This window comes from Alosa pseudoharengus, unplaced genomic scaffold, assembly GCF_046254945.1.
Source record: "Alosa pseudoharengus isolate Yale_2024_CS ecotype anadromous, Long Island Sound unplaced genomic scaffold, YU_APseudo_1.1 YU_APseudo_1.1_scf_11, whole genome shotgun sequence".
Classification (NCBI taxonomy): domain Eukaryota; kingdom Metazoa; phylum Chordata; class Actinopteri; order Clupeiformes; family Clupeidae; genus Alosa; species Alosa pseudoharengus.
The window spans coordinates 16,286,100-16,347,954 of record NW_027468576.1 but is presented as its reverse complement, the minus strand read 5'-3'; the positions used below and the strand labels follow the sequence as shown (position 1 = coordinate 16,347,954).

General features: G+C 41.3%; 4 protein-coding genes and 1 long non-coding RNA gene across 6 annotated transcripts; 2 read left to right on the top strand and 3 right to left on the bottom strand.

The window, feature by feature from the left end:
• Nucleotides 1-1,280: 1,280 nt before the first annotated feature.
• LOC143116812 (uncharacterized) lies at nt 1,281-24,653 on the bottom strand. The gene is made up of 3 exons (XR_012985927.1): nt 24,419-24,653; nt 3,119-3,196; nt 1,281-2,962 (listed from the first exon to the last, which is right to left on the bottom strand). It is a non-coding gene; the product is annotated as an uncharacterized LOC143116812 (long non-coding RNA).
• Nucleotides 24,654-24,861: 208 nt separating this feature from the next.
• LOC143116811 (E3 ubiquitin-protein ligase TRIM47-like) lies at nt 24,862-30,772 on the top strand. 2 transcript variants are annotated; one of them, XM_076278131.1, is made up of 6 exons: nt 24,862-25,629; nt 25,874-25,960; nt 26,642-26,875; nt 27,204-27,357; nt 29,495-29,542; nt 29,902-30,772. In XM_076278131.1, exons 1-6 carry the CDS (start codon nt 25,021-25,023, stop codon nt 30,444-30,446), a joined length of 1,677 nt encoding a protein of 558 aa, XP_076134246.1. In that variant the 5' UTR covers nt 24,862-25,020; the 3' UTR covers nt 30,447-30,772. The 2 variants fall into 2 exon arrangements, with proteins under 2 accessions (XP_076134246.1, XP_076134247.1); XM_076278132.1 differs by lacking the exons at nt 27,204-27,357; nt 29,902-30,772 and having other exon boundaries at nt 29,495-29,889.
• A 1,285-nt stretch (nt 30,773-32,057) lies between these two features.
• On the bottom strand, nt 32,058-36,945 carry LOC143116810 (transmembrane protein 205). Its single transcript, XM_076278130.1, has 4 exons — nt 36,837-36,945; nt 35,758-35,969; nt 35,494-35,657; nt 32,058-34,651 (listed from the first exon to the last, which is right to left on the bottom strand). The coding sequence occupies exons 2-4, from the start codon at nt 35,855-35,857 to the stop codon at nt 34,349-34,351; spliced, it is 567 nt and encodes a 188-aa protein (XP_076134245.1). The 5' UTR covers nt 35,858-35,969; nt 36,837-36,945; the 3' UTR covers nt 32,058-34,348.
• A 385-nt stretch (nt 36,946-37,330) lies between these two features.
• LOC143117511 (ciliary microtubule-associated protein 2-like) lies at nt 37,331-41,519 on the top strand. Its single transcript, XM_076279257.1, has 7 exons — nt 37,331-37,380; nt 37,569-37,656; nt 37,885-38,055; nt 39,116-39,235; nt 39,957-40,100; nt 40,491-40,664; nt 41,292-41,519. Exons 1-7 carry the CDS (start codon nt 37,331-37,333, stop codon nt 41,517-41,519), a joined length of 975 nt encoding a protein of 324 aa, XP_076135372.1.
• Nucleotides 41,520-42,666: 1,147 nt separating this feature from the next.
• dhcr24 (24-dehydrocholesterol reductase) lies at nt 42,667-53,542 on the bottom strand. Its single transcript, XM_076278129.1, has 9 exons — nt 53,050-53,542; nt 50,538-50,693; nt 50,169-50,274; nt 49,028-49,146; nt 47,086-47,349; nt 46,799-46,942; nt 45,532-45,729; nt 44,599-44,777; nt 42,667-44,267 (listed from the first exon to the last, which is right to left on the bottom strand). The coding sequence occupies exons 1-9, from the start codon at nt 53,278-53,280 to the stop codon at nt 44,114-44,116; spliced, it is 1,551 nt and encodes a 516-aa protein (XP_076134244.1). The 5' UTR covers nt 53,281-53,542; the 3' UTR covers nt 42,667-44,113.
• Between the last annotated feature and the right edge of the window lie 8,313 nt (nt 53,543-61,855).

Sequence of the window (61,855 nt, the reverse complement as noted above, 5' to 3'; positions counted from 1 at the left end):
GTTGAGGATGTGTGATTATCTAACCTAACAGACTGAGGTCTGTTGGTTAGGAAGTCCAGAATCCAGTTACAACGAGAGGTATTGATGCCCAGTTCACTGAGTTTAGTGACCAGTTTGGAGGGGATGATGGTGTTGAATGCTGAACTAAAGTCAATGAACAGCATTCTCACATAGGTGTTGCTATTATCAAGGTGGGACAGGGCAGAGTGAAGTGCCGTAGAGATGGCATCCTCTGTGCTCCTGTTCTGACGGTAGGTGAATGGAATGCAAATTAGAAGGGGTCCAGTGAGGGTGGTAAGCAGGTCTTGAGGTGGGCCAGGACCAGCCTCTCAAAGCACTTCATGATGATGAGGGTGAGTGCAACTGGACGGAAGTCATTAAGGCTTTTGCAGTGGAGTGTTTTGACCCCGGCACGATGGGGGTGGACGCGGGGACAGCTGCCTGGGTTAGTGACAGATTAAATATTTCAGTCCAAACCTCAGTCAGCTGCTCTGCAGAGGCCCTGAGTACGCGTCCGGGGATACCATCAGGACCCGCAGCATGCATTAGTCCTGCTCAGTGCCGCACACACACTGGTGGTGAAGAGTGTGAGGGGCTGGTGATCTGCAGAGACCACAGCCTTGATGGCCAACTCCTTATTGTCCCTATCAAAGTGGCCATAGAAGTGGTTCAGCTCATCAGGCAGGGAGGTGTTGGTGACGGGGGGCGTGGAGTTAGTAGTTTTGTAATCTGTGATGGCCTGGATGCCTTGCCACATGCGTCGGGGGCCCATTGCCACATGCGTTTTGATGCCCCTTTTCAGATTAGCCCTGGATGAGCTATAGACTTGAGCATCACCAGATCTGAATGCGATGTCTCGTGCCTTCAGCAGGAGTCTGACCTCACTGTTCATCCATGGCGTAGTTGTTGAGATGGGAGATGTTGATAGTCTTTCTAACCATCTGCGCCAACTGTGACTCCTGCCCTTCCATTGGCACTGTCCTACTACCTTCATGCAAAAGAGAAAGTCCCTCCATTTCCTGTTTAAGGTCCATTTTTACAGCTGCCCCCCTGATGTTTTAATGTTATTCCCAGTTCAGTACTCCCCTAAGTACTAATCTCATTTCTTATTTACTACCGGTATATCTTTTGTAGGGTGTGAAACAATGCAGATATTGACTATTCTTCACACTTTGTACTGTGCACTTTGCATCTGAAATAAAAAAAAATGTTTCACAAAGTATTTGATCTGTTTATTTTTTTAAATTCACATTTTTTTATTGAAAGTATAAAAGGCCACATGGTAAAAACGAATTTACAACAGGGGATCGATAAAGGATGGAGTGATCAGGATGTGTGGACCAGATCCATGGTCCCTAGTGGCTTCTAAATAATTGTGCTGAATGTGCGTAAATATAGAGATTTTTACATATTGTAATTATTTTAATTTAGATCCAAATTAATTCCTGTTGTGTATCACATGGATATATCAATATTTTAAATATATATTATTTTATAAGTATCTTCAGATATAAAAAAGCTCACATTTATCAACTTTAAATGACTCAGAAAACAGCAGCACACTAAACAGACACTTGAGTACTCACAAACAGGCTAGCCTCTTCCACTTACAGTAAAGTAGGGTTCCTATGGTCATAGTCAGTCTGGGAACCCCTGCCCTTCCATGTGCTAACAGCAGCAAGATAAAACCACCCATAAGGTATAGAACAGAGCAGCTATCAATGACAACAATTAGACATAGATAAGTCAGATGTATGCAGGGTTTCCGGTCTAAATGAAATGTAAAATTTCATGACATTCTCTGACAAAGAAAAAACTGAATTTCCATGACTCATAATGAATGTTACAATATACTGATCAAAGATTTCATAGCAGCAGTGTACTAGCCTTCAAGTATCTTTGATTTTTTTTTAGAGCGGAAGAGGAATGAATGGACATTGAATAAACAAAGCTGGGCTAACCACTCAACCACTCAAACAAGCAGTAAAGCTAATTACCAGATATACACCAATTCTGCATGGATATATTTGTATTACAGTGTTTCCCATACATTGACTTATTTGTGGCGGCTCACCACAATATCAACATTGACCACCACACAATGATTTTCCAGGTTGTACTAAATTGTGCTTAAATCTGTTTTTAAACTGCTACAACAAAACAACCATGACTTTGCCCCAAACATAATACAATCCATGTCTGGAATAGACTTCCATGATATTCCAGAAATTCCATGACCCATGGGAACCGTGTATGGGAAGGTTACAAAAAGGTTTACAGAGAAAGCAGCAAGAGTAGCCAAACTAAGGCAGCTTAAATAAGGCACCCTGAATGATCCCCACCAATGTAACAGCTAGTGATGATCAGCTGAGCAGTCAGCCAAGTTACTGGCAGAAGCTGGGCATGACTTTGGCCTGCCTGATCTAATGCTGTGCTCAGCTTGGTGGCGTCCTAGCCTGACAGTCTTGGTTCTTCAGTCCATGGCAGTGTTCCTGGGTGAACTAGAGATGATGGATCCTGTGTCCAGTAAGGCTTGGCAGGGAATGCCCTTTAGCAACGCAGTTGGAATAAAGGTTCACAGGCTCAGCTGAGCCGCACAGTTCATAGGGCTCATTCCCAGCACCGCTACTGGAAAATATCGTCATAGTGGCTCTCATACAGCCAGTAATGTGATACAGTTTCCACTTAATTTGACACATGGAAATGAGTGGGATCTCAGTTATAAAGATGGGAGAAGGCACTTCCAGTTGTAGTCACTCTGAAGTGTTCTACTGAGCTTTCATGATAACGCTCAGTCTCTTCAACAGAGAGATGAAATGTTCTCAATGGAAATGAGTGGGAACTGGAAAGTTATCTGGCTGCAAGAAGGCACTTGTAGTTGTAGCTTCTGCATCCACGAAGGGCCGTACTGAGCTTCCATGAAATAGGTCAGTCTCTTCAACAGAGAGTGCCAATGTCTCATCTGTGGTAAAAATGAAAAATCTGTTAACAATATAGTTAAAATGTGATACAGGTGAACAATACAAGAAAGTATAAATTAAAAATTAACTTTGTTAAGTTAACATACTGGAAACACTAAATCACAATAGTGTCTTGCTTGAGTCACAAACTATTTTACCTGCATCATGATGAGGGACCCCACTGATGCACCGTCTCAGGGTGGTCCAGAATGCCCAGAAAATTGTGGCTATCCTCGCTGCAAAGTAGAAATATTTGTTAGCAACTTCTTTAAAACCCTCTTATAAAGGTTTGAGTTTCGCATCAACCATCTTATGACTTATAAATGTATGCCTACCACACAAGAATGATATAGATATCAAATTTATCAAAATGTTTAAAAAAGATACATTTGTGCCACTGGCAGGAATTGGTAGCCTAATTCTTTAAAGGATCAGCCAATAACATGTTAACAGTGTTATTTCGCATTTAAGGGAATGCAGGCTAATGTCTAATAGCACAAAAGTTATAAATATATAATATTTTCAAAACAGGCTTTTTTTCAGTGCACCAGGGCAAGTTCATGGATTTAGCCCGAGGTAGAAACTCGGGGTTAAGGGCCTCACTCAAGGGCAGGAATCTGGAGAACCAAACCACTTCACCACCACCTCCTCACCCTCAAACTAGTTGGCACCACCAATTTACATTATAAGGTACCCTCCAAATCCCTGGATCCCAAAATCCCATGCACGTTTGAAAGTAATGTTGGTAATAACATTGAAGAATACATACTTTTTTTTATTGATATTGCAGTGACGATGACACTTTGAAAGTGTATTGAACATGTTAATCTTTTTTTTAAATGCATAGGCCTGTTCATACATGGAAACATGAAGGCCTAGGATGAAATGCAACACAACTGTTTCCATCAAATTGAATGCTTTATAGGCCTATGCGAATATACAGTTTTTCCACCGCTTTCAAACGAATCGAATTTGTATGCACATTAGATTGTATGCGCATTTCAAGTGTTTCTAGTGATTTCTTATTTTTCGAATTAAAACGCTGAATGGAAACCGAGCTCAAGTTGCAAAATGTCTTTACCGATATAGACACTTCGCGATGCCATTTCAAAGTAGGCCTAGCAACAATAGTTTAAACAACAACGTGGCTTCCTGTAACTATCAATGGAAAAAACATAGAAACTGCTAATCATAATCTTTAAATTGTTATTAATTAAGATGGCTATATGCAACACAATTTATTTATATTCCCTTTGCATATGTTTGGGTGGACTTCAAACGTTTTTGAATTTGAGCTAGTTCTGTCACTATTCTGTGTCCTTTACATTTATTTAATAGGTATTAGTGATACCTCGAAATTAGGCTGTTATCTGTGAGGCAATTTATTGTAGCCTGCTAACCCACATGCACAAAACATAATTTCTGAAATGATTTCTTGATTTATAACATGAGATATGTCTCCATGTAGGGTAGTGTCAAATAGTGAAGTGATAGCAGGTAGATCATGTAGGCCTACATGTCACATGAGCCACACATAGGCACTGCTTCTTCTGTCCCTCCCAAACTGCATTAAAATGGTGTGTTTAGCAATCAGAATCTCACATTTTTTTCGGGGGAGAAACTCCCGGACACCAATATAGTCCGCACCCCTCTCAGAAAATACTTACAACGTCCCTGTAGGGAGTTATTTATAATTTGGCCAGATTGTTTCATTTTCCTATCCCACAACCCCCACACTTTTTAGAAGCTTGATACGCCTCTGCCTATGGCTACACGAAATTGAATATTGGTTGAATCTGGTTGGAACACCGATCAACTAACTAATGTAGCTTATAGGTTCTATGGTCAGAAACAAGGAGACTATGATCATTCATTAAATCGCTGAGGGTGTCTAAGCGTTCAGGCATGCAGCAGATAAACAAAACTAGCCCACATTTACACCAAACATGATAGTTAAAATTATAAGGGCAAAAAATGGCATCATTAAACTTGGAGACTAAAATTCGCATGATTTCAAAAGCAAAATTCGAATGACTACAACGAATGTCATTAATTAGCCTACACATAGGCTACCCCAGCCGGCACACGACCGACCTTCAACGTTGAAATATAGGTGAAATAACGTCAGTTGTGGCGTCAATGTTGAAACAATGTTGAAACAATGTTTAATGCTAAATGGTTGTAAAAGGATATGTAGACAAACATTGAAACAACGTTCAATGTTAAATGGTTGTAAAAAGGTCAAGAAAATCAATGTTGAATTATAGGTGAAATAATGTCAGTTGTTTTGTCAATGTTGAAACACTGTTTTAATGTAAAATGTTGACAAATGGTCGTAAAATACGAAATCAACGAAATCAGCATGGATGTTAAACCAAATTGATTTGATATCAAGAAAAGGCGTCAATTTGATATGAAATATATGTCACACCATGAACAATCATGTTAATAATCATAATAGTAGGCTAGTAATAATAGCCCACTAGACTAGGCTAATGTTTCATTTTTTTGACACTTCTAATCAGTTTGGTAGCCATTTCAATGTAACAGTCTGAAATGCAACGATTTTAACTGATGCTTATCGCCTCTTGATAAGCGCATGTGCACACACCCAGCAACCCCCATCCCCCACCCCTGACCGCTGACTGACTTTTTTGAACTTCAGCCCACCAGTGACTTTAACAGTCACTGTTCTGTCATGCATCTGACTGCATGTGTAAGCTGTAGAAACTCTGCCGTTATCATAAGGTAAGAATTACAGTACTTTTGTATGCCAATTGAAAACGGGAATTTATTCGAAATATATTGTTTTCATAATGGAATGTTAACCAAAGCTGTTAGTCATGTTAGAATTAGCTAGCAATTAGCTAGCGAGCTAACTTTCCCAGCTACTAACTAACTTCATTGTTGTGTGGAATAGTAGGAATAGTCAGGAATGTTAGTTTATATCATATATCATATCTATCTGTCTGTGATGTCGCTATGAATGTAGAGTTTTAGTTTGAATGAAATATCAGGCTACATTTAAAGTGGCTGTTACCATGCAGGCTAACGTTACAGACACATATGAAGGTTGTTAACGTTAAGTAGCAGTAATAACGGTTACCTTGCGAACTTCCATGGGACATAGGTAGGTAACATTATTTTTACATTATTATACATACATAATATACATGTAGTGTTGCTATAACGTGTTAACTGGAAAGATGACCTGTCAAACAAATGAATAAAGTCATATATGTTATATCTATACCCACTGACTTAAGGAACTGCAGTTTAGTAACGTTATAGCCATGTTCATTAACAGACCTGTCATATATTGGATGTGAATGGGGGCAAGTATGATGAGTGGGTATGCCAACAAGTAAAGGGATCTTTAGTTTGTGAAGGGTAGTTTTAGGCTACATGTTTTTCATTTCTTAGCCCTTATTTGGCCCTTGTTTGATGTACCTGACTTGCACTGAGGCATGTGTTTATTTAGGATGCATGTGAGTGAAGTAGTGCTTCAGTGATGGTCTTTTCATGTTCTGTGTGTTTTGGAATTTATTCATCTTAGTCTCCATGTGTTCCCTCTGTTTGCAGTCGGTGTGTTGTGAAGACTGCTGCCCTGAGAACGCTGAGTGCATTCTGGAATATTCCAAATGTGTGCCACTTCCATACTGAAGAAGTTCCAAGCCCGCAAGAGAGTTCACTCACCAGGTAGACACACACACAAACACACACACACACACACGTAGAATCGCATATAGCATTATAATGTGTAAGCATGTATTTGTGTCTGTAACTGTGTTTAGTTTATCCCCTCTTTTCATGTGTCTGTTTGTTGTTATGACTGTGTAGTGGGCTCCATCAATTATCCAGGGCAATGTCAGTCCGTCTGGATTGCACTACCTGCTACTTGATGATGTCTGATAGCCATGGCTGCTGCCTTCAACGTGGTGTAAGTGTTTGTGTTTTGAATGTATTTTTTTTGTTCCATGGTGAGGGCTATGGGTTATGTTATTATGCATGCTCTAATTTGCTTGACATATGTGCTATGTACTTAAAATAGTCTTGAATTTTGCAATTTAGCCACTTTACCATTGTCTTGGTGGTAATGTTAGTAGTGTGAATATCTGCCAAACTGATCATAATCATTATTTCTGCAATTGTACTGCAATTCAATTTATTGTACAGGATGCATCGTTTTGTTTAATCTTATCTTTTACTCATCTTTTACTGGTAGAGCCCTCACAAGTAAACTGATATCAAGACTTAACATAGATGGTGATGGTGGCAAGGGTGCCTTCAGAAGGTAATTATCATTTTTGTTTGTACACCTGATTGACTTACCTTATTTTTTTGATGCTATGATTTTGACCTTTATCAACAATAACAAAATGTATGGCAATTGCTGTTTTATTTTTTTAGGTGCTATCCAGCAGTCCCAGCCTGGAGCCAGAAGCTGCTATTGCAAGTCAGATGGGGGAGGAAAGGTGGTGTAAGCAAGAAGGCAAGAGCTGCTGCAGGCAATGTTGCAATTAGGTATGATATCACACAGACATACTGCTGCTTAGACGTGTTGGGTCACTTTAAAGCCCGTGTTGCAGGTTAACCACCACTGTTGATTAATGGGTACATAAAGCGCTCAATATATGTATATCATTTTTAAAAATGTCTCCAAATGGTGTTAAATGCCAGTTTTTGTTGTTTTTAGCATTAGCGGGTTTTTTTTAAGCAATTCGGTGATGACGTCACGTTGGGGGCTACATGATCTGCGCTTCAGTCATTTCAATGCATTCCAATGGACATCGCGGTTACACTTTCAACATGAAGTTTGTATATTTACACTTCGAATTTCATCACAGCATTTATATCACAGCTACCCTATGATCTACCAATGGTAATAACGTTGCCTGATATCAATTTAGAGCTGCTGTAACTAGGGAAGCGAGTGCATTTTGGCCGCTGGTCGAGCTCACCCCGCGACCAGCAGATGACATGATCTATCTAGCTATCTATTTACCTGTCTATATATCTATCTAGGCTATCTATATCTATTTATCTATAATCTGCGCTATCTACTGCTGAACACTCCCTTACTCGTCTCTCTTTTCTCCTCTCTCGTTACTTTCAAGGGTCTCAAGGTGGGCTTTGGTCTGTAGCCTCCCTAAGGTGACGTAATGCAATGCTTTGGGGGGGGGGGGAAGGAGAATCACTTAGTATAGTTACGAAGAGCAGAGAATCACTTAAAATAGTACCTGCTTTTTCGTATTATATTCCGTTTTGTGATGCCCAACAACATCAAATACAATGGATAACAGTTTAAATGTTTATTACCAACAAGCAAAATGTGCCCAAAATGAACCTTGCAACACGGCCTTTAAAAAAGGTCCTCTTTATCAAAAGAAATGCACCGGACATTTCTAAGTGTACCCCAAACTTTATAATGGTGGTGTATCTGCTTTACTTCTCACTATTGCACCTGACTTCGAGGCTGCTAGTGTAGGTTTGCTTTTATTTGTCACACAAGCTTGCATTACAGGTGCTAGTAGTAGTTTGCAGGTGCTCCAAGAGATGTTGGGTTCTGTTGATGTTCAAACAAAACCGAGAGCTAGCTCGCCCCTCCCTCCCCTGGCTGGAACAGTTTGTTATGTTTCATGGTCCAGACTAGACCAGGCCGTTTTTGGAGCCTGGGCTGTCAACAGAGACCACGTTTTTTTTACATGGTATTCAGGGGACAGGCAAGTAGCGGATGATGAGGTGATGTTGGCTGTATGTGACAAAAAATGTTTTAGTTTAGAAACCGCATAACATTAGCTAGCTATGAACTTGCTAATTAGGGCGCCGCCAGAGCCCTTATTAGACATTCTCTGGCGCCGCTTACTTCACACAGTGTGACTGATGGACGTTATTTGGAAGTTCAGTGATCGGAATATCCCTGATTCAAATCCCAGAGAATGTCCACAGGCTTTTTCACTAGTTTTTGACAATAATGGTTTGTTGTTTCCTCTTTAGATGCTGTCTTCAGCGAACCACCATGACCCGAATAATGGACACCATGGGAAGATATTTGAAGTATGCACCGGAGAGGGTGGGTGGTGGTGGCCGTCGGAAGACACTCCCTGCTGTTGCTGAATGATGCCATCGGTATACATATTGGATAGATCATTTATGTTGTAAAACATAAAACAAAATAAAATAATGTAAAAAAATATATAAGTTGACTGGTTCTTGATAAAGGTGTTTATCATTTTTGTGTGTGATAGGCCTACTGCAAGTTGCATAGGCTAATAAAGGTAAAATGTTGAAGCAATGTTGCAATATCAACGTTTATTCAACGGTAATTTGTAGTTGAGGCTTTAACCAATGGATTTTACTGTGTTTCAATGTTGCAATATATCATATTCAACAGTGATTCACTGTTGAGGCTTTCAACATGTGTTCAACTATGTTGAAACGGCAGATGTTGAAACAATGTTGCGATATCAACGTTGATTCGATTTGCAAATCCAACTCATAATTCAACGTTGATTCACCCTTGGTATATAACATTTGTTCAACGTTGAATCAATGTTGAAATGCCAGCAGGGACATTTTGGGCTTTCCTTAGGCTATGTTATATCAAATTAGAAAAAACTGTAGACGGCATGGCGACTTGTGAGAAATACATTTCAAAAAGAAACTATTTGGCTATTTGCTCATTAGACATATTGGGAGCCTATTAGCCTATTAAGATGTCATATGGCTGTTACATAATTTTATTTATTTTGCTGACGCTTTTATCCAAAGCAACTCACCATCATCGTTCATTAACCTTGAAACAGTTGGCACCATTTACATTACATCCCTGGTTTGCGCATCAGACAACTGAAAATGTTGTTAATCTGAAATCTGTGAATAATTTCGAAAGTGTCATTTATCAATGCTTATTAATTTAGGGGTATGTCAAGCATTATTAAGACAAAAACTACAAGATCAAGAACACACACAAGAACAAACAGAAAATCAGAGTAGGAAAGCCTGGGCGCGAACAGACAGGGGGTCGTTTCTAGAAAGCATCGTTTGCTAACTTGCGTCGCAACCTTGGTAGTACGCTCCATCGTTCTTGGATTTGGGGTTTCTAGAAAAGGTAGTTCGAACTCTCAATCGAAAAAAAAGGACGCAAAGTTTGGTCGTTTGAACTACTGCCCCTAGGCAGTCGCACTTGTGTCGTTCCTTGGTAGTTCCTGTTGGTGTCCGGAGCGCCTAATCAAAAATCACAACCGCCTAACCAAAATTTGCGAAGTGGATGTTTATCTCGTGACTCAATGATTGATCTATCCTGTAGCTTAATTTTGATTAAGACACTGACTCCCCTACTTGGCTCATTCTTGCTATTTATGTTAATTCAAGTATTGCCTTGCTTTTAGTATTATAATCTTCACAGTCCCTTACATCAGCAGTGATAAATAGTGTAGTGGCTAAAGCAGATGGCTTATTATCCCAACGTTGTAGGTTCGATTTTCTTATGATGTGAGATTGTCCTCTTGCTTCTCGCTGCCTGCAGGTGAACTAGTGTGACATTCAATTGTTTTTGACTGATGTATTGTAGGCCTACCTATGGTCTCTCGATGTAGAGTAACTATATACATAAATATGTATGGTCAAAACCTATTGTTGTGTCTCGTAGGCCTACTCTTAGTCAGAGATGAAAAGAAGACATAGGACGCGAACTCCGGCCGAGCGCTCAGTGCACTGACGCGCTGCCGTTAAGCCACGAGACAGTTGATATGCTATGGGATACCCAGACATTTGTCCAGGCTATATATTTTTTCCAACATAGATATTTAACACAAATAATGACTCATATTGGTCTGCTTAAATTAACTGTTTTATATGCTTGCAATAGGTTTAGGTTTTGGCTGATGGCAATGCCAATGCCAGCATTAATCACTCGGTTTAGATTAGAAAAGTGTCAACATAGGCCGTGACAGAACATTTCTAGGGGGTGGGGTATTATACGTTGCCACTGTTTCCACCAATGATATGTATCGCTGCATCCTCAACAACGTTGTTGGAACTACGGTGTTCGAACGTCGAAGGTAGTGAATTGCGACACAGGTACGATGCTTTCTGGAAACAGGTGTAACAGTGTCGTTGTTTGGTCGCAAGTTGCGTCGTACCATGGTGGTTGAGCAACGTCGTTGCCAGAGCCGGACAGTAACGGAGTACATTTACTTGAGTACAGTACTTGAGTACAATTTTGAGGCATCTGTACTTTACTCGAGTATCATTTTTGGGGAGTACTCATGACTTTACTCAAGTACATTTGAGAGGCAAATATTGTACTCTTTACTCCACTACATTTCTATCCATAACCGTGAGTAGCCTACCTGTTGCTACTTCTAAAAAAAAAGGAAAAAAGAAAAATCTCGGAAACCCTCAATTTGTTGTTTCCCTCTCAAACGTGATTGGATTGTGCAGACGCCACTGATTGGGAACGCCTATCAGCAATTACCTTCAGCTTTCCACCAAAGTCAACTCCATGGTCAGATTTAGATAAGAGACGAAACCATGGACGAAACAATGGATGAAGACGCAGCAGGTCCATCCCGGGAATGTGCCAACCTGTGGCCCCACCTCGCCAGACTATTTCAATTTTCTGAACAAGTTAATGATAGTTTTCGCTTCAAGTGTTTCAATTACAAAATAGTATTTTGTATTTGAAATACATATTTTAAATACATGTATTAGAAATACTGCCCATCCCTGGCAACATGGTAAAAAGATGAAAATGACTTGATTTTACTTCCAATTCATTTTACATTCTCCAAGGTATTAACATTAACATTTTTCATAACTCCATGTAGGACGTTTCTGTACATAAATGTAAGCACTGTGGCAGTATTAATGCAATATTTAGAAAATGTAGGCTACTCTTGTACTCTTGATACTCAAGTACTTTTAAAAACAAGTACTTCAGTACTTTTACTTAAGTAGACATCTGACTGTTGTACTTTTACTTGTACTTGAGTAAAATTTAGCAAAAGGTATCTGTACTTTTACTCAAGTAATGAAGCTGTGTACTCTGTCCGCCTCTGGTCGTTGCTAACTTTTCTAGAAACGACCCCCAGGACGGCGTCTTTTTTATGTTGTTTTACGTAGGCTACTGGCCGCCTCACTTTGTGCGCCTGGTGCAAGGTCGGATGTGGAGATGGACGCAGAGCTGTATACACAGGCCCGGGGTGGGTAATCGGGAGAATCGGGAGAATTCCCGGTGGGCCGCTTCACTTTTGGGCCGGTCGAGGAAAAAAATATTGACATTTGTCACGTTAGTCTAACTTCTCTTAAAGTAGGCTACACGTTCCTCATTCTGTGCATGGCACCGTTGCCTCTGCATGGGTTGTAGCCTACCGTGTGAGGGAGTTCTCCCCTCCCAAAAAGAGTTGGTTGGGTCCATATAGCCCGTCTTTTCCAAAAAAGTTTTCTCAGATACGGATAGCCGGGCCGGTCCTACAGTAGCCATAAGCGTCAGGAAGGACGGATGGTAGAAAGAGGCCAGGAGGGACTGAAACGGCCAGGTAGATGCTGCTAAATGTGCCAAGCTTCTAGATTAGGCCTACAGACAAAAGTGGCAACTGGTAAAGAGAGATAGCTATATGCAATGATTATTAGCAGTTATTGGGCTAATATTGGACGTTTGTAACGTTGTCAAGCTATTTGCAAGCAACATATTACATTTCTTAAAATATTTGCCTTTTGTATCCGATTCATAGACTTTGCAGTATGCAAATATTAATAACAAAACTGAAGTTTGATCTGTGTAGGCCTATGCGGTAAAAATTGTAGCCTCTGAGCAGCAGATCAACCAGTCGACCACTGAAAATGATGAGCCCGAAATTAGTGATAAGGAGGCCATGACTACAGGGACAAGTAGAGAGGATAAATTAAAGTTATTTAATGTAAGAAAGAGCCAAATATGTATGCTACATGATGAACCTATATGCCTTGTTTGCTTAAAAGAGGGTGTAGTAAAGGAGTAGGCTAAATCACCAAACAACAATATAGCCTACCCATGCAAAAAACATGTAGCCTAAACATTAGTTCAATATGCGTCTTTGTGGAAGCGTGGGATAGGCTACATTTCAAAGGTTTTCTTTCTTTCTGTTTTTGTTAACTTGTGGAATAGTGGAATATTTTTGTTAACTTCTCAGTTGAAGTGGATTAATATAACCTTTACACATTTGTTGAACCATGGTACTAATAAAAACTACAGGATAGTAAGAGCTGAAATGTTGCTTCATTTATCCAATTTCCACCACTATGGAAAACGTGGGCCGGTCTTGGGCCTGAAACTCCCGGGCTGAAAAGTGGCCCCACTCCGGCCCTGTGTATACAACATGTAAATGATGTAAATGTGATTTATGAAATTAAATTCAAAGTTAGTTTCGCGTAATGTACATGAGATATCGGTGTGATAAGAACACAGAACCTTGCATAGCCATTGAGCCAGGGTTGGTCGGGTATCTGAGGGGAATAAGTGGATCATATGAACTTTTGGCAAGGTATACACCCTAGCGTTAAAAAAAGTAACAGCATTGCATTGGTAGTAGATTTTTGTGTTTTATCACTCTGTTAATGTCTATTATATGCAGGGATATAGGCTATAACAGGTGAGGCTAAAATGAGGTAACTAATCCTCACAAAACTTCCGCAGCTGACATTTCCATTAGGTCGAGCAACATTAGATAAAGTCAAGTAAAAAAAACTTCATTTTGGTGTCATAGAGTGAAATGCTATGTTTTGGAGAAAGTCTTCATACATTTGCTGAAAACCTAAGTTATATTTGTTCCCGAGTATTATTTACGTACGACAGGTTACAAAATAATTTATGAACATCCCCTATAAAACAAAAATGACTTCATGTAGGCCTAAATAATCAACAGTGGAAGTTTTATATCTAGCCAATTAATTAAGATTATTAGCCTTTGTTCAGCTTATTTTCTAATTCTATGGTGGTAGCCTATACCTTGTCAAAAGGCACTATAAGAGTTATTCCCCTCGAATGGTAGCCTACCAATTGGCCAAAATTAGGGGGCTTGGCTCAAGGACTAAAGCAATTCAACCAAGAATAGTGAATAACTTGGAAACAAAACGCACACCGCGATCAAACGCAAGACGAATAGGCCTATGCAGTTAATATTAAAATAGTGGTTTAGTGGTGTGACCCCCCCCATTAACCCCCCCACCCTCGCCATAAATCACGCCAATGAACTGGATAAGTGCACTCTCATTAGCCTACCGCAGGTTTTGATCAGATAGGTTGTTTTGAGAGTTCCGTTATTTAGCCACGCAATGTTGCCGCCACGAGCTTGGCGCGCGCACATTCATGCGCTCCGAGACGCAACATTTAACTAATTAAACACTGATATAACAGAAAAATGGCATAGATGTACCCAAGGACTTAGAAAACGTCTATCGTAGCTGAAAACGGGGGTTTTCTTTCGTCCCATGTTTCTGACCAAAATGGTTTCCGATAGCCTGTCCCCCCAACACCATTTTCTACAACTTCAGACATCCTACTCAGCTTACAGGTAAATCATAACGCGCTGCCCAAAAAACATGTAGTTCTATAACCATTACAGTGGTAGCCTACGTATAACGAATGCACGAAGCTCTATTAGCTCCAGCTGCAAACGCGGCTTGTGCCGTCGGTAGCATAACTTGGTGACCATTAACGTTAGTAGAATTATGGACACGAAGAGGAAGACACTGTTCCAGACAAGGCTTTTATGTCGATGGTAATCCATAAAAAAGGCACTTACCGCCTAGAGACATGGCAAAATGCTGTAATTTACGAAGCTGGCGAGTGAGTGGTGAGGTAGGCTGAAGTAATAACACGGACGGGGTAGGCTAGCTAACCAGCTAAACCAGATTAAAACTTTCGTTGTCTATCAGGACATTAGGCTATTCCAGATCCACTCAGTGACATTGACTGACGTTGTCTGTTTAAATTACGTGTTTCCTCACTATCATTAGGCTACGAAGTAGCCTACACCGTGGAAACACAAAATCCCCGCCGTGCGCTCAATTCAAAACCGGAGCCTGTCACATTGTAGACTAAAGCCCATCTCCGAGTCCGGTTAACTCCAGTTGGTTGTTGCAACGCCCCTCGGTGGACGTCATAAACTGTGCCTGGCACTTTTTGGGCACTTTTCATCTAGGAAACTTTGAACGAAAGAACATTATTTAGAGACATCTTATGGACAGTGGCAGAGATAACTGCTGGTTAATCGTTTAGTGGAGTCGGCAGGGGAAGTAGCCTAAAGACACCGTGAGTGGATTTAAATGTAGGCTATTCATATGGCAACATATAGGCTACATGAATAAATGAACTCTTAGATATCCCCACACAACTTCGACAGCTGATTATGCATTAATTAAGTCAATATATTTTTGTATTGCTACTTTTCTGAAATGTTATATAAAGGTATGTAAATGAGCCATTATCTAATGAAATATGTAATTATTTGCATATATTTAAGTACAGAAACCATATCACTGGATAAAGTCAGGTTCAAAATTCTTCTTTTTGTTTTTCATTTTGGACATATTAGAGTGAAAGGTTATTACAGTGCGTGTTTTGAATTTGGGTATTTTGAATAGATCAAAATGCTGCCAATAGCCATTAAAGATATTCACAACTCTGAGCCAGAAATCTCCACTTCAATTGTACTTCCAGATGCTGGAGGATTTTATAGAAGTTGTTCATATATGATTTGTGACCTATAGTATGGAAAGTAAACAAACGTTTTGGAATATATAACATGGGTTTTCAGCAAACGTATGAAGACATTCTCAAAAAATACAGCATTTCAGGAATTTCAGGAATAACATTTCACTCAAACTATACCGAAAAGCAAAAAGAATAATGTTGCATGTATTGCAGAATGTATTGCATATTTCATCAGATAAAGGATAATTTACATATGTAGCCTATACATAATATTTCAGAAAACTTCCAATACAAATATTGACATAATGTAAATAATCAGCTGTGGACATTCTGTGGGGATATATCTATTAGTTCAGATTTTTGACCTATTCACCTGTAATATATCCCCTCATAAGTGTATAATAGACAGGGTGATTACACACAAAAAGCTACTAACAATTCAATGCTATCACTTATTTTCTAACTCTAGGTTGGTCTATCTTGCCAAAAATCACTATGAGACTTACTCCCCTCAGATGGTACTGTCCAACCCCTCTGGCTGAAGTATGAGGGATTTATTAAATAAGCCCAAGCCCTTATTTTCCTCTCTGTTCTAGGCCTAGGTTATGTGTTTTCTTAGCCTATATGTTGGTGTAAGGAAACTCCTTGTGTGCCATATTGTAGCCTAGGCCTACACTATACGAAATTGTTGAATTAATGGTAGGCTAATATTCCGAGAAGTTGCCAATCGGATGAGAAAATGTGAATAAAAGTAGCCTAGGCTATGCTATTTCCAGTCGCTGTTTCGTTTGCCTATTCGCCAACGATAGGCTATAGCCTTTTTACGCTGATTGGTTAAGAGGCTAACAGCCAGATTGCCTGGTGGAAGAAGGAATCCCTGAGCCTGCTGGTCCTGGCTCTGAGGCTGCGAGAAAACCATTCAAAATCTGGAGAAGACCATTGTTGGAATGGCTGGGGTCATTAATGATTTTAAAAGCTTTTTCACACACCGATCCTCAAAGGTGTTCTATAAACCAGGGAGCTCACAGATCTTCTGAGCTGTCTTCACAACCCTTTGAATTGCTCTGCAGTTGTGACCAGGCAGATATGCATCCGGTTAGTATTCTTTCAATGGTGCTTCTTTAGAAGTAACGGAGGATGCTGGGGCCCATGCCGAATTTAGGTGGAAGAGGCATTGTTGTGACTTTTTAAAATTTCCCATGTGTAGGGATGTAACGGTATGAAATTTTAACCTCACGGTTATAGTAGCCAAATAATCACGGTTTTCGGTATTATCGTGGTATTTTTAAAAGTGTGTTCAATATGTTCAGAAAGCACTGATAGGCCTACACAAGCTGAAACAGTTTCAAAAAGTTTGACAGTGTTTACTATGTTACAAAAATATGGGCAAAACCTTATCAAAAGTTAACCGGGGACGCTGGAACTAATTTTCACCTGGGGGTGCTCATAGTTGTTATTGAGTAGATATGATCCCTTTATTCTGGTGCATTTTAAGGTGGCCTATTGCTACTGGAGAAGGACATACAGTATTTTCATTCACATTCATAGGCCTACATCCTAAATGCCGAAACAAACTTTGTGGCTACATGATACAGTGCATGTTTTGCAGTGAAAATGTTCCGCCTTTTAAAAGCAGGTGTAGCCTAATCGGAATCTCAGTTAATTCCATCAATTAGACATCAGAATCAGTAGGGTACCAGTTTTGTTTCATTGTACCAGGCCTAATGTATGTCAAAAGCAGGCTCGGATGAAGCTGGGAAGGATTAAACACACGGTTTCCACATCGTGGTAATCAACCGTGATAATTATGATATTTGAAATGAAAATGGTCATTGTTATCGTCAACATTTTTATCGCGGTTTACCATTATACCGGTAATCGTTACATACCCGTGTGTACGTCTCATGTGAGGTCTTCTGTGATGTTAATGCCCAGGACCTTAAAACAGCTTGCCCTCTCCACAGCAGCACCCTTTATTGTAATAGGGGCCAACTCTGCCAACTCATTTATTTTGGCCACATTGAGTAATAGGCTTTACTCCTGGAACCACTGTGACAGGATGTACAACTCTCTCCTGTAGATCTTCTCACCCCCATCAGGGATCAGCCCACCACAGTTGCGTCATCGGCAAAAATCATCACCAAATTTGACTCATGTGTAGCAACACAGTCATATGCATACAGGGAATAAAGGAGGGGGCTCAGGACACAGCCCTGAGGAGCTCCTGGGTTCAGGGTCAGAGGGCAGGGGCGGACTGGGACCAAAAATCGGCCCTGGCATATTTGGCCCAAGCGGCCCTCAAATCACTCGGGCACGCCTAATTAAATACAAAATCTTTGCATTACCCTTAAATACACTGTCATGGAGCACTGAAAGTGATGTAGGCCTCATTGGCTATCACTCTGACTGATCAGAGGTAGCCATGGAGCACATGATCTCCATATTCAAGTAGGCTATACAAGCAATTATTAAAGAGTTTCTGCTTGAATTCAAAGTATCATTTCAAATTATCCAATAGGCTACATTTAAACTATACAATGCTCAATTGACAGCAGCACCAAACAATTACTGAAGCCTATGTGTAAAGAGTTAAATTACCCAGATTGTCGTAGACATTAATGTAATTTATACCAGTTATCACTGTAGGACAACTGAAACAACACAAAATAAACAGGGCTGTTGCTGGAAATATTTTATTCCTGTATATACTGCCTACTGTACCTACATTGCTGGTACATTTTGGAACAGTATAGCTACAAGCATTTTGGAACAGTATAGCATATTATATAGGTTACAGTTGACTTGTGCATGATTTGACATTTTGTAGCCTACATTTCTGTCAGTCTACAGTCTTTTAGCCAATCTTTACTATGATAACCCTTCCAAGATAGAAACCTTATCTACTTTGAGAGACCAACCACCACTCATGCAATCGATGTTGAATTTTGGCCATCTGACGGAAACTGATTCAACTGAATGTCGATTTGACACTCTTTTGCTGTCCAGGTTTGCAAATAATTAATTAAGAAAATTTAAGTTGCGCTATTGTTATTATAATCACAGCACGACCTTACTATGTTATCATTACCATATCATTACATTATCGCAATTAATAAGTCATCATAATCATCATCGTCAGGCGTCAGCATGGCATAGCCTACCTGCTCCACCACTGAGTTCTTATCATGTAGCCTCAACTAGGCTCGCTCTCACTCTCCACCACCTGCACTGTCCCTCTGTTCTGTAAGCTTGCTTACATCCTCGTTCAAACTCAACGAACTTCAACATGTTGCTGACATTATGTCCCTCTGCTGTATGCTTGCTTACATCCTCGTTCAAACTCAACGAACTTTAACATGTTGCTGACATATGCTAGCCTACTTGCAATATTGTATTTTTGAAGCTTCTACATTGGTGTTAATTTTGCACAATTGTCACTAGGCCTACCGGCAACCGCCGCAATTTCGTGTAGGCAACTTCGATTAACTTTTGATGCGTTCACAGAATCCTGGCTCTGAGCCAAAATTGGAGGGGTGGGGCCTGACGTGAGCTGTTATTGGATCACTCCAGTGTCAATATGAAAATGTAACCAATGGGCCGCTAATTGTCCTTCCTGTTGGCCGATCGTTGGGCAAAATAATTATATAGCCTATTCTATCAGCCCAAAAGGTGCGTCGGCCCACCGGGAAAATGCCCGGTATGCCAGATGGCCAGTCCGCCCATGTAGTACAGGCCCCTGAACAGGGTTGCCAACTTTGGGTGTTTGGCTGGAGTGAGATTTTGTGAAGTCATAGTGCGTGTGCGTTACATTTTTCCCTAAACCTAATTTTAAAAATGTCTCTCCCCTGACTTTTTTGCTATGTACATATAATGTACAAATAAATTATTGATTGCACTTGAAAACAAGACCAGTGTTTTAACCCTGTGGCATGGAAGGATTATGAGCCACTGGGCCACATGGGCACAGACATGAAAAGGGCCCCTCTGCCCACCTGAAAAAGGTAGTAGCTCAGTAGAAAAAAATGAAAAATAACCCCTTAAATGATGACTTCTGGCGTTTTTTGTGGAAAGAAATGGACAGATTGAGACTTATGAATGTGTGTATGAGTGTACGTATGTATCAGGAATGGAAATAGCCTAAAATATTTTTTCCACCTACCATTGTGGCTGGTGGATTCCAAAGTCTACCAGCCACTAGAGATACAGTATGAACATTTGATGAAAAATCATGACCAAAATGATCACGGTTATTGGTATTGCAATATGATTAAAATGTGCTGACTTTTCTTCTAAACCTACCATCAATGTTGGACAGAACTCATAATTGGCCTGTCCTTCATGCCCAGTAGCAACAAATCTAAAGGTCAACAGAACAGCTATAGTGTCATAAAAGTGGTGTGGCTCCTTTAAGACCCATTCCACTGGTGTGAGTTCTGGAGCCATCCAACTTTATCTAACTCTATACTATCCTACATCATCTGATTTTAATATTATGTCTAGGCTACAGTATATTTAACATTTAACATTTATTTTCTATTTGGCCTGTTATGAAATTATGCATAAGACACTTAAATACATGCATGCATTTTGTGAAAACAAATCATTATGGCTACATCGACATACTCTTAGCCATGAGCTATATATCCTCTGATTTTAATATTTACAGATATGTAGGTATTTAAGCACAGCTCAGTTTTAAGACACTTAAAGCCCAAAATTGGAGACCATTTAGAATTTTGCTACCATTTCAAAACCGGATTACTCTGGAACGGCTTATTATACAGGGGATTGCATTACACCTTTGTGTTGGGTAAGGTCTGCTGTTTATTCTGGTTTACGGTTTGTCATGTGTGGAACGAAAAGTTTGTGAGATATTCCTCCTATAGGAATTGAAATGAGCGCAGAGCTATAGTAGCCTAATATGATTATTTCTTAAAAGTTAATTTATTTTTCTCGCGAACCGTTTATCGCAGCAAATAGCGGCTATAGCACCTTATAAATGAGAAAAAGTTATTTCATGTGATGTCTGTGAGGCTACTTCGCGAGTAGTTCCTAGAGAAGAATGGGCGGCCACACTTTATGTCGGTCTGCCTCATGTCTAAAGCAGCGTGTTCCGTGGAGGTGTCGCGGACCGGATTAAAATAGCCTAGTCAGCGAATCAACAATCAAAGAAAACTGCGCTGAGAACGTTGTAGGCGGATATTAGACCTATCTGCTGTTGGTTTAGACATATGTATGCCTTAAACTCGTATCCTGTCATTTAGAAACAATGCTGTGGTCTAGTCTAGTCATCAACAAAAAATGAACGGATTGCAAAAAAAAAAAGAATGGATTTGGCGTGACATTTCTTGAGTGTGCGTGAGAGAGTGAGATTGGTGCTGAAAGCGTGAGTGTCATGCCAGATGCGTGAGAGTTGGCAACCCTGCCTGAAGACTCAGGAAAGGGAGGCAGGAGGCAGGTAAAGAAAAGAGGGTGAGACAGAAAACAGGCACTGACAGATGCTCTGCTATAGCCTACTCTTTACTGTAATAAATTATGAATTAAAGAAGCACTTTAAAGATGTGATGAAATTTCGGCGCCGCTCGCTTTGCGCGCGCATTGGATAAACTGATAGGGGCTAAGCCCCCCACGTCCCTGCACATAGGCTAAAAGCAATCGGCAGGGCCGGTTCTATAGCCCTTTGGTTGCCCTAGGCGAGATTGAGTTTTGCGCCCCCCCCCCCCCAAATAAATAATAACCTATAGGTTTACGCTAGGCTATGTAAAACTCCCCATCACGTCACTAACCACAGACTGCACAATCTCATAATCACTCTGTTGGATATCTGAAGCCAGTTTGTCTATACTGTAAATCCTCAAATTATGGCCAGAGTCTTAAGACAAAGTACAGGCCTTTAGGGGCAGGATTGTATTCGAGACAGCCCTTTATTTCTTATGCGAGTTTTATTTTGAGACATGCGTTTCTTGGAGCGGCATATGGCTACTGGTAGGCATTCAAAAGCATGACATTTTCGGTTTAGTTTGATATTTAATTTACTTTTGGACTGTTTGATTATATTGTTAAATGTTGGGACTGATGGGCACTGAAATCTAGGGAGGTATTTGATGATCACTATTACGTTCCATGTAGTTGAAAGAGTGTCGGGGTTTCAAACAAACCATCCGCTTTCATGCGTTCATTGAACGTCCGCGGTGCTGTAATGGAAACCTTATTGCATAGCCAAGTAGCCTATTAAGTTATTTTTAAATTATGCATGATTTAATTTTTATTAATTTCGTAGGCTGGAATGCCTCGAGTCGCGGCAACAATTGTGTTTAAATGTAGTAGCCTAGCGTGTTTCAGCCTCTGGCAAGCTCTGGCAAGGCGGCAAGGGACATGTTGGAGACCCAGCTGGAAAGTCAGTGGCCGAATGCACGCAAGAGTTGTATACATAAGAAACACCCAGAGTTTGGGGGTGCCAAAACGCGTAATTCCCTTTATCGTGCGTAAATGACACAGGGGAGAATTCTGGCAGGGTGAAATATGCGTAGTTACGCGTTTTTTGACTTTACGCACGCACTTGGGTTAATTCCCCTTAGTGTTTTGTTGTGCCTATACAGTGTTGGGAGTAACGCGTTATAAAAGTGGAATAATGTAGGCCTAATGGGCCTAATTTGCTGTAACGTGGTAGGCTAATGTAAGGCATTACAAAAAAAATGGTAAATATTTTACTCGGGAGTCGGGATAAACTTAAGTAACGCGCGTTAATGCATTTTAACCCGAAATTAAGTGGTATTTTGTTTTTATAAGCATATACAAATTCGCCAACAACGTCGCCAGATCAACAGAGGAGAAAAAAATCCGTGTAAATTGTAGTTATCTCCTGTCAGGCCTAGGCTACTTTCAAGATGATTGTGGCTGCAGCAAGTCGGACTCTACATTTGCGACATGGACATAAAGGCCTGCTTGAGCATATGAAGGCAGAACATTCATTCATATCACAGAGGGTAGGCCTCTGATTCTGGGTGGACTGGGTGGAATGCCGCCTATTAAAAAAGTTAAAGCAGATGGGCTACACACCTTCCAAAATCGCCTGTTTTCCATTGTATGTTGACAGCTGCTGGACGGTGGAAGAGTAACGATTTTTTTTAACTCTCAATTACTGTAACTGTGTGTCACGTCACCCTGGCGTTCGTTAGGTCCGTAGCCTACCACTGGAGGAGGGACCGCTCATAAACTCCCCTTAATTTTTGCAAATATAGATTAGATATAGTTGCGACAGTTTTTGTGAGTGCTACTTTGTTAATATTTGGGGAAATTACGAGTAAGGGGCTGCGACCGTTCTACATGTAGGCGAGGGCGCAGCAAATGAACTTCAGAAACAATATATTTAAGCTCACGCCATTCAGACTGGCACAAAAAGTTAACGGCCCACCGGGAATCCTCCTGAAGCTCCCGATAGCCACTCTGGGGCGCCCCCAACACATTTGTCGCCCTAGGCAATTGCCTAGCTCGCCTATAGCAATCGCCGGCCCTGGCAATCGGTTCTTCTTTTGAGCCCAACCACACAAGAAATATGTCATCTATGTACCTACCACACTTTCAGATGTTGTTTAAAATGATTGTCGTTATAAATGAAATCATGTTCAAATTTACCCATGAAAAGGTTGGCATTAGGCGCCATGGGAGAACACATGGCGGTACCTTGGGTTTGTAAGAAAAAAATGTTTTGAAACATGAAATAATTCTTTGTTAGAATTTCATTAGCCAATGACAATAGGAACTCAGTATGTGGCACTTGGTTTGTCTGTAGGCTATGGAATATATTAGTATATTAGGATATTAGTAGCCTACAAGCTGGTCACATCCATAGAGTACAAGATATTGGTTACATTAACCTCTCCAATACATGACAATTTCACCGAATTTGTCGGTGGTATCTTTTAGAAAGGATGGCAGTATGCAATACATCCTTTATGTGATGATCCACAAATTTAGACAGGGGCTCAGTCACAGATTGGTTCCCAGATACAATTGGACGGCCAGGGGGATTGTCCAACCTTTTGTGAATTTTAGGCAGTATAGTTTTATCTCTTCACTACACCTCTACTTTACGTATTCTAACTATCCAGGCCAGCACACTTAAAAAGTTTAAAAGTGAGTGAAGCCTGCTCCTATCCTCACTTACTTTGTTGCAAGCGAGGCCGCCATGGTTGGAGAATATGATAGTGACGTCAAGTCGGATACCTCGGGGCACAAGAGTTCCGCACGAGTCTCTGCAAAAAAAATCCGATCAAGTAATTTTTCCTCTGGTCGGAATTTCCGAATATCCGTTGTGGCATGAAGGCCCTAGCGCTGTAAGAGGGCGGGTGTTTGGTGTGCGTGAGCTAGACGTCGTTCTGCCACTGCACAAAATCGGATATTGTTTGACTGTAGGCTATAGACATTGATCTATCACTAATCTGCAGTGATTTTAACACAACTACCAACGTATGCAACTATTCTTAGCCTAGGCTACTAGACTAAGCAACAGAAAGGTATTTTTTAAAGGGGATTTAGTTGCAGGAAAAGGTGTAACAGAAAATCTAATATTTTAACAAAAGTAGCCTACAACGCGCACGCGATTTACGCGTTTGGCCTGTCGAAATACGCATCCTTCCATTTCTAAACTTGCGCAGTAGGCCTAGGCTATAGTAAAAAGTTTGTATTTGAGTCCTTGACGGTTTTGCTGCATAACCGCTTTCACCTCCCAGCTGCAAATCTTTCATACTAGCCTACTCACCATGTTTTGCTCCACCAGGTAATTGGGACCCTCCTTGGATCTCCGCCAGGTAGGCTACATGTAGTCACACAGTCCATATTCGCGCGGGTACAGCTGTCACTAATGGAACGTGGTCAAAGATGGTAGATGCTGTTGTAAAACGCGGGAAAACGACACGTGTTCCACTTTCATAATGACTCAGTCAGCAAGTCAAGAGGAAGAATAAACAATATGCAGCCTCTCTTACTGTCTGTGTACACAGGATGTTTGCTCCAATGTGAGCAACATTTGGCACTGAGAGAGTTGTGGGCATGGCCTAAGCCTATAGCCTTGTTGGCTCACTCGCTGGTTTGCTTGTTTTTATTGATTTATGTCCAAAGCCTAGGGTACTTTATGTTTTCAGCATGTTTACTAAGGCAGTGCCTTTATTTTAGCTTATAGAAGCTAGAGTTATGCACATGAACAGCAGTCTCTCTCTCTCTCTCTCTCTCTCACACACACACACACACACACACACAGAACTGTGAGGGGGGAAAAACCCTCCCTTTCCTGAGTGGTCTCTTCAGGAGAAACGAAACTGCTACTTGCATAACTCTCCATTTCATCTGGATAAGAGCAGATAGATGCCTGAACAGAAAATGTCCAGAAAAAAGACCAAACCTCTAGTTACACAGAGTCATTTCAACTGTCCAGTCTGTTTAGATTTATTGAAGGATCCAGTTACAGTGTCCTGCGGGCACAGTTTCTGCGCTGGCTGTTTGAAAGGCTGCTGGGATCAGGATGAAAGTAAAGGCACTTACAGTTGCCCCCAGTGCAGACAGACCTTCTCCTCAAGACCGGTTCTGGGGAAGAACATCATGCTGGCAGAGATGGTGGAGAAGATGAGGGAGGAAGGTGCCAAAGGAGCTTCTCTACCCCACTACGCTGAGCCTGGGGATGAAGAATGCAGTGTTTGCATAGGGAGGAAGCGCAAAGCCACCATGGCCTGCCTGGAGTGTCTGAATTCATACTGCGAGAGCCACTTCAAAAGTCACGAGGAGCTGTTCTTGACAAAGAAACACAAAACCATCAATGCCACTGGACAACTACAGGAGAGAATCTGTGGCCGTCATAGCAAACTCATGGATGTATTTTGCCGTTCTGACCAGCAGTGTGTCTGTTATGAATGTGCACTGGATGGACATAGAGGTCATGACACTATTTCAACTTCCATAGAGAGAGCAGAGAAACAGGTAGGCTAGTTGCCATCATTTTATCTGTTCAGAAAACAACTTTGAGTGCTGTGTTTCTTCATTAAAAGGTGTCTGGTAGTGCAATGCTTTAATTTGTAATACTTTTCCAGCACTCCCATTTACCTTAACTGCCAAATCCAGTAATAATTACTGTGAAATATGAATTATGTGATTAGAAGCCTATACAGTTAATGTAACTGCCACAGTATTGACATTTATGCACTGCTTTACCTTGACTTGGCAGAAGCAAACAAACTTGGCAATCACTCAGAGTATCCAAAGGAAAGAGAATGAGATCCAGGAAATATCAACAGCTATGGAATCTCTCATGGTAAGATTATTTTCAGAGGCCTTCAGCCTTCAAGCCATCTGAGGTGACCGAGGCTTTTAGTTTTACAGTCACTCAGTATGATAACTGTTTGTAACTCAGCAAAGTTCCTGAAAACACCCTAATACTCAACGCAATGGTGGCTTTTAACCAGTAGATGGCGAGCGAGGACCATTTTATTTTCAAAATGAACTTCATCTCACACTTCACACAAAAGTTATAGATTACCATCAGTATTTTAAGATGACAAGTTTGGTGATTAGTGTGTCAAATTAGAGGAAGTTGACCACGGAGAGCCACCAAGGAGTGGAAACAGTTAGATGCCTTGGCTACACCCTCTGTGTGCCACTATGTACTAGCTACTGTATGTGGCCTGAAATGTGAATAAAGAGCAAAGTTTAACCAGTCACAGATTCTACCCTCTCTGCATATACAGTGCTCAAAAGAATTAAGAGCACGCTTCAATCACACATTGGATTAGTACTCTGACATTGTTTAGTTTTGAGCGCAGGTGAAACTGTTATGTGGCGACTGTGTGATTTTGAAAGAACTGTCAAGCGTTCTGTGAATGTAGTTTGAGAAAGGAGAAAAGGGTGGAAGGTTTCAATAAATGTGTTTTAGCAATTGTGAAAAACTGTAAGTGTTCCCTTCATTTTTTGAGCAGTGTACTATATCCCTACACAGGTCTCCGCGCAGACACTGGTAGAGCAAAACAAGAGCGACTTCACCGCGTTCATCAACTCCATTATGGAATGGTGCTCTGAGGTGGAGCAGTGCATCAGAGGGCAGGAGAGAGCTCAGCTGAGTCACGCCAGAAGACAGCTGTCCAACCTGGAGCAAGACATCGAAGGACTGAAGAGGAGGAAAGCTGAACTGGAGCAACTGTCACACACCGAGGACGATGTTCATTTCCTCAAGGTACCGACATCGTGACCATCCTCATGAGGTGCAGCAGCGTGAGTGATGGTCAGTCAGCTAACCTTTGTTGTGATTGGTCAGTTGGTTGCTCATGCAGGAGAGTCGCTCAACGGTTTCAACACATCCCTCTGTTACCACTTTTGTTGAATCAACAAAACAGCAACTTTTTGTTCATTTCTGCTACATGGACATATTAGAAAGTTATGATTCACAATGTTGTTGTAATACAAGCATTATTTGTCAGAAGTCCTTGTTGTGAATATGTTCACCTTGTTGCTATTCAGAATGAAAATGACCATAGTGTGGTGTATTATTTTCTTGTTGGCAGAATTTTCCATCTCTTTACAACCCTCCAGACCAATCGTCGTTGTGGCTCAGTGATGGAGAGAATGGTGTCAATGCCATTAAAGCTTATGGGCCTAGAATGGAAAACCATTTGTTAAACTTCTGCAAAAAGCATCTGGACACAGTATCACAAAAAGGTGTCTGTGTGTGTGTGTGTGTGTGTGTGTGTGTGTGTGTGTGTGTGTGTTAATTGTATAATTGCCATCAACCAATGGTTAAAGTGGATGTGTCAGTGTGCCCCCCCTCATGCCATCTCCCCCAACCCAGTACAGGGCTATATGCCGATGATGTCCAGATAGCCTCCAGAGATGAGAGCATAATTACAAACATGCTCGCCAGGACAGATTCCTTTCTGGAATGGTCAGGTCTGGAGATTAAGGAGACAAAATGTGCTGTTCTGTATGAGAGGAGGAGTGGAGGGAATCGATGGTATCATTTAAAAACTGATAAATGCCCTGAGTTCACAATAGCATCAAAACCCATACGTGTATATTCCCTTCATGCCCTTGGACACAAAATTAACATTGCAGGAGAATGGAAGGAGCAAGTAAACACCATCTTGTCCGAGTTTACATCCAGGTTGGACTTGATCGACAATTGCCCACTGCCTCTGATTATGAAGTTGGAGGCTATCAGACAGGTAGCACTGTCAAAAGTGCAACATCTGTTCTCCAACATTCACATCCAGCAAAAAGTCCTAAGCGAAATGAACAACAAATCAGTGAGCTTAGTGCGACTCAACACACACAGCACCCGTGACATTATCTTTCACCCCCAGTGGGAAGGGGGACTGGGGGTACCAAACATAGAGTGGATCTACACCAGCATGCGGATTTCACATCTTCTGAACATGCTGAACAGCGACGACAAGGATGTTAGGGAGCTGGCTCGATCCTCCCTGTTCCTGGACCTAAGAAGACGCAAGGTCCCTTTGGCCAGGGAGTTGGATCCCCACTTCCTAGGATTCAAAAGGAAAAACAGCGGAAAACTTGATACACACTCTGCTGGTTTTGGGGTCTGGTCAGACTGGCCAGATCTGAATGACCTTTGCTTACGAACAGGAGTGTCACTGGAGTGGGTGCGGTCTGACTCTGGGACTGTGATGGTCTCAGAGGACATTATAACTGACCCTCTCACTGCCGTCAAAGCAACAGCTACATATGGTGGTCACAGCCATCTGCTTACATCTGCAGGTGGCCGGCGAACTCTTATGGACTTCAACAACATCAACAACAACAACACTGGACTGGACTGAAACTTCAGGGAAAACTTGCATGTCTTCCCTTTGCTGACCATTCTGTGTCCCACTCATTCCTCAAGAACACTGCACTCAATGAGGACATTCTCACATTTACAGTTAAAGCCAGATTACAAGTCCTCCCTACTAGACTCAACCTCTCCATCTGGTTTCCCACAACTCAGGTTCCTCATTGCTTGCATCACACCTCAGAACATATCACTGAAACACTGTCACACATCCTAAATGGCTGCCATGCCTACAAAGGAATGTACATAGCACGCCATGACAGAATAGTAGACCTCATAGTGAAAGACATATCAAACCATTTTCCACCCTCAGTAAGAATGTATAAACATTCCCAGGTAAAACCATCCATGTTTCAGCACTGCAATAGTAACTCTAATACTTTCTCACACCTGGTTGGCAATACACCAGATGTTTATTATCAATGAGGAGTTCAGTGAGGTGTACATTTTGGAGGTAGGCTGCACCTTTGATTCTAGCATGGAGGAGGCTTTCTGCACCAAGGTAGTTAAATACCAACTCCAACCACTCCTAAACACCATCTCAGAGCTAGGCTATAGGTGCAGACTACTCGTATTCATATTTGGTAGCCTAGGACACGTACACAGGCTGGTTGTAAGAGGGCTGCAACTACTTGGGATGGCCAAAGGGAGGGCTAAACAGTTTGCAAAGTACTGTGCCATCTCTGCTATTATTGGCAGCCGCCACATATGGCGGAGACGTTGCTACTTATACCCTTAAGAACTGAGTATTGTGCTTGTTAAGTTATATATCACTTAAGTTAAGTGACATTGTGAAGACCTGGTGCGTGCTACTGGTCCATAGGTTTGCATATGTATTGTACTGCATTCTTAATATTTGTGACCCTGTACCATTTTCTTCATGTGGACATAAATAAATGGTTAAAATGTGTGTGTGTGTGTGCACGCACGCATGCATTTAGCATCCTATGACCATAAGGAAGTGTTCAATGTACTGTACAGCTGAGTGATACGTTTTTATTTCAACAGTGAGAAGAGTGACTCTTGAAGGCCTGACGAGAGAAGACCTCATACAGTGTGAGTAATGGTTCTTATTTGAACATCTAAAAAAAGGTAGAGACAGAGCATGCAATATTGTTAGACTGAATGACAGGCCTAAAAAGTGTAGCCTACATGAGGATATACAGTAATTTAGAGACTTAATGCAGAGGGAGAGTTCAAGCAGAGCAAAATATGGCTTCACCAGTAACATTGCAGAAACACAGACAACAGAACAGTGTGTGACAAGCAGAGAAATTAACGAGTGGTTTTATCAAGTAAGCCAAGACAGTTAGATTTCATAAAGAAACTAATGTTGTTCAGTGTCTGTGGAATGCTCAGTCACAGGAAACTATTTACAGCGATTAAGATTCTTATCCGGTCTTCTCCACCATCAGATGCTACCAGACTAACACTGGACCCAAACACTGCCTACCGTCACTTCAGTTTGAGCGAGAATAACACTAAGTTGTCATGGAGTAATACATGTTGCCAATTTGACCACTATGACCATCCGCAAAGATTTGTGGAATGCCGCCAGGTGTTCTGTGAACAGCGCCTGTATGGTCGTTGCTACTGGGAAGTTGAATGGTCTACGCGGTATAAGACTTCTATGGCAGTGTCCTACTTAAGCATTGGACGGAAAGACACAGATGACAAGAACAGGTTTGGTTGTAATGATCAGTCTTGGAGTTTGGATTGCTACCCCTCAGGATATGAATTCAGACACAATAACAATGTGACCAAAATTCAGAGAGGATGCCAATCAAGCAGATTGGCTGTGTATGTGGATGTTGAGGGAGGCACTCTGTCTTACTATGAGGTTTCCAGGTCTGGCATTCTCACTACCCTCCACAAGCACAAGACCAAGTTCCTGAAGCCTGTCTACACAGGCTTTTTTGGGGGTGCAAATACATATTTAACAATTTGCTCCTTGAAGTAACATGGTGAGAAATTTAAGCAGCTGTTTACACCGTTATGTACATAACTATGAAGGGAAGTACCCTGGGCTAATACAATTTTGTGTCATGTAGATTTACAAGAAGTTATATTACACCATAATGTATCTTACACTATAATGTATAAGTGTTAAATTGCAGAAAAATGATTATATAGTCATATCTTCCAGCAACATGATATTAATAGCACTAAAATGTAACAAATAATTGCAGTTCCTATTGTGAGGTGTAATTACACTATAAAATGTGTCTTGTGCTTAAATTCCAATGTCATGACTACATAAATAAATGCAATAATGATTTTCTCTGATTCTCAAACTGATTCAGTTTGTTTGTGCCACTTGACGCATGTCTCTTAGTTATACACACACTATGTTACCGGCAAGGCATTGGTGTTTTTGCTTTATTAACCCATTTACTCCTAAAATGCCTGCTAAAAACGCCTATAGAATCCTATGGCATTCTAGACTAAATAACCTTATTTCCTGAGGGTTTTCTGAAAACATACTAAAAATTGTCAACGTCTACCAAAATGTAATATCTAAGCCTCTGTAGCACCTAGAAACATGAAATAAAAAGCATGCTGCGCTACGCAGCATCCAGCGGGAGGGTCAATGTTGCGCTACGCAGCATCCAGCGGGAGGGTCAATGTTGCGTCATGCAGCATCCAGCGCGAATGGGTTAAGCCATCAAAAGTTATCTCAGTACATTATATCACACTTATTTCAGCATCCATATGATTTCAGAAGCATTCACACATATCTTTTTAGAGAGATTAAGCATGTAATTTAAAAAAGAACAGGAACAAAAGCCACTACATGAAATCCACTGGTACGTGAAGTTGATTATGTTGTTACAGTTGCACCTTTCAGGATGTGGGACATAGAACAGTGTCAGAACACACAATGCATTGAAGGTTACGAAGCTGTGTAGGCAGATCAGTCAAAGTGTCCATGCCGACCCGTCTTAACGCTGATAGTGCCGACAATGGGTATGTGACCATCAGAGCTTGACCATCAAGCAATGAAAAGTAGCAAACAACATTTTCTTCTGCATCATGGATGGACAGGTGTGTTTGCATTGTTTATCAGGTGAGATGGTAGCAGGATACACTATGGGAAGATACAGTAGCAAGCTCTGGTATGCGGTATGATGCTCTGGGCAAAGTTCTGCTGGGAAACCTTGGGTCCTGGCATTCCTATAAATGAAACTGATATGCATCACCTACCTAAACATTGTTGCAGATCCTGCACCCCATGCATGGCACTGGTATTCTCTGATGACAGAATAAGGTGCATTGCCACACTTCAATTCACACTGTGTTCAGGAATGGTTGACAATATTGAAGTTGTTGACCTGGCCTCCAAATACCCCAGGCCCAAACTGGCAACTTACAGGATTTTAATGTAAGACCTGTTAAGATCTGCTGCTGATCTGACATCACAGGGCACTTCCAGAGGTCGTGTAGAGTCCATGCCTTGACTTATTAAAGCTGTTTTGGCAGCAGGACGGTGACCTTTGAGTACATGAGCTGTATGTAGAGGATCAGTGTATGCTAAATAAATAAATAAAAAAATGACAATATAGGTTTGAAGCGCTGTGACCAGTCCAATTCATTTAATGGATTACAAAACTTAAGGTGTTCTCTACCCACTTTCAGTAATCTCATTAACTCCCACCGTCCAATCACATAATATGCACATTCCAAAATAAATACTTAGTACATAATGTAGACCTACAAATGGCATCTATAAACAAACCTACCTCTTGCACAATTTACATGTATGGGAGTTACATCAACAGGCAGTATAGACGACTGAAATTGGGTTAATATTGAAAATTCAGACAAAGTAATGAGACCAATTTAATAATTGAAGAGTTTGGTTCCAAAACACTATATCCACCATTTTAATGAATTTTCATAAATCATTTTTTTTTACATGTTTTCAAAGTCATTTCAGTAGAACTGCATTTGTGAATTGTTATTTTATTTATCTTTACTCAATTAAAACAGCACAACTGCAATTTGATATTACCTGAAATACACAATTTAATAGCATGACCTTTTAATGTTTTTAAAAACAGAGATATCGAGTTTTGGAACCAAACTCTTCATTTTCAAATCTCCACACTTAGTTACTCAAAGATACCCAGGTAATATCCATGGAGGTGTGTAATAATTCAATGAATAAATCTTTGGTCATTAAAGTTCTTAAAACCACTGACCAGAAGTCATACATGCCTTTCCATGTTGCTGTACAATACCAGCAAATCATTACTACCGCTTGATGATGCATGCACACTTGATACAAATGACATTCAAGAACAAAAATCCACGTTCTCATTTGGCTGGGAAGCCTGAATGTGAGGATGTATGCATGGCAGGCTACTGTGTATCCTAGTCTAAACTCCTCGTTCAGGATTTCAAGTGGAAGTGGCAAGACTGGGCTTGTTTGACACTGCTAGAGGAATGGACAACTGACCACTAAAGGTAGTTCTACATAAAGACTACATACAAACAGCAAGACAGTATACAAATACAAAGAAAATCACTACGTAGGCTAAATCAGAAGTCCACACTAATTCATCAGGCTTAGATCAGCTGCCATTTCATCTGTCTGAGCTTGGAGCAAAGAGGCCCAGTACTACATGACATGCTGTAAACAGTAAAAAAAAAACCTTCCTTGGTGGATCCCAGTTTGGGGAATTTATTTGACAAAAAAATAAATAAAAAACTAGAACAATGGTATGCCCTTGCATAGAAACATGCAGTAGTAAAAGGATGACTTAGCATCGATGCACCTTATTTTGACATTTGACACTGACTGCTAATTATGTGACATCACGGAAGGTGTCACATAATTAGCTCCTCACAAATGCTCATACTGACAGTATCAGTAACTGACCCCAGTCACAAAAGTCGCAGGGGAAAAAAAGCCTCCATCTGGTTTGAAACAATTTTCCACAGATACAAGACAAGCATTGACACCCCAAGCCTAGAGTGAGGATCTCCTTGGTGCCACCAGCATAACAGGCCTAGTGGCATTCCACGGGGAGAGAGATCGAGAGGGAAACCGGCACAGCGGGCTCAGGTTCAGGCACTTCGTCTCATAGAGACAAAGAGAGTGGTATACATGCACGGACGATGGTTTGTGTCTGAGAACCAATGCATATCAAAGAGTGGAGTAAAAACTATACATACACAACAAGAAGGACAAAAGAAGTCAACTGCATGAAAAAAGGGAGTTCACTGTGTGTATGTGTGTCAGAGAGAGAGAGCGAGCGAGAGAGAGTGTGTGTGTGCGCGCGTGTGTGTCAGTGAGAGAGAGAGAGAGTGTGTGTGTATTTGGCATGTAAGAATGGCAGTGGAGCACAACCAACCAAACAATCCAGGTGAAAGGTTAAATGTCTATGGAACAACAGTCAAGGTACATTTGCCACTCAAAAAGGAGAACAGTGAGTATCTAACCTAACACACAAAGGCACTTGGCATGTCATACGTTTTCAAAGTCACAAACATATCATGGAGTCACCAAAGACAAGCAAACAACAAACACATATTCCCTTTGTTTTCATCAAAGTCAAGGGGCAGTTGCTACAGCTGGTCATATTAATCAGCATTAAACCATCACTCACAGAACATGCAGCAGACTACCACAACCATTTGGATTGTCAAGAAAGACTGTCCAGGATACATTTAAAAAAAAAAACACATAAATATACTTGTGTAAATATACATTAAAAAAAATCATCAAAAAGAATTCTTCTTTGCAAGCATCAGAGGTACCTGAGTGTCTGAAAGGGTTGATGCTTACATAGACGCATGAATGCTGTATTGAATCTTGAGTGAGTAAAGCACATCGGCAGGGGCACAGTTCTTGTGGAATCAGATGGTGGAAAGGTTTTCGGCCAGGTAGTACAGACTGTAGCCATTGCAAACTATGCAACATAGGTTGCACAGAGATGACAGTAGGTGGTAGAGCCAGAGGCGGTTGCTCAGCCTCTTGTACTTGGGGTCAGACTCACAGAGCTTAGCGTAGGCCTCGCGATTTGAAGAGAGGCCAATGTCCAGACCCAGTCCACAGGCTTGCTCGATGAGGTGCATGTCTGCCATGATCTCGGACGTCATCTGGCCAAACCACTGGGCATTGATGGCAGCCACCGTCACACACACAAAGAATATGAAGATCTGTAGGTATCGAAGGCAATAGAAAGTCACGAAATAGCAAAGTCAGGTATCGGGATAGATGCAACAGACATGAGGAACGGGATAAACAGGCCTCCATGATCAACTGTAGCACCATCCTGAAGGCCCTTCATCAATAAACACTTTCAAAGGGACTTTCAAAACACCAATCAAAATCCCAGTGTAACTCTGTAGAAATCCTTTCCATGTTGCGGAAACATTGGTTGTTAAAAAAAAAAATAAAAATAAAAAAACTGTGATTTTCTTTTACATTAATTCTTGCCCCAGAATTTTAGGGCTAGTCTCAAAGTTTTTTTTAACAGTGTTTTTCTCCCATCATTGCTGGCTGCTGCAGTGACACGTTAGCTAGCTTTTTGCGTCTTTATGAAAAATTGACCTTTTACACAGCAGCCATTTCTGACATGAAATATATGGCATGCCCAGGTGTTACTAATGACATTAATTAAGGTTCTGGTTCTGCTACACTTAAATTTAACAGACTTAGGAGAGTCTGTTAAATTACTTAAGCACATGAAAAGTAGGCTATTGATGCTTTGTAGGTTTTACATGGGAGAGCAATGGGCCTTATTAGTCTATAAAGACTTTGTTTGTAAGTAAACAATATATTAGCCTATACTATATGATGCTGCATAATATAATGTTGACTTACAAACAAAGTCTTTATTTATAGACTAATAATGAAGATCGTGGTCTCCCATGTAAATGCTACAAAGCATCAATAGCCCACTTTTCATGTGCTCACACAAAACTTTCAGCACTTGACACTAAACTTTAATTATTTTTTGCTTAGGGGCTCTGTAGTATCTGAACATGCAAGCTCCTACCTGGAAAGCTTCCTTTTCATCCAGAAGATCACTAGGGTGGTGGACGGCAAATATAGCCAGATTGAAGAAGGCACAGGCTGAACCAATGTGATGGTAGAATGGAAACAGCCGGCTCTGAATGAACCCAAACGTGTGTCTGTTAAGGTGGTTGTCCATCACAAAGCCTGGGGAAACAAATGCAACAACCGAAAAAGAAAGTTGATCACATGGACAAGCTGTGGAGGTAGATTTGTTTGCAAATTGGGATGATGACCCATAACTCACTGGAAATAAATGTGACCCATATCTGCATTCCCCAAAAGGTGGAGAGGAAGATGAGGTGCAGGAGTTTGGTAGTGACCGTGGGCTCCATGTCTGTTGCCATGACGACCCTCTCAGTAGACAATGCCACCAGGCACTATCGTCTCTCACCTCTTTCACGCTGATTCTCTTTGGTTGTAGCTGCTGTAGCCTTGATGAACGGGCTCTGCTACTGCCTACAGCAAAGCATAAACAAAACATGATCACAGAGGCCTATGTAGCTGCGTTCTGAATGTAAGCAGGCTTTCATATGACGGTATATTTAATGTTCAACTCAAAGACATCAGAAACCAAACAGCGCACACGCATAGCCTAGGCTACGACTACATCACAGTGGCAGTGGCAGGGAGGGTGGAGTCGTTGACCCTTCACCTATTTGTAGGCCTACATAATCCAAACGTGCATCCACCTGAGGTTCAATTAGACTAAACATGAACTCGAACAACTAAAATGATTAAACGTGTTGGTGATTAAAGGCGGGTTACATCTAGTTTTGCACTCTGGTCTAGCACAAAATCTAGAAACTGACCAGTCTGCTGGATTTTTTTTTACAGCAATCTATCGACAAACCGAACCAAACCAAACCAGGATTTTGAAGGGATAGAATGTTAACTACTGAGACGTTTGTCAATGTCACCTTCGTTATAAAATGATGAACTTTTAATGCAACGAATTGCAGTGAACTGAACTGAACTTTAAGCGTTTTCCCCAAGTAGCCTAGCCTGCAACAGAACATATTTAGCCAACTATTGCGAGCTGGCATTTCCACACTTCAGACAAACCAACAAAGCATGTCAGGTGGCTTACGAAGACGGTACAAATCTATAATGGACACGTCAATTGTAGCACAGGCTACCATACAAGTTTGTGAAATAATTCAAGCAATTGTGATTTTAAATTAGCCTAACAGAGGTGAGTGTTGATATTAAGTTGCGAACTGTATAGCCTATATTCATCAAATCCAAATAATGTCAGTCTGTTAGGCTATGCAACAGATTAGTAGCCTAGACTAGAAATGAACTCCTTGCAGATCAGCAACTCACCTTAAGACTTCTCAGGCTGAGACAGAAAAAGAAGCAAAGGAGAACGACTTTCCGAGTATGTCTCCCCAAGTAGCTAACTTTTCATTGGTTCAAGTCACGAAAGTACAACCTGAGTCAATGGCTGCTTGTCGTCAGCGCAGAAGTCAACTTGAGGTTTTGTTACCATTTGTCAACTTGTAGCAGCTACCCCAAGTGGTCACTTCTAGAATGCATCCACTTCTACAGAGATAGCCCCTGGGCTACTTTAACAGAACGCTATTTTGGAAGTATGATGCCCATTCAAGTTAACCTAAATAATAACTAGAATGCCTATTCAATCCAAACATAATCAAGAAAGTAAAGCAAAGCAATTCGAGTCGCCATTGGCCCGTTTCCAAGAGACAGATCATTAATACATTATGAACTGAGTATACGTCATCGTTGTCATGGGCACATATCAACTAAACATAGATTGTGTCATCTTAGAGTAGATGCTCCAGTTGGTGCAAAAAAGGATGGCTGAAAAAAAATTCAAGGGAGCCCCATTTGGGACACAGGCCGCCAGGTAGCTTTACACGAGTTAAGAAAGAGAATTCCATTAGATGACATTTTTTTACAATATAAATGCATTTGGTTTGCCAGGATGTTGCTGAATATATTTGCCCTTGAGTATACAGTTGACTAGGCCTACATAATGCTGACAAATAGCCTATGTTCTTAAATTAACAGATAAAAATGGTCTCTGTCTACCAGGTTTGATGTTTCAGCTGTCCATCCTGCAAACAAGAGGGTGGGGACTTACACAGAGATACCGTACTGCAAAAAAATGACAAGTGAATCGGTAAAACACTGAAACATACTGTAGGCTACTTATTGTATAGAGTATTATGGTATACTGTAGTTATAGAGTCTTAATTATTTTCCAGTTTGATATAGACATTATTTTCAGACTTAGAAAATGTATTTTTTCTTAGTCACTCATTACCTTTTTTGCTCTAAGGAAAATATTCTGGTATGACTGGTTTTCACTCTTTTATTTGGAATCTCTTCGGGAATGTGTGTATTACAGGAGAGAAACCTTGGGCCAGGCACATACAATCCAGACATTAGTGACTTTGGTCCGAGAGCAATTCAAGAGCGGACTAAGGGCCCTGGTTGGAGGAGGGCACTAGAGATGGCCCGCCAGGCGCAGATGCCTGGACTCCTGTACAGGGAAGCGTGGGATAACAAACATCTCCTGGTAAGAGCTTAGGGCAGGGGCGCTGTGCCAACATGTTATTGGTTAGACAGAATTAGAGCAGAGGACTTAAAGAAGAATTCTGGAGGTTTTTTCGCATAGATCTCTGTTTCTCGATGTCACCGAGTACTGTCGGTACAACCTCTAGCTCTTTATGAATATGGAATAGATGTACAGGAGTGGTCCCAGGGGCAGGTCCTCTTGGAGAGCCGTTGATCAGAATGACCCTGCCTTGTAACTGCCCAAGTGTTATGCTAATATAATAGTGACTGGGTACTTGGAGCAGTTACTACCCTACTCAAGGACAATGGGAAGGTATGAAAGCCATCCATTCCTGCACACCCAGTATCATACCTGGAAGTAATAACGTCTAGAAAGTCATGCTAAATCTAAATCTACAGAATGTATAGACCAGAGATACAAATGGGTACAAAATCATGAATGAACATAAGAAATACACAGTATGTACATTTACAGGAAGGATTCTGATTCACAACTCTTTCAATGCCCCCAGAGTGTAGCACTGTAGTTGCCTGGCGGCTCTAGCTGTTGGCTGCAGCAACTCAAACTAGGTAGAACCGATGGTTTTCCTTTTTTTTTCCCCCCCATACCGACAGAACCTGGCGACCTCTAGAAACAGAGATATCTGTAAAAAATCACCTGAATTCTCCTTTAAATTGGGCATATTTAAAGACGTTAAGGACTGTCTTAAAACGTGAAAGATCCACATGCCCATTTAGCTTTAATTTGCTTTAATCACTGGTTGAGGGTTAAAGGTCATAGGTCGAAACCTCTTCCCCTCTTATAGGACAGATGAATATTGTTCTGCTTGGTTTTGAGGGAACAGAATCAGAAGACAAATGAATAAAAACAGACCAAAGCAAAACATTGCATAACTATTGTCAATGTGATTCCACTACAATGTATGATAAATGTAAAAATAACCATATAGACATTATTCAGATACAAATTATTCAGCTACTTATTTGTATATATTTTTTTGCATCATTTAGGCTACAAGGACCACTGCTCACAAACAATACACTATGCTTTCCTCTCACAGAAAGCCAAAGTTGGTCCTGGTACCTACAAGACCACTGACTTCATTGAAGAACTGAACAAGAAACCAGGCAGCATCAGAGGTGTCTGTGATTCCAGGGAGGAGAGATTTCCAGAAACACGGGTATACACAAGATCAGGGGCACCGCTAGAAATTCTGGACCCTATGACCCCCCCCCCCCAACGGTGCCCCTGCACAAGTTTACCACTTGATGGAGACAAAGAAACATATTGCATTGGTTCTTGGGACACCCATTGGGCGATGAGACAACAGCTTGAAAAGCACTTTCCTTGTAATCCTTCTTTCTTGTGCAATCCATGTGTCTTCTGTCTACATACTGCTAAACGCATGTCACCTCTCTCTGCCTTATAGTGCTGGACTCCTGGCCCTGGGACGTATGCCATAGGGGAAAAAGCGGAGAAGAGAGTCAAGTCAGCTGGGACCAGGCCCTCCATAGTCTTTGGCTCAGGGATAGAGCGCTTCACAGAGGGGAAAGTGGTAACTACTAGACATTACTACTGTCCAGTATTCTTCTAAACCTGTGCAAGTAGTTTTTAAATAACACTTTCAGTGATCGCAACAATGGCTTAGCAGTTACACGCTGAAAATTTTGCTAAGGCTTTGGCATTTACCTTCCCCAGGGCCTTACCTACCTGTGAAAGCAGTTTCAATAGTTATTCCGTTTTTGAGTTACTTGTTCAAAGCATTTCAAGACAATGAGTGCAAATTTGTAAAAAGATGACTAAAGCCGCTTGGCTCACAGCTAAAAGGTAGTCAGCAAGACCACGCCCCTTTGTTTGTTTTTTGTTTTGTTTTTTAACCTGCTAAATGTTTGTGCTGTCAGGAGGTTGGACTGAGCCCAGGCACGTACGACATGAAGGGCTCTATTGACCTGGTGTTGAACAGCAGCACTGGCAAACGAGGCCCTTATGACCTCTTCACTGGACCAAGAAACAAACCAATCTGCTCTGGCTACTTTGCTGCTCCGGTAATTATGGGGGAAAAGGCCCTCCTTTGAGATGTGACATAAAAAATGAGGAAATTAGCTAATTTGCCATGTGCAAACAAAATGCAGCATCATATCCCTTTTTCTACCTTTCCTACCAAGGGGAAATAAGGAAATAAATGACTGCTAGGACACAAAGTGTCACTGATGAAAATCATCACTCTTAAGTAAACAGAAATATTGTGAAGCAGTGCTCTTTAGATACACTGTTGAATAGTCTCTGATGACATAGCCAATCATGATTCAAGTGTAAGTCACAACTCAAATGATTCCATGTAGTGTTTAACATAAAAAAAAAGAGGAAATTAGCTAATTCGCAGTATGCAACCAAAAATCAGTAACCCTTTTTTCTCTGCTTATTTTTCCTCTCAGAAAATAGTCAATCTGCAGCCAGGGCAGTACACCAAGGAGATGCCAAGGTTCGGAGAGGACCTGGAGAAGCCAGCGAAGCGAAAGCACGGCGTGTTTGGCACTCTGGAGCAGTATCCTGCCGTGCCCACTGACAGGATCTTCCACAGCACCCAGTCCCATTGCAAGAGGTCTGCAGTAAGTAGCAACAACTGGTGCCTTTGCCGATGAATGCATGCTGTTTTGCCATACACACACTGACACTGTGGTGGGGTGGTTCAGGAGGTAATGGAGTTGTTCAGCAACCGGAAGGTGTCCTTGAGCAAGATACTGAACCCCAAACGGCTCCCAATGTTCTGGTAGATGCCTTGTATAGAAGCCTTCACTGTCGGCGTATGAATTTTTGAGTGAATCGGTGACTGTAAATCGCTTTGAGGAGTAAAAGTGCTTCGCCTTATTCACCCGGCGGCCAGAACGAGGCTACAGGGTACACTTGCCATTATACCTCAGTACTTTATGTTCATGTAATAATTGGGCTATTAATGTGTGTTAAGTAAGAGTTCCTCCTGTGTGCAAATGCAAACGAAAATGCAAGAAAAAAAGACTTAGGAACTGTATAGTTCTAGGGATAGCTTTAGTTAATAGTTAGTAGAACTGTGTTCCTAGAACTCTTGTGTACGAATGCACCTATACATGCAGTATATTTACCATTATTTCTGGCCATCTCACTGCTGTACCATACTATATACCATGGTGTTTTTTCACTGGTGCTGAATGGTTATCAAACTTGCTAAAGCTGGTGCAATGTTTCCCCCTTTTCCCCAGACGAGTCCGGGCCCAGGGTGGTACGAGGTGACCCCAGTAAGTCGCCCAGGGAGTCGTTCTGCCCCGCCCTTCCTCTCCTCTGCTCCGCGGGTCAGCAAGAGAGCAGAGAGACTGCAGATGGGTGGCCAACATGTGAGTAGTCCTCATAGACAGAAGACTGTGGACATCTATAAAGGAGCCTATATGCATGTAAGGGAAGGGAGTTTTTCCTTGCCCCTGTCTCTTTAATGCTTGCTCTGACTTTTCCATGAACCATGTCTGAACTGCTCTCCTGCAAGACTGAGGTTTTTTATTGAAAACAAAATTGTTGGCTGACTTACGCTCCATAAAAAAATATTTGACTGAATAGATTTTTAAAATGTTGTCAGTGTCATTTTATGAAAAAAATAGCAGGTGTGCATGTGAAGAGTTGAACGTCATTTGTATCCAAACAGAGCGTCATTGGGCCAGGCAACTACAACATCCTGGACAAGAACTGGAACAACATCAGTGGTCACCAGTGTGTCTTCATCTCTGAAACACAGAGATATCTGCACTGCCCCAACAGGGACAAATACATACAGTAAGAAATCATGCAGTGTGTGTTTCATGCACCAGAAACAGACAAAGCTCAGATACTAATCTTACAATGGCAAACAGCCCTCTAGCACAACGGTTAAATATAGTATGTGTTTAAGGGCACGACTGCATACTTTACTCTTTAAAGAAACTTGTGTATTTTAATGAAATTGCAATGTGATTTGGATGGGTGTTTTATCTGATGGTGCTATGAGTTATAGTAAATATTCATTCCTTTGACAGGGAAAGACTGAGACCTGTCAATGCCAGGATGGCAAGAAGAGCTTTCACAGCTACCACATGAAGCACATCTGCAAACCTCTGTGAAGCCTGGCAGGATTGAGTGCTCTGGACAAAAGACAACAAGAAATCTGCATGACTATTTTGGAATTACATATTTTGCACAGGAGAGGTGTTAAATTCATTTTGCTATAGGTAGAGGTAACCATGTCTAATTAACATTACACAACAACAATGCACAGTTGCCTGGTGGCAGTTGAAAATGTGCCGCATGTTGTACCTAGGTTCCGTAAAGGCTTCTCCTTCACAGTACAGCTTGTGCTGCTGGTAGCCTGAATGCCCAACAAAAAACAAAGTCATCAACAAAGCAACCTTTGTGTGCCAAAAACACCACCACCAACAGAGTAGCCTTTGTGAGCTTCATTGGGGTTATCAAGCAAGCTTGATACTCTGATACCTGAACTCAGGTCTCTGTGGGTACATGGTACAGATGCCACCACCTCCTATGCCACAGCTTCCCTGTGATTGGGGGTTGTTGATTACTTGGGAGTTCATATGTTATTAATGTTGGACAAGATTTAAGGTTTCAGGGTTTTATTGGGCATATACATTACAAGTGCAGCAGCAGCATTACAAAAATGAGACATTAACATCTTCTCAAAAATGAGACATTAACATCTTCTTTTAAACCCAGAGGATGAAAATAGCCTGTCTGATAGACTTGATTATCAACATGAAGATCTGACACTTGAGTGCTTTCAAGTATCTCAAAATAATATGCTTATTTTTTTATTAATAAATGCCTTACCACTCAAGGTTGCTTGACAAAATAAACAAAAAGAAAGTCTGTAATATCCATTTATAGCAAAACATTAGGACTTAACAGGCATTCCAATTAGTATAGGCTTTTAAAGTATAAAGAGAAAAGTGGGACCACAAACGAAAAATGAAGGTTTTATTTAAAAAAAAATAAGCCTGTACCAATACGGTATTAGATGGTAAGTATTTTTGTTTTGTACTGTTAAGTGTTGTGTTGACTACACAATAAACCATACAAATATATCAAAGAAAGGAGGAGAAACATAGGTGGTTATGGTTTTGTTATTTGGCAGACACCTTTGCCCAGATTACAGATAGAAGACTTACAGATAGAAGAGGAATAAGGAAACAAGAAGTAGTTTGCTTCTACATTATTTCCTGTTTGTTGACAAAATAATTACAGTGGCACTTGGGACAGTCATTCAGTGAGATAGGGAGCAGCGCATCTATTAAAATAACAGTATTGTTCTGCAAAAACCATTAAATATAATCAAAGAAATGGCGAGCATTATTGGTGAGACCCTGCTTCAAGTGCTTAGTGTCAACACCACACTGCACCAAATAGACATTTTCCAAAGAGCCTTTTGTAAAATGAACCTAATTCACAGTTCACTGTCACAATTCCTAGTTCACTGAGTTATTAATGTTGAAACATGAAACATACAAGGAAGGCATCCAGAAATATAATGCACTGTAGAGATACACACTACAAAATACTTTATTCATTAGTGGGAATGAGAAATTCTATGGGAAGCATTACATTAAGTGCACACATGTTGGAACCCTTTGCCGAGAGTGAAATCTTGCGAGAGTGTGTGTGTAAAGTGGGAGAGACAGGTCATAAACGAGGGTGATGCAGGTCATTCAGATATCACTCACTCTTCAAAGGCCACCTGTCTAAAGGCTGTTATTATATTGTTAATCCAGAATGTTAACAGATCAACTTGAAATTCTAGTCAAAAATAGAAATATACCTTTTACCGATCTAGTGTAAAGTTGATTTGTGCTTTCCTATCAAAATGGCTCTTTTTTTAGTTGGTTTGTTAAAAAAATGGGTGGTTCAAAAATATATTTTTAAAAATATGGTGTGTAGGATTTAAGCATGATATTATGTGCTTTACAACATTACTGTGGTCTGGAACAAGGCTCATAGGGTTACAGAGGGGTCACTTTGTGGGATCTTACAGTTCTTGTCAGGATGGAAATCAGTGCCGCGCAGACTTGCAGATTTTGTCATACACCTCAGGGAAGGCACCCTTGCAATTCAACTCATCCCTGAGTTTATGGTACAGGCTTCCATCAAACATTTCCCAGAATTCCGGTCGCTCCATGTAGACATCAGCATAAAGCATCTGGAATCTGAACAAAAAATGAAAGTCAAAAGGACACGTTCACCACAGCCAAGAAACAAGACACAAGTCAGAGTGAATCTTAAGCAAGTGATGTGCTCCTCTGTGAACGTATGCACGGGTCGAAGATGTCCCAATTATTAGGAAGAACACAACCCCCCCCCCCCTCCCCTCCACATGTACGTTGATGATGCAATTCTCATCACGAGCAGAGGGGCACAGACACGGCAGCATGTCACGGCCTTCAGCCTACGTACGGTATGCGCTCCATGTGTTCTGTTATATTTTGCATTACACCACTGTACCCCAGTGTCAACGTATGCACCTTCATAGGAACTCACCCATGAACTTCCCTCACAAACTTCTCCAGCTGGCGAGTGGAGGCGCGGGCCTGGAAGTGCTTGACCCTGGGCTCCCCGTAAGCGCCGATATCCACGTACAACTCGTCCTCGTCGCCCTTCGGGTGTACCATGCCAGGCCGGCTGGACAGCATGAAGGGGCACAGCCACAGAGGGTACACCTGGAACACACGTACCACCAGCTCAGCTTATAGAGGGAACACCTTTGCATGGTCAAACCCAGCCAAAGGGCACAAGACATGTTCACTGAAACTTAGATATTATGAGAGTATCAAAACCAATACAAAACTCATTCAGATCTTAAGTGATGATTCTTAAGTGATCAAAACTCATTCAGATCTTAAGTGATGATTTTACTCATGTTGTCATGGGCGCTGCTAGAACATTTGGGCCCTGTGACAGACAATAACCCCCCCAATAATACTATATATATTCTATATGCTCTTTGGGGTCCCCCTGTCAGTGCTGGGCCCTTAGAATCGTAAAATCGTACTTCTTTTAAGCTGTCCCAGACTTAGATGCTACTTTTAGGTCTAAAATGCTTTGTGAATTACTCTTAGTCAAAAAAATTAGGAGTCCTAAAGTTACGAGTGACACGCCCATTATTTTTAGGAGTTGCTCCTAAATTCGCCAGTTAGGAGCAAGTTAGGAGCTACTTTTAGCCTTAAAATTCTTTGTGAATACGGGCCCAGGTCATTTAATCTTTCCTGTGCATCTGATTTTCTTTTACTCATTTTACGCAGTGATGTATACCATGAATGTGTTTTCTTTACGGACAATAAAAAAGTTTTCCAGACAAAATGGTCTCTGTACTAGTCTCTGTGTGGGTAAAACTGTGTGTTAATATTTGTTTGTTGTTTGTTGTTGTTGGTGCGGGCGTGTGTGCATTTTCATTTCTCTGTAGTGATGACCCACATGGATGTCCTCGTGGAAGCGGGAGATGGCCGCCTGCATGTGCTTCATGGGCACCAGCATGTCCTGCACCACGTGGTGCTGCTCGTAGAGTTGGCGGATGGTCTCGCCCTGCGTCAGCTTCAGCAGCGAGATCTTAGGGGGCACCATCCAGCCAAACACCAGTCGGAAGAAGGGGTTGTTCCCAAACGGGATAATATCCTGAGAGAGGAGATGGAGAGAGAGAGAGAGAGAGAGAGAGAGAGAGAGAGAGAGAGGGAGGGAGAAAAAAGGAGAGGGAAAGAAGAAAACCCATCAGACATAGTGGGATCGATATTTCTAGCCAGTTGATGACAGTAATGTTTTTGCTCTATGATCTTTGTGCTACAAGAAACTGAGAAACAGGAAGGGTCTTTATGCTCAGTGGGTTGAAAGTTTTACAGCACAAACATAAGTCATTGTAATATAATGAGCTGTCAAAAGGTGCTTTCTGTGTTCAACACACACAGTGACACACACAGGAGTGTGCTTGTGTATGCCAACACACACAAACACACACACACCACAAATGACTGTTCTGCCAGAAAAACAATCTGCATAATTTATAATACAATTTTATATACTCTAGGGTGGGGGGTAATTTGTTGCAAGCCACATGTGAGTTCCTGTTTCCTAATGGCAGCAACAGAGAGAGAAAGAGGGAGAGAGAGAGAGAGAGAGAGAGAGAGAGAGAGAGAGAGAGAGAGAGAGAGAGAGAGAGAGAGAGAGAGAGAGAGAGAGAGGGCATTAGTGCTGCTGCCACACATAATGCACTATTGCAGGGATGGACGCAAGACATCTGAAGTGCCCTGTCAGAAGGGCCGTTGACTAAGCTGACCCTCTAATGCACAAACGGAATGAGAGTGTTCTCTAATACAAGCAACCATGCACAAAAAACACAGCTAAATACATCAGAAAGGACAGGAACCAAAAACCACTACAAATGCACCCAAATGTGTCAATCCGTCAAAGAAACAAAGTCAGATCTGGGCAACGGAACAGCAGCACTTGGAAATCCATAATGCAGTTAGACATAAATAAAACCATTACAGCCTCACATGCACATGTTTATATAATCAATGATTCTCAGATGATTGTGTAAACACATGTCATTTAAATATTTCCTGTACAAATAAAAATAATTGTCACAGTATATGCATGAAGTTATTCTCTTTGCTTTAGCTATAGGGATGTTCCTTTTTGTGTGTACTGTAATGCTTGGAGGCAAGACTGAAAGCTCAGTGCGGTATACCTGCAGTTCCCAGAAGATGCTGCGTGTGTGCCTGTGGTAGTAGTGTCTCAGGGGGATGTACTCTACAGTTGTGCAGTCTGTCTTCAGGAAGCTCTCCACGTGCTTGAAGAACCAAGGCTTGTAGTACAGCCCGATGCGATTGATCTGAGAGTGTAGAAGGACAGAGGCTTAATACACACATAATTCACAAAATTATTCTGTTGTGCCCCAGTGCAGTAAAAGACTGTAAGGTGTCCTCCTAGGCGTGGGAGAGTATACTGTATACAAGTCCGTCAGCCTATAGTCACCTTGTCTGGCTCTGCCTCGTTGGTCATGGTGCCAGTCATGATCACTGCCTCATCCAGGGAGTACTGAAGGCCCTCCACAAACTGGTTCTCCTTGTTGGCTGACTCACTGGCAAACTTCTGGCAGATGGCATTGAGGCCATGCACCGGCTCATAGCGGAGCTTCACCCAGGTCTTTGCCGGGATGATCTTTATCTCGGCAGCGACCAAGAACCCCAAGGTTCCACAGGACCAGGGTACTGCATAGAACAAATCGGTGTTCTCTTCCTGTGAACAAACATCAAATGAAACTAGAAATGCAATTCCGAGGAATTACACGAGGGGATGCAATCTGCTGGTTAGGGTGTTGGTGGGGCTGTTGAGCTTGCTGCTAGCTGGTTGGTAGGGTAATTGTGATGCAAAGGTGCTTTTGGAGTAACCAAATTTGAATCTTGTGTGACATGGCATTTTTGAGATATCACACTCAAGGTGTTTTTGACCTTGACATTTGACCTTCAACCTCCAACATCAACTCACTTCATCTTTGAGTTCATGAAATCACTCGTACCAAATTTGAAGCATGTACGTCAAGCCGTTCTGGAGATATAATGCTGAAAGCATGATATATGGCTGGGACTTTTATTTTGACACACACAAAACACTTTAACAGGATGTGTAGTTCAGGTAGAGCTAGATTGTATGCTTAGAAGCTGAGACAGTTGGATTCCTCACAGGTGACACCTGTGCCAGTGTTCTGATTAGCCTGGGAACTGCTCTGAGAACTACTTAACGAGCGCAGCTGGCTCTATTATGACATCACAGCCCCCATTCAAGTCTATGGGGGAAAAATACACTTTTAATTACAAATATCTCAAAAAGTATAAACTTCTCAAAAAAGCCTTGGAAGATCTACGGAACGGTGTTTCAACCAAATTTGTACGTTAAGCGGTTTGGGCTGAATAGCGCGCACAAAAAGGTAAAAAGAATAATAATAATAAGAAGTCTCCGGATTTCAATAGAGGGGATGCATCCCCTCAAACTATAAAAAAATCCAACTCTTCAGAACACAGGCATTTCACTACTTACTATATTTTAAAAACATGTACTACTAACTCAGAAGTGTGCTTGAGTAATCCGATATGAACATACCATTCAAATCAATCAATAAATGTACACAATCACATCGGAATCAATAGAGATATACACAATAGCCTTCAAGGCATTTGGCAAAAGACCTGATACTAGATCTACTGAGGTGACTCAAGGGAGAGCTCACTGTCCTTAAGAAAAGAGTATTGATTCCTTAGTGGCAACCTAGGGGAGTATTGGTTGTCCTCAGCATGAGGGTAGAATCACAGTGATTCAGTGTCTGGGGAGAGCTTGAGTTCTGCACTACCACTGGGGCAGGAGCATGGGCAAGAGATGCTGATAACCAGGCTGGCTTTGTCCTACATGTAAGAGGCTTGTGATCTTGCTGTTCAGACAGCCGGTAAGTAAGTTACCTACGCTTCCTCGCATGTGCAAGCATGTTGGGAAAACAGACAATGGCGTGAGGGAAGTTCAAAGTGAGGAATGCAACACCTTTTGTGAAAAAAAAAAGCTGCTAATAAAAAAAAAAAAAAAAAAAAAAAAAACCAAAGATAAAGATTAGGCTGGAGCAACTGTTCATCATGTCTTTGGTTCTGAGCTATGTGAGGACAGCTTGCTCCCAAAACAAATTGATCAATTAATTATTTTGCTAATCAATGTCAAAACACATGCTGCCTTCACCATATTTCTGTTGTTTTTTTTGTTGTTTTGTTTGTGTTTGTGTGTGTTTCCATAAAGTCTTCTCATAGTGAGGAAAGGGGAAGCAGGGCAGCTAAAACAAATCAGACAAATAAAAACAAACAAACAAAAAGTCAACAAATCAAAACAACACACATGAGCACCGAACACCGATCACCATGGGCGACCGACCGCTCACCTCAGTGCATCGGACCAGACTGCCGTCCGCCAGAACCAGCTCGTAGGCCACACAGATGTGCTGGAAAAGGCCGTAGATGTGTGAGGAGGACTCGATCCCGGTGCCCATGACCAGTCCACCTGTGAGGGAGGAGACTCAGACAGTGAGTGCTATGCTAAGCAAAGTGCCATTCTGACTCATTCCCTGAACGAGACAGGTAGAGAGAGAGAGTGAATAGACTCCAGGAAAATGGTCAAAAGGGGTTGAAAACTTGGTGTTAACGAGAGCATAACACTGATGATGTCCATCCAAGACTGAGCTTTTCAATTATTAACTTTTCAACAACAATTACAAAAGGGGTGTGTGTTTTCCACATAAAACCTCAGAACATTTCTGCATGAGAACTAACTAACATTAAGACCACTGTAGCCTAACATTCCACTGACTATCTTTGCCTAACAGAGAAAATCAATAACACCACCTGCGGGACTTATCGTATATTAAATCCATGTAGCTGCCAGAAGGAAAATATTGCTTAGGCAAACACTTTTGCCCTGATACGAGCACCTACGCTCTCATTTTACACACACTTTATGGTGTTGGTCTCAGCAGACCAGCAAATGAATTTGCCGCTGCATCCCTGGAAAACATTACTGGGAGAGCGTGCACAAACTCCCTAGTAGACCTCTATAGAAACTGAGCCATGAGATGCTGCTCCCCCCACCCCCCCCCACCCACTCTCTAAAAAAAGCCATTTCCTGAACCAGTTTCTACCGCCATGGACAGCATCGTTTGTCATGCCTGATCTGATTTAATCAGAGCTTTCAGCAACCACACAGGAATTACATTACCGAACACAGAAATTTGGTGCTTGCTGTCCATTCAACTGGAGTATGCCACTTTTTGGAGGATATTGCATCCTGAAAAAATCATTTGAGAAACAGGCTCGCTGCAAGGCTAAGTGAAATTTTACATTAAGGTTCAGATTCCAATTCAATGTAATATGGGTTATTAACAGCTGTCTGATTAATAGTGGAGTATATTCTACAGTATAATACAATTTCTGTGCATCATAGCAAACAATTGCAAATGATAAGAAATCTCACAGGTGAAGAGAGCAAACTTAACCCTGGTTCATGTTGAAAACAAAACAACCACATACCTACAGTGAGGTCATCCAGCTCTGGCAACACTGGCAATGTCCAGCCAATGGAATTGAGTAGAGCCGTCACCTGACCCATATTGGCCAGAGGTTCAACACGCACTACCTGTGGGAGGGGGTTAAACGGTGAAATCAATTTACAGTACATTTCTTATCCGTCTTATGCACACAAACACTATTTAAATACCACAAACTGTTGCAACAGATGTAATCTAATGAGAGAAGTATAGAGAAGTAACTACTCACTAACTTACTTACTTACAAACAGATCATACTCAAATAAAAGGACATCCAGGAAAAGCGTCTGTATCGATTGAAGAGGATGAAACTGAATGCTTCTTCTTCCCTTATGGTCAGTCTCAGTCTCACCTGTCTCTTGGTGTCCACCTCCAGTATATCCATCATGTTGATCATGATGTTCTTGTGGGTCTTCTTGTACTTCCCCACTCTAAGGGACACGGTCAGCCAGCCAGGGCGCCCAGTGCACATGTGGGTTTTTGCCCCCTCCTTCCTCCACTCCCGCACCTGTGGGCCAGGAAGTGAGGTCATTCTGGGGTCCGTTTGTTTTAAAGCAGCACCATGGAGTTCTGGTCTAAAACTAGTGAACTACCAGTCAGATGTCAAAACTTTCCAAACACCACCAACAGGCCATGCAGTACTGATGAAGGCTTACTATAATAGGCCTCTTTTTAGTGACATTGTTGATAAGGTTGTGTTAATAAATTAGCCTGGTTGACACCAGACACTTCTCAATTGTAATTGAGAGTGGGTCTGGGAAAGGTTAATTGACTTACAGTACGACCTCGAGCAGGGGCGTCACTAATGGTGAAGTTAAACATAAATTGGTGCATTAAACTCTTACCAAATTGTTTCAGAAGTGTAGCAGTCTTGTAAACGAAGATTTTCAAATGCAGTTGTTTACTCAATCCCAAAGAAATACACGACCATGCCGGATTAGCGATTGAATGTGCCCGTGTTTTAGGGACATCGGAAATGGGCAAATCCCAAAACAAAATCCCAACTTTGCCTTAAATTCGTAGGGGTATTCCCAGGCTATTGATAGATCTCTTTTTAGAGACATTGTTGATAAGGTTGTGTTGTGAAAGCTTTTCTTTCATCTTCACAGTTCATCCACAGCACTAGTGGACAGTCTGGGTGGCTTGTAAGAAATACTGGTGAGTTCATCTCTCCTTCTTATGGTCAGGGACCACCAAAATGGATGTGAAAATCTTACCAAAAGTACCAAAGATAACAATCCTACCAGATCCCTATATGATCATAAGAGAAAAGATCATGCCCTGACAGGGTTCAGATCCATGCCGGACCCTAGCCAAATGTGTAGAACGGTAGTCAAGTCAAGTTTATTTATATAGTACATTTCATACACAGAGGTCATTCAATGTTCTTTACATAAACAAAAGCAAACAGTAATAGCAAATAAAAGCATAGAAGGGCAATACTCAGAGAATAGTTTAAAAGGTAAAGATCATATCAAAAGAAAGAAATAAAACACACAAGGTAAAATCATTTAAAAATAAAGAATAATTAAAAAGACAAAATAAAAGACAAGGTAGAATAATGTAAAGACATATTCAGAATTTGTATCTCAGTGCAATTAGCAGAAGGCATCTGAGAACAGTTTGGTCTTAAGTCTAGATTTTAAAACAGTTACAGTTGGGGCCTTTTTGATGTCATCCGAAAGTTGGTTCCAGAGCTGAACCACATAGCGGCTATAACCTGCTTCACCATGTTTAGCTCTAACATTAGATTTTACTAACAGGTTTTTCACCTGAGACCTGGAAAGGCGACAAGGTGTGTACTGTCTGATAGGTATTTAGGTCCTGCTCCATTTACTGATTTATAAGCAAGCAGTAGTGCTTTAAAGTCAATTCTGTGACTTACTGGAAGCCAGTGCAAGGACTTAAGAATTTGAGTAATGTGTTCAGTTCTTTTAGTTTTTTTGAGAACCCATTTTGTATCACCTGAAGCTGTTTGATAGTCTTTTTAGGAAGGCCTGTGAAAAGCCCATTGCAGAAGGCTAATCAACCCTGCTAAATGATAAATGCATGAATGAGTTTTTCCTAAATCAGCCCTCTAAGTTTGGCAATATTTTTGAGGTGGTAAAAAGCTGATATAGTTATTGCTTTCATGTGGCTGTTGAAATTTGCTGAATTTATAATCTGTAGGCTGCAGTTTCACAAATACAAACATGATTGCAGTTACCTTGACACATTTTGATGCTCTGCTCTACATAATCTTAAAAAATGTTGAGCGCATAACTGCATGCGTAAAAGACTATTGGATAACATGTCACCAACTAGCCTGCTGCTAAACTACTAAACAACTAGTCCTAAACCCTAGGGAAAAGGGAAAACAACAATGTGAAGTTTCACAGAACTTTCACTATGCAGTACCGTGAAGCATAATACACTAATCAGATAACTATGCCACATGTTCTGATGCGCATTCGGATGAGGTTGGTATAATCTGTAAACTAAAAGGAATATCCTGTCACACGATTTAAGAACAATTCTCTGAAATAATCCACTTTAACATGATATCAGTGTCGGCCTTGAAATTAACAAGAGGGATGAGAAAGAACAACACACGAAAGAACCAGGGAGAGAGGGCAGACAGCAAAGAAAACACGCGGAATGGAAAGAATGTCTGATCCAGTATAGTGATCCTTGTTTTCATACTAGACGATACATAAATCCTACGTGGAAAAGAAGGATTAGGAGTCGAAACTCCACCTTGAGCTCGGACTTTGCACAACCTATCTATGTCACCCGTCTGTCTGGTCTGGCCAAGGCCATCGTTGCCACTTAATACGCCAATGTAGCCTAATCAGCGTGTGTACGATTTGCTTCACTAGCCTTACCTGTCTTTGTATGTCTCTGACCCGTTGATCGTGCTGTTTCGGTGCAGAACACATCTTGAAGATGATCCATGCTCTTACATAATAATACACATCGAATATAACGGATAGTGGTAAGAGAAAGAGGCAGACGAAAATCCACCGCTGGTGAATTATAACGTAATCCAAACCCTTTACTTTGATCCACAAAATAAACAAAACGATTAAGCCACCAATGTATAGTAACGGATCCATGCTTCTATACTATACCAACACGACGACCACTGTGTCTGCTTGCTTGCTTGCCTGCCGCCTTAATGGTACACTGGTGGTGGCTTGTAGACTATTCTAGATCACGTCTCTTTGTTCAATAAGCTACATTAGAGTTAGACTACTAGTAGCCTACAACTGCTGACTTCTCCTGCAGTGCTGCCAAACGCGAACTACGGTTACAATCTTACGACTACCTGAAGCTGTGGAAATTGACACTTTGATTTTCAGTGTAACCTGTCTGATGTTGAAGTACAGCCCTCCCTAGGTCTACACTGATTGGCCAAGGGCGCGTCAAATGTGGTGACCCCAGTTGTTGCGTCTGCAACGCATCCAATCAGGAAGTAGAAAGGCCGTCACACCATTCACCAAGTCCCGATATGCTTATTTTCATGCAACAGTTGGATAATGAGATAGCATACGCCTGATTGTGAACTACTATTAACGAGATATCAACCAATAAAGAAAAAGGGTTAGGTAAGCTTGTATGTGGGCCTATTTAGGTTAACATTATAGAACCATTTGTTTCCTTGTTTAAGCCTAAAACAGATTAAGTCTAACCACAATCATGGAATAAAATCAAATGGAATAGTTAATCCAACAGTAGGCCAGGCGCGCCTGCAGGTGTACGTCCGTACGCACTGTGCGTACCATCACTCAACAACGAGAGAACATGTACCTTGTGTGTGTGTATATTCACACCATATTGGCCTACCATACCTTTCCAACTATGCACAGTATCCCATTAGTTGCATGCCATCAGGCTATTTACAATTTTCTATTAAGTAAAGTTAGTGAACACTGACATCAAAATTAACGCGCACACATGTTTGAGCAGGAGAGAATACGCACGCAGGCACGCATAGGCTACTTGTTTTCTTTTACTCGGCTTTCTATATGGTTATCAGCACACAATGTTGAGCTAATTCACTAACTCAATACTCATCATAGATATCACAAGTTTAAACAACGAAAACAGATAGGATGGAGGCAGCAAAGCTAGAGGAGCTATTCAAGATGGGCAAGAACAAGGTTGGCTAAGCAATTGGTGTGGTTGTCAGAACGACTGCATTACACTGGTTTAAAGCCAGACGTTACAGTAGCTATAACACAACTAAAGGTAGCTTTAGCCTGTATAGGGATGTATAAAGTTGCCCAAATGAATAGGTAATTGTAGACGTTGTTGTTGCATTATTGCATGTGGATGTTGTTATGCTATGTATGCACGAACCTAAAGAAAAAATACTGTCCACGCGTGAACGTTTTTTTTTTGGGGGGGGGGTGATGGGTGTGCGTACCATAGCATTAATTCCTACAGGCGCCACTAGGCCCTACTGCACATTAACCTATATACGCCTCATTGTTAGACTTATTGTTGAAATTACTTCTGTAGCATATGAATACACTAAATGCTGTTACATCAGAGGTATATGGGAGGGGCATCCTTGAGACACTGAAGTGATCACTGACATTGACGATGAATACGCTAATAGCCCACCGCTTGCCTCCCCACATCAACATGCTCATCCACGGACCCATCTGGAGTAGCCTACGGACTCTCTCCGTCTGTCAAGATACAGAAGCTAGTGTTCTGAAGCCAGCACAAGTGGGAAGTGTCACAGCATGAAAATTGCAGCGACTTATATATGAGGTGATTCATTGAAGAGGATGTTTTCAACTGACACGATGCTGCATAAACATCGCAAAGGAGCTGCAATTCTAAGGGGGATTTAAATTAACTTTATCAACTCGCTATCCTACCAATTATTACGTGAACAGGTAAATAAAATTCAGCAGCTTAGAACCTACAAAGATAACTAATGTGGGAGAGTTGGCAGCTCTGTATCATATATGTCATTCGTATCAGCAAAAGTTGTCCTGAGGATGTGGAGGCTGACCCAAGACAACAAATCGGCTGAACAGCGACTGTAACAGCTCGGTCTTCAGCCGCACGCCGCAATGCCTTCTCTCCATCATGGGGCCATATTCATAGGAGTGATGCTCATCGTCACCGGCGGCTCCACTGCTTTCCTGCCGTCCAGTCAGAGTAGGCTACAGGCATTCAGTTTGTGCTGTGTGGTCCTGGGCGCTGTGATGCTCATATTGGGTCTCTTCTGGGCAATGAACGGAAAGAGTACTCCAGTGACTTACAGCAATGAGTATACACACGACTACAGCCACGTTCTCTTCACCCCTCCGCACGGAAACCACTTCCCAGAGTCGCAATCCGTCTACTTACAAAGGTTAGTAACATATTGTGCATGATAGTAGGTTGTGTAACTAAGCACAATACAACTTCCCTAGTGCCCTCCGCATTTCAGTATTCTGCGCAATATATATGGGGACTGTGCAATATACTGTGTTATCAGCAATCTTGCTATTTATCAGGGGTCTGTGCAGTGACAATAAAGACATGATAATATATTATAACTCATACAAAATATGATTATAATTTGTAACATTGTTACAGAACAACAAAGCAACAACAAGGCAGATCCATCTGTTAAGTTGCCTGTGGATAATATTGCAGGATGGCTGAAGCCTTAATGGTGATATAACATAATGATGCAAATTAATATTTTTGTTGTGTGGTAAACTGTATCACTATATACTTGAACTTGAGTTCAATATTATGTTCAAAGCTTGTAATGCCGGTTTTCCAAAATGAACAAACTACGCCCAGTGTCATCATCAATTTACTAGAAAGATGATGCACCATAAAGCCATTAAGATGGGTCAATTCTCTCTCTCTCTCTCTCTCACACACACACACACACACACACACACACACACACACACACACACACACACACACATACACAGGAAGGGAGAGAGATAGAGAGAGAAAGAGAGAGCAAGTTACTCCCCTGGGTTGCACTAGCAACATTATCATGTTTTAATGTTAAAGAATACTGCCATCTATTGGTCGTTTCACTTCTGTGTAGCAATCATTGTCATTGATTATCATGGAACACAAATTAGATAGCCGACAGTTTGCTGAAAAGTGTTGTGTAACCTCATCAGGAAGCATAGAATGATGTGTGAAACACATAGAATGAATCATAGAATTCATGTACTGATTTGACATATCACCCACTCATTTCTGTTTTCAGGACTCTGGAGAGACAGAGGAGAGCAGTCTATGAGGAGGACTTTGACTACCCGCCGATGGAGCCGACCTGTTTCAGCCCCTCGGGCAGAGGGCGCCCCCCTCACTGGGACCTGGAGCCTCCTCCTCCTTATGAAGTGGCCATCAAAACCACAACGAGCTCCACACACCTGAGGAGAAGCTACTCTGACACGTTCCGGCCGACAGAGCCCCTCTTTGGCTGCTCGCGAGAGATCAGCTTTGAGGTGTGATGGCGCAATCTTGACTCGGGCCTTCACAATTCTATGAGACTTTTGTTGATTGATTCCCATGTCACTCCTTTCTATCATACACAATCCTCCAATTAAGATGCAAATATTAGCCTTATCTGATAATGTAAGCAGAGCTTCAATATGTTGGCATCCTTGCATAAGAGTTCTCGCCCAGGTTTCTATGTGTGATGTTTAAAGTGTCCTTTTGGCTTTAGTAAAGCAGAGTTGTAGCAAAAATGGCTGCAAAGAAACGTCACTATACCCTCAGAGTTTTCGATTTTGAATTTGAAGGGAAAAAGGACCTGCTCTGTATCCTTAGGTTATGTGGGAGCTATGGACAATTTATCTGCTTTGGATAAATATTCTTTGCTCATCTCCTTTATACGGCCAGGTTGTTACTCGTGTGGTAATATCATCTTTGTGGACTGGTGTATTTGAATGGTGGCATTTGGACATGCGTGAATGGCAAACAGCTCTTAATTAAGTACATATGATCTAAATAAACACTTGTTAACACATGTTTATGCACCATATTTGCAAAACCTTAGATTTATTCAACATAGTATAACTCAGGTCTTACTGAAGTCTATTGCACTAAACCGCTTGTCATTCGGAAAGTTATTGCTACCTCATACACTCAAGTCCTCTTAAACCCCATCAGATCACTGTAGCCAGAAACATTTATTGTTTGGATTTTCCCCAAAAGGGTCTCCTAAAGATTAATCTTAGAACCACTGAATTCCAAAAGGACACAACAACATATTATATAGATCTCTGCATTCCAAATATTTTTATCTAATATTTTGAGCATTGTGGGGTCAACCCACTTTATTGTCATTGTGCAGAGTACAAGTACAAAGACAACGAAATGCAGTTTGCGTCTAACCAGAAGTGCAAAAAGCAGAAAAGTGCAATGTGAGGTTGATGCATTATCAAGCAATTCACAATATAAACTATCAATGAACTAAAGTGGGAAGGTGGAAGCATGCTAAATGCCTGAAACCTTGTAATGTATTATTTTACAATAAACATATTGACATTCAAAGAAAATACATTTCACAATCTCCCAAAGTAAACACAATGTAATTAGCAATCCAAATCACAGGAGGCCCTTTTCCTTTTAGATGACATGCAAGCACAATATCTATGTTGTTTCAAATATATTGTCTTTCAATATAAAATGTCCTATTAAATGGATGTTATGCAAGTGCAATTTTATTTTCACTGTTACTGAGTGTCAGATGTGTAATTCATAGTCATAATTTATCAGATAATCCAAAGAAACACACTTGAAAGTCAGTGGTCACAGCCCTCACGTTCACAGCGTCCAGAGACCATATTCAGTCCGTTTTTTAAAGACCTATATCAGGATCATGCCAGTACTCCCATGATTGCATGCCGCTGGTATCACTGTCGAGGCCAAACTGACTGTGTTTTAGTTGACAGAGTCTCTGTGAGCATGGGCTGTGGGTGCTAAACGACCTGTGTCTACTCTGCATGCATGTATAACGTTGGCGTTGAAATGGCCATATCATTGTGATAGGCACCCTTCATCACATGACATATGTGCATTAAAATATTATATACTCACTTTTGTCCAGATTTTTATGTGAAGCTGACTGTTGATGGGGAAGTGATGACATATTCTCAGCATGGGATTTGGTAGAGGCTTATACTGTACATCTGGACACAACACAGGGCAGACACAGGAAACAAACCCAATGGGGGCATAAATCATACAACACTGAATCGGTGGCAGGATCCACATTTGGAGATAAGTGCCCTTGGGGACCTGGGCTCAATTCTGACCTATGCTTATTCATTTCCCAATACTCCCATCTCTCTCTCTCCCATTTCCTGTCAATCTCTACTGTCCTGTCAAAATGAAAGCCAAAAAGCCCCCAAAATAAACATAAAAAAGACCACAGGACCAGATCACTGACAGAAGATACATACTAACATCGACTCAAAACTAGAAGATAGAAATACACCATAAGTTATACACACTCCATTTGGACTATGTAGGCCTAATGGTTACACTGTGACTCTCCCTCTCTCTCTCACACACACACACACACATGGACATAGCCTCCGTCCGTTCTCTGCATTGATTTCGTCCGTCATTTGTGTGCTCACTTCAAGCTTATGAATACGGACGGAACGTACCAATGGATGAAATTAATGTAACCATTAACGTATGAAAGGGGAGCATAAGGCTTAACATACACAAGTGCACACCATATAGATCCAACCAGGCAGGTTGTGTTTCTCACATGAACCCATGCCTTTAACACAAAGTCTCTTAAGTGTGCTTAAAGTTGTCAGGAATGCTGTGAGTGTCCTGAGAGTGCTTCCAATGCTGGGGAGAGGGAGCACAGAATCAGGCACTGCACCCTTGTCCTCTTCTCTCTCTGGGAAAGTCTGACACTGCGGCCTGTATAGAGGCAGCCATGGTGGAGGATCACTGTCCTCCTCCAACCTTCCAGCTGGACTGATACACAACATCTGACAGTCTAGCAATCACCATAGTCCATCCCGGTAGGTTGACAGATTTGGAAACACACCTATTTTTATTTGGAGCAGAAAACTCATACCCAATCTTCTGCGTTGAAGTCCTTTTTTGCGTCCAGCATGCGTCGACAATGGTCTCAGGTGAGAGCTTGGCCGTAATGTCGATTTCGATGTGAAGGATCGCAAGAGAAGAAAACCTGGCTGCTCCCATCGTCAACCGCAGCCAGTTCCTTATCCTCCTCATTGCAGAGAAGATTTTTTCAGAGGTAGATGACCCATTGGCAGAGTGAGAGCTAACTGTAAAGCATTTTACAGCTTTTTAAAGATGCTCCAATTGGTGCTTGGATGCTTGAAATTGGTGTGTCAGCAGAGGCTTTGAAGAAGCTTCATCTCGGCTGCAACAAGAAGGGGGTTAACTTTTTTTGATGAACTTGTAAATGAACTTGTAATAGGCGAATTGTTCACCTAGCATAGCTATACAGCAGTCCCTACCGAGAAAACCAGCCATGCGGGATAAGTCGCGAGAAGTTTGCTATTTACAATAGCAGAGTAACATATAAATACATCGCGACTCTAGGGAGAGCTTTAACCTCGCCAAAAATACTTGTACCTAAACCTGCATAGTACACCTTTAAGATACTGGCACATAAACATTCAGACTGTGATACAGAGGGCATTTTGGCACAGGTGTATATACACAGGAAGGAATCTCGAGTCCTAGAGTAAACAGGACACTAGTAAGGAAAAGTCAGGAAAATCACACTGGGCAAAAATGATGAACTCACACTCCACACAAACAGAACATACACACTCATATTAACTAAAGAGGGAAACCACAAGATATAACTATAGCATAACAATGACAAATTAAACATTAAAGGTAGGGTAAGCGATGCTGAATGATGTCACATTTGTTTACGCTTATGTTTATTTTTTTTAGCAGATGCTTTTGTCCAAAGCAACTTATATTCTATTTGAACCAAATACCAACCAAAACATACCAGAGAGATGGATAACTGAGGAATGTCAGTGCTCCCTGAGAAACTTCACATAGTGTTTTGTCATTGTTTGAAGGGCAGGCTGCCCACACTTTTTTGTTTCCCGTTCACAGAGCCAGGGCTGTGTATGAAGACCGTTTTTTTAAACAGTGCACTCAGAGAGTGGAGAGATCTCCTGAGGAGATATTTGCTGAATGTTACAAAAACGGTTAGATATTAGAAATTACTAGCATCGCTTAAGCTATCTTTAGGCTTCCACTTTCTCATTTGCACTAGGCCTACTACATCATAGTACTCTACCTGAACATGGGACACACATGTTCAATGAAAAATGTAAAATGCAAAGAAAAACAGAATGTAATAATTTCAAATCTTGTAAACCCATACTTCAACATTTGACTATTTCATGGGGAATATAAGCACATTTTGAATTTAATACCAGCAGCACACCTCAAAAAAGTTGGGACGGGGGCAACAAAAGGCTGGAAAAGTTGTGTAATGATAAAGATTACAGAAGGAGGAACATTTAACGACTAACTAGGATAACTGGCACCATGATTGGGCGTATAAAGAGCATCCCAGAGATGCAGAGACTCTCAGAAGTAGATGATGAGGTATTTAGGCCGTGGTCTATTGGACCTCAGATGGCACTGTATTAAAACCAGACTTGTTTCTGTAAAGAAAAGAATTGTATGGGCTCAAGAAAACCTCCGATAACCAATTGTTTATGAACACAGGTTGATGCTCCATTCACAAATGGTAGTGTAAACTTTACACTTCAAAGAATAAATGGTATTTTGTCATGATACAGAGATGCCGCCATCTTATCTGGGCCCACGCTCATCTAAGGTGGACTGAGGTGAAGTGGGAAATGGTCCTGTAGCTAGACCAGTCAAATTTGTAATTCTTTATGGAATTGATGGACTCCTGTATCCTCTGTATGAGGATAGGGACTCCCAGGGGCGGACTGGGACCAAAAATCGGCCCAGGCATATTTGGCCCAAGCGGCCCTCAAATCGGTCGGGCACACCTAATTAAATATAAAATCCTTGCATTGTCCTTAAATATGCATATATTTTCAACTGTCATGGAGCACTGAAAGTGATGTAGGCCTCATTGGCTATCACTCTGACCGATGAGAGATAGCCATAGAGCACATGATCTCCATATTCAAGTAGGCTATACAAGCAATTATTAAAGAAGAGTTTTTGCTTGAATTCAAAGTATCATTTCAAATTATTCAATAGGCTACATTTAAACTATACAATGTTCAATTGACAGCAGCACCAAACAATTACTGAAGCCTATGTGTAAATAGATAAATACCTAGATTGCCGTATACATTAATGTAATTTATACCAGTTATCACTGTGGACAACTGAAACAACACGAAATAAACAGGGCTGTTGCTGGAAATATTTTATTCCTGTGGGCTATATGAACTAATTATCTTTAATGTTTTCCAGTAGCCTATCATATAGGCTAGTTTATAGCTTAGGTGGCTTCTGCATGAATATGACTTGACGTTTTGTAGCCTACATTTCCGTCAGTCTACAGTCTTTTAGCCCATCTTTACCATGATAACCCTTTCAAGATATAACCCTTTCGACGCTCTACTTTGAGAGACCAACCACCACTCATGCCATCGATGTTGAATTTTCCAAGTTTGGGCGTCTGACGGAAACTGATCA

Coding starts and splice junctions, on each gene's coding strand:
- LOC143116811 (XM_076278131.1), top strand. CDS start 25,021: ATGCCTGAACAGAAAATGTCCAGAAAAAAGACCAAACCTCTAGTTACA. Junction 25,630..25,873: donor TAGAGAGAGCAGAGAAACAG/GTAGGCTAGTTG, acceptor TTGACTTGGCAG/AAGCAAACAAACTTGGCAAT. Junction 27,358..29,494: donor GGACACAGTATCACAAAAAG/GTGTCTGTGTGT, acceptor TTATTTCAACAG/TGAGAAGAGTGACTCTTGAA.
- LOC143116810 (XM_076278130.1), bottom strand. CDS start 35,857: ATGGCAACAGACATGGAGCCCACGGTCACTACCAAACTCCTGCACCTC. Junction 35,658..35,757: donor ATGGGTCACATTTATTTCCA/GTGAGTTATGGG, acceptor TTGTTTCCCCAG/GCTTTGTGATGGACAACCAC. Junction 34,652..35,493: donor ATGAAAAGGAAGCTTTCCAG/GTAGGAGCTTGC, acceptor CGATACCTACAG/ATCTTCATATTCTTTGTGTG.
- LOC143117511 (XM_076279257.1), top strand. CDS start 37,331: ATGGCTGAAAAAAAATTCAAGGGAGCCCCATTTGGGACACAGGCCGCC. Junction 37,381..37,568: donor TTTGGGACACAGGCCGCCAG/GTAGCTTTACAC, acceptor TCTGTCTACCAG/GTTTGATGTTTCAGCTGTCC. Junction 40,665..41,291: donor CCCATTGCAAGAGGTCTGCA/GTAAGTAGCAAC, acceptor CCTTTTCCCCAG/ACGAGTCCGGGCCCAGGGTG.
- dhcr24 (XM_076278129.1), bottom strand. CDS start 53,280: ATGGATCCGTTACTATACATTGGTGGCTTAATCGTTTTGTTTATTTTG. Junction 45,730..46,798: donor GCATCTTCTGGGAACTGCAG/GTATACCGCACT, acceptor CTCCTCTCTCAG/GATATTATCCCGTTTGGGAA. Junction 44,778..45,531: donor GCTTCCACGAGGACATCCAT/GTGGGTCATCAC, acceptor CGTGTGTTCCAG/GTGTACCCTCTGTGGCTGTG.